The sequence below is a fragment of the Oncorhynchus clarkii genome, chromosome 5 (assembly GCF_045791955.1).
Source record: "Oncorhynchus clarkii lewisi isolate Uvic-CL-2024 chromosome 5, UVic_Ocla_1.0, whole genome shotgun sequence".
Taxonomy (NCBI): Eukaryota; Metazoa; Chordata; class Actinopteri; order Salmoniformes; family Salmonidae; genus Oncorhynchus; species Oncorhynchus clarkii.
This window is the reverse complement of record NC_092151.1, coordinates 66,343,917-66,416,005: the sequence shown is the minus strand read 5'-3', so window position 1 is coordinate 66,416,005 and position 72,089 is coordinate 66,343,917. Positions and strand designations below refer to the sequence as shown.

General features: G+C 41.8%; 2 protein-coding genes across 5 annotated transcripts; one reads left to right on the top strand and one right to left on the bottom strand.

Moving 5' to 3' along the window:
- The first annotated feature begins 32,821 nt into the window (after window positions 1-32,821).
- Window positions 32,822-34,704, top strand: LOC139409253 (DnaJ (Hsp40) homolog, subfamily C, member 19). 2 transcript variants are annotated; one of them, XM_071154138.1, is made up of 6 exons: window positions 32,822-32,974; window positions 33,445-33,496; window positions 33,580-33,653; window positions 34,230-34,309; window positions 34,384-34,454; window positions 34,568-34,704. In XM_071154138.1, exons 1-6 carry the CDS (start codon window positions 32,972-32,974, stop codon window positions 34,636-34,638), a joined length of 351 nt encoding a protein of 116 aa, XP_071010239.1. In that variant the 5' UTR covers window positions 32,822-32,971; the 3' UTR covers window positions 34,639-34,704. The 2 variants fall into 2 exon arrangements, with proteins under 2 accessions (XP_071010239.1, XP_071010240.1); XM_071154139.1 differs by having other exon boundaries at window positions 32,837-33,291.
- A 43-nt stretch (window positions 34,705-34,747) lies between these two features.
- On the bottom strand, window positions 34,748-59,518 carry LOC139409252 (FMR1 autosomal homolog 1). 3 transcript variants are annotated; one of them, XM_071154135.1, is made up of 17 exons: window positions 59,297-59,518; window positions 57,258-57,310; window positions 57,046-57,139; window positions 56,876-56,947; window positions 56,560-56,708; window positions 56,354-56,447; window positions 46,835-46,951; window positions 46,526-46,696; window positions 38,516-38,594; window positions 38,318-38,427; window positions 38,114-38,206; window positions 37,817-38,021; window positions 37,422-37,613; window positions 37,064-37,264; window positions 36,772-36,849; window positions 36,238-36,323; window positions 34,748-35,705 (listed from the first exon to the last, which is right to left on the bottom strand). In XM_071154135.1, the coding sequence occupies exons 1-17, from the start codon at window positions 59,363-59,365 to the stop codon at window positions 35,535-35,537; spliced, it is 2,034 nt and encodes a 677-aa protein (XP_071010236.1). In that variant the 5' UTR covers window positions 59,366-59,518; the 3' UTR covers window positions 34,748-35,534. The 3 variants fall into 3 exon arrangements, with proteins under 3 accessions (XP_071010236.1, XP_071010237.1, XP_071010238.1); XM_071154136.1 differs by having other exon boundaries at window positions 38,114-38,200; XM_071154137.1 differs by lacking the exon at window positions 36,772-36,849 and having other exon boundaries at window positions 38,114-38,200.
- Between the last annotated feature and the right edge of the window lie 12,571 nt (window positions 59,519-72,089).

The window sequence follows — 72,089 nt, the reverse complement described above, 5'->3', positions numbered from 1 at the left end:
CAAATCAGGTAGGCTGCTATGCATTATTAGCTACAGAATTGTAGCATGATATGTAATGCTCCATAGCTTAGCTAATGGAAAGCCCTGGCACCCATTTTTCAACTAACCTTTTCTTGCTGATACTTTCTTAATTCTTGATGACGAAACCTGTCTTTTATAAATGTCTGTGTCCAGTTGCAGGTCGTTCTCCAAAAACCAGAGAAAATGCAAAAAAAATCCACTTTTTGCACTGCCATTTTAGCTGCCGCATATCTCGCATTTCCCAACATCTTTGCAGGAACTTGTCGCTTCTATGTGACGCTATGTGTAGAAGTAGATGAGTGTGTCACACAGTGCGACCAAAGCGAAGATCTACACACATGCAAGAGGCATTTCTCACTCCAAAAAAAAGTGGATTTGATATTTTAATGAAAGTTTCTTCCGAATCGAGAACGAAGAAAGTATCGCCAAGAAAAGGTTAGCTGAAAAATGTTTGCCAGGTCCTGTAATGGATATGGAGCATCACATCACGTTACATTTATAGAGCTAATGCATTGTTTGTTTTGACAAGGAGCACTGATGCTCAGGTGCGTCATGCACCCAATATTTTAGAGGATGGATGTGAGGCTGGATGGGGGATGGTCTTGAGGAGGGCTGCATTTTTCAAACACCTGAAACTGCTTTTTACTGAAATCCTGGGCCATAAACATTATGCCTAATTCTATGTTAAAAATATGTATATTTCTCTGCATAGGTTATCTAAGCATACCTCTTTCCCTGTTTAATTGTCATTTTAATTAATGATGCACATTGATTCTTTAAGAACTTGTATGACTTAGGAGTTTAGTACAACTGCCACACTGGTATATACAGTAGTAATATATGCATAACCTAAAAATTAAAGCAATTATAGTATTTTCTAAAGTCTAGCAACCTTGTCAGCAGGCACGCCAGCTAAGATACGTAGTCAAGCTACTTTAACTTGAATGATAGGATGAAATGTCTTGGTAGCTATATCAATATATACATATACAATGTATATTTGTGGATGCATTTTAGTATACATGTGAAATAGAAAAAAATTGGCCAAATAATGTATTTTTATACTTTTTGAAATTAATTTTAATGCATGATATACATTTGAAAATGTATTTGGAATAAATACATTTGAATGCAAATATATTATTTGGCATTTATTTTATATTTCACATGTATTTAACAAATTTCAACAACAACAAATTGGCAGGGGTTGGGAGATTGGGAACCTGTCTAGCTGGCAAGATAAAGCTAACTTCATAAAATTGCTAGGTGGCTAGTATTACAGAGAAACAACAACAAAAATGTTGCTTTATTTATTCATCAACAAGGAATCAATAGGCTACATACACTACGTTCAAAAGTTTGGGGTCACTTAGAAATGTCCTTGTTTTTGAAAGAAAAGCAAATTTTATGTCCATTAAAATAAAATAACATGAAATTGATCATAAATACAGTGTAGACATTGTTAATGTTGTAAATGACTATTGTAGCTGATTTTTAATGGAATATCTACATAGGCTTACAAAGTCCCATTATCAGCAACCATCACTCCTGTGTTCCAATGGCACGTTGTGTTAGCTAATCAAAGTTTATCATTTTAAAAGGCTAATTGATCATTAGAAAACCCTTTTGCAATTATGTTAGCACAGCTGAAACTGTTGTTCTGATTAAAGAAGCAATAAAACTGGCCTTCTTTAGACTAGTTGTATCTGGAGCATCAGCATGTGTGGGTTCGATTACAGGCTCAAAATGGCCAGAAACTCTATTCTTATTCTGAGAAATGAAGGCTAATCCATGCGAGAAATTGCCAAGAAACTGAAGATCTCGTACAACGCTGTGTACTACTCCCTTCACAGAACAACAGAAACTGGCTCTGACCAGAATAGAAAGAGAAGTGGGAGGCCCCGGTGCATAACTGAGCAAGAGGACAAGTACATTAGAGTGTCTAGTTTGAGAAACAGACACCTCACAAGTCCTCAACTGTGAGCTTCATTAAATTGTACCAGCAAAACACCAGTCTCAACGTCAAGAGTGAAGAGGCGACTACGGGATGCTGGCCTTCTAGGCAGAGCTGCAAAGAAAAAGCCATATCTCAGACAGGCCAATAAAAATAAAATATTTATTTGGGCAAAATAACACAGACACTGGACAGAGGAACTCTGCCTAGAAGACCAGCATCCCGGAGTCGCTTCTTCACTAATTTGATGTTATTTTAATGGATAAAAAATTTGCTTTTCTTTCAAAAACAAGGACATTTCTAAATGACCCCAAACTTTTGAACGGTAGTGTAGCTTGATCAAATTAATTTACAAACACACCTACTGCGAGTCCTGCCCATCACCGGCAGCTAAAATCAAATCAAACGCTGTGGGTGTTACTCAACACTCTTTCTCCTCCGCTTCTGACCGATACTGTCTGAAGGCATATCTGCGCCATGGTGCACCTTGAATTTTATAAATAATTATGATAAAACGTGGGCATAAAAATGAGGTTCAGTAATTAATTCCACACCTGAAAAAAAAAACGCACAAATCTGATGGGGTACATGCTCTTGTGCCCCTTATGAACATGACGCCTCTGCCAATGGTGCTATAAAGTGTCATAGAGCAGATGTGTTCTTACTGCGGTCTGAGCTGAATACAATTTATATTTCACTGCATTCATTTCACAGCTCATTTCAAATCCTTATAATTATCATTTACAAATGATGACCACTGCGGGCCACAATGAGACTCCACCCGCAAGCATAGCCATTTGTCTATCGTTATGATAGATAGCCCACAATTATCCATTTAGGTGGAATTGAATATTGCATTGATTAATATTAATGTTGCAAATATGCTTCAAACCAATATATCAATGCATGCTTTATGATTTGTTATATTAGTTGACCTGCTCTTGAGTCTCAGGGCCTACCTGTTCCAGTAGGCTAGCCCTTCACATGCCAGTTCAGAGCGACATGTGGAAAGCAGAGCCAGATCGCGCTGGTGGAAAGTGTCAAATCAAATCAAATTTATCACATACACGTGTTTAGCAGATGTTTGTGTTTCTATCTCTAACAGTGCAGTAATATCCAACAGTAATATCTAACAATTTCGCAACAATACACACACATCTAAAGTAAAGGAATGGAATTAAGAATATATAAATATTGGGCGAGCAATGTCAGAGCGGCATAGACTTAGATACAGTAGAATAGAATATAATACAGAATATACTTATGAGATGAGTAATGCAAAATATGTAAACATTATTAAAGTGACTAATGTTCCATTATTAACCTCTACGGCAGTGGTTCCCACACTTTTTATAGTCCCGTATCCCTTCAAACATTCAACCTCCAGCTGTGTACTCCCTCTAGCACCAGGGTCAGCGCACTCTCAAATGTTGTTTTATTGCCATCATTGTAAGCCTGCCACATATTTATTAAACATAAGAATGAGTGTGAGTTTCTGTCACAATCCGGGTCATGGGAAGTGACAAAGAGCTCTTATAGCTCTTTAATAATAATATAATAATATCAATCATTTTGCTCTATATTTAACCATCTTACATATAAAACCTTATTTGTTCATCGAAAATTGTGAATAACTCACCACAGGTTAATGAGAAGTGTGTGCTTGAAAGGATGCCCATAACTCTGCAATGTTGGGTTGTATTGGAGAGAGTCTTAAATCATTTTCCACACACAGTCTGTGCCTGTATTTAGTTTTCATGCTAGTGATGGCCGAGAATCCACTCTCACATAGGTACGTGGTTGCAAAGGGCATCAGTGTCTTAACAGCGCGATTTGCCAATGCAGGATACTCTGAGTGCAGCCCAATCCAGAAATCTGGCAGTGGCTTCTGATTAAATTCAATTTTCACAGAACCGCTTGTTGTAATTTCGATGGGGCTCTCTTGCTCAGATATCGGTAAGTGGACTGCAGGCAGGGCATGAAAGGGATAACAAATCCAGTTGTTTGTGTCATCCGTTTCGGGAAAATACCTGCGTAATTGCGCACCCAACTCACACAGGTGCTTCGCTATAGCACATTTGACATTGTCCGTAAACTTGAGTTAATTTGCACACAAAAAAATCATACAATGATGGAAAGACCTGTGTGTTGTCCTTGTTAATGCAGACAGAGAAGAGGTCCAACTTCTTAATCATAGCCTCAATTTTGTACCTCACATTGAATATAGTTGTGGTGTAAGGGTCTGTGTGTAGCTGGTGCAGAGGAGTCAGGCGCAGGACAGCAGAGATGAGTAAATAAAACTTGACTCAAAGTCATCAAAATACAAGAGAATTACCAAGCCCACAATACAGACCACAATACAACAAACAATCACTCACAAACATACATGGGGAAACAGAGGGTTAAATAATGAACAGGTAATTGGGGAATTGAAACCAGGTGTGTAAGACAAAGAAAAACAAATGGAAAATGGGTGACGTCGAACGCCGCCCGAACAAGGAGAGGGACCGACTTCTGCAGAAGTCGTGACGTGGAGAGTCCCTGTAATCCTAGATTCAGATCATTCAGGCCGGATAGGCCAGATAGGCCAGTCATGTGAGAAACTCGTTATCATGCAAGCGGTCACACAAGTGAAAATGATGATCAGTAAAGAAAACAGCTCTTCTCTCAATTTTACAAAAATGTGTCAATACTTTGCCCCTTGATAACCAGCGCACTTCTGTATGTTGTAAAAGTGTTAAATGGTCGCTGCCCATATCATTGCATAGTGCAGAATATACACAAGAATTCAGGGGCTTTGCTTTAACAAAGTTAACAATTTTCACTGTAGTGTCCAAAACGCCTTTCAAGCTGTCAGGCATTCCCTTAGCAGCAAGAGCCTCTTGGTGGATGCTGCAGTGTACCCAAGTGGCGTCGGGAGTAACTGCTTGCATGCTCGTTACCACTCCACTATGTCTCCCTGTCATGGCTTTTGAGCCATCAGTACAGATGCCAACACATCTTGACCAACAAATTCCATTTGATGTCACAAAGCTGTACAGTACTTTAAAAATATCCTCTCCTGTTGTCCTGGTTTCCAGTGGTTTGCAGAAGAGGATGTTTTCCTTAATTGACCCCCCATAAACGTAAAGGACATATACCAGGAGCTGTGCCAGGCATGCCACGTCTGTTGACTCATCCAGCTGTAAAGCATAGAATTCACTGGCTTGTATGCGAAGCAGTAATTGTTTCAAAACATATCCTGCCATGTCATTGATGCTTCATGAAACAGTGTTTTTTTGGCCTTTTCCCCCAGCCTGGTTCCAGCCATATCCGCGGTAGCAGGAAGAATTAAGTCCTCCACAATAGTATGGGGCTTGCCTGTCCTAGCCACTTGGTAGCTCACCTTATAATACGCTTCTAGCCCCTACTTATTAATGGTATCTGTTGCTAGCATTGGATGTGCATGTGGAAGCAGAACAACTTGTGTCGTCGACAGGTGCAGGTGTAGTACTGCTGGTAGTAGCAGAACTACCAGTAGAGCTGGTATATGTCTCTATGGATGCGGGCCTTACTTTTTGAAAAGTTTTATAAAAAATAAAAAAATTGAAAGGGAAAGAGCATCAGCTACGTTTGACTACATACGGACCATTAGTGGAATTCCCGCGAGAGAGTAACGGTTAATGTGATTGGATGTTAATTATTTGACTAGGCTACATGTATTTGACATTGTGTTGTTATTTCGCTGAACACTAGATGGTTTAATTTTATTTTTGGCAGTGAAACCAGGTGACTCAGGTGAGAATAAAACGTCACCCAAATGTATGAACATTTTTGGAAAATATGAATGGACTGTTTGAAATGGTTCATTGGATCAGTCTAAAACGTTGCACATACACTGCTGCCATCTAGTGGCCAAAATCTAAATTGTGCCTAGATTCCTAAGTCACATATTGGCCTTTCTCTTGCATTTCAAAGATTATGAAAAAAATAACATATTTGTATTATCTTTTACCAGGTCTAATGTGTTATATTCTCCTACATTAACTTCAAAGTGTTTCCTTTCAAATGGTATCAAGAATAAGCATATCCTTGCTTCAGGTCCTGAGCTACAGGCAGTTAGATTTGGGTATGTCATTTTAGGTGAAAATTGAAAAAAAAATGCTCCGATCCTTAAGAGGATAAAGTGGCCAGCTTTAAGTCTATGTATATAGGTCAGCAGCCTCTAATGTGCTAGTGATGGCTATTTAACATATTTTAACAGTCTGATGGCCAATAGATGTACCTGTACTGACAAAGCCTTCTGGATGATAGTGGGGTGAACAGGCAGTGGCTCGGGTGGTTGTTGTCCTTGAGGATCTTTTTGGCCTTCCTGTGACATCGGGTGCTGTAGGTGTCCTGGAGGGCAGGTAGTTTAACCCCGGTGATGCATTGGGCAGACCGCACCACCCTCTGGAGAGCCCTGCTGTTGTGGGCGGGGCAGTTGCCGTACCAGGCGATGATACAGCCCGACAGGATGCTCTCAATTGTGCATCTGTAACAGTTTGTGAGGGTTTTAGGTGCCAAGCCAAATTTATTCAGCCTCCTGAGGTTGAAGAGAAGCTGTTGCGCCTTATTCACAACACTGTCTGTGTGGGTGGACCATTTCAGTTTGTCAGTGTTATGTACACTGAGGAACTTGAAGCCTCCACCTCCTCCACTGCTGTCCTGTCAATGTGGATAAGGGGGAGGGGGGGATCCCTCTGTTGTTTTCTGAAGTCCACTATCAACTCCTTTGTTTTGTTGACGTTGGGTGAGAGGTTATTTTCCTGGCACCACACTTCCACACCACATTGAGGGGATTCGATTAAGTGGGTCCAGTTCACCAGGTGGTGGAGTTTGTATGGAGTTCCTTTTGTGCCATTAATATCAAGTAACACTTTTGAAGGTGAGAACAAAATTCTTTGTATTGCAAACAAAATAATGACATTGAAAGCAGAACATAAACCCAAAAGATTTGAGAGCAAAAATATTGCAAGGAAATAATTTAGAAATGCCAGAACAAATGTATTGTAAATTGATGCCCCCCTCATATTTGATTTATTTATATGATAACGCGATTAAAGTAAATGCCTACCTCTTTGCCTGCAAATGTTCCTTGCTTTCGTTACATTACCCTGGTGTTTGCTTTAGTTTGTAAGTTCTGGTGTATTAATTCCAGTAGCATAGCAACCTGCATTCCACTGCTGGTTTGTCTCCAAAGCTAAGCAGTGTTGGTTCTGGTCAGTCCCTGGATGGGATACCAGATGTTCCTGGAAGTAGTATTGGTGGGACAGTAGGGGGCACCCTTCCTTCTGGTCTTTTGGATGGGCTGTTAAACTGATGTCCTGACTCTCTGTGGTCATTTAAAACCCCATGGCACTAATTGTAAGATAAAGCTGAATTATCACGACAAAGCTGGTTGGCTAATGAAGATGCATTATATATGCTGCCCTCTAAACCCTACCTACATTGACTGATAGGATTTATAATAGTGCCTTTCTACTTTTTTACATAGTAAGGTGGAAACTCACCTTATCACCCCTTGGGTGATGCACAGCAACCATTTTGTGCTAAAAAAACACTCACCCACAATACTTTAAAGTACTACTTAAGTAGTTTTTTGGGGTATCTGTACTTTGCTTTACTATTTATATTTTTGACAACTTTTACTTTTACTCTTTTACTACTACATATATTTTCACTGATTACTGGTTACATTTTGAATGCTTAGCAGAACAGGAAAATTGTCCAATTCTTGCACTTATCAAGAGAACATCCCTGGTCATCCCCTGCCTCTGATCTGGCAGACTGACTCAACATAAATGCTTTGTTTGTAAATTATGTCTAAGTTTTGGAGTGTGCCCATGGCTATCCGAACATTTTTAAAAAGAGAATTGTTCTGTCTGATTTGCTTAAAAATGAACTTGAAATGATTTATACTTTTACTTTTCATACTTGACTATTTTTTAGCTATTACATTTACATTTGATATTTAAGTATATTTAAAACCAAATACTTTTTTACTTTTAATCAAGTAGTATTTTACTTGGTGATTTTCACTTTTATATGAGTCATTTCTATTAAGGTATCTTTACTTTTACTCAAGTATGACAATTGGATAGTTTTTTCACCACTGCCTGGGGTCCACACAATACTTGAAACATGGCATATTAGAGAACATTAATAGACAAGAACAGATCAAGGACAGAACTACATACATTTAAAAACAGCACACATAGCCTACATATCAATACATACACACAAAATATCTAGGTCAAATAGGGGAGAGGCGTTGTGCTGTGAGGTGTCGGTTTATCCGTTTTTTTAAACCAGGTTTGCTGTTCATTTTAGAAATATGAGATGGGAGGGAGTTCCATGCAATTGTGGCTCTATATAATACTGTACATTTTCTTGAATTTGTTCTGGATTTTGGGACTGTGAAGAGGAGGTGTTATGGTGTGGGGGTGCTTTGCTGGTGACATTGTCTGTGATTTATTTAGAATTCAAGGCACACTTAACCAGCATGGCTACCACAGCATTCTGCAGAGATATAGCATCACATCTGGTTTGGGCTTAGTGGGACTATCATTTGTTTTTCAACAGAACACTACATGATTCTCCTATAGGATTATCTGATACAGAGCAGAATTCATGGTTCCTTCTATTAAGGCAAGTCGTCCAGGTCCTGAGGCAACAAAGCATCCCCAAATCATCACACTTGACCACCATGCTTGACCATTGGTATGAGGTTCTTACACTTGGAAGCACCTGAAGGATCATCAATAATGTTCTATGGACAGATGATTCAAATGTATTACTGTTTGGATGACATGGTCACATTTCAACTGGCGAAAACCAAGCACTTAATTCCACAATGTTGACTCAAGTTTGCCATAAAAGCACCTGGAAGCATTTGTAAGCACCTGCATGATCATCAAGACTCTTGGACGAATGTTCTATTGACAGATTATTTAAAAATATAACTTTTTGGATGACATGGGTCCCATTATGCCTGGTGAAAACCAAACACTTCATTCCACAGTAAGAAAGTCTGGTGATGGTAGTGTGATGGTTTGGGGATGCTTTGCTGCCTCAGGACCTGGACAACTTGCCTTAATAGAAGGAACCATGAATTCTGCTCTGTATCAGATAATTCTATAGGAGAATGTCAGGCCAACCGTCTGTGAGCTGAAGCTTAAGCGCAGCTGGGTCATGCAGCAGGACAATGATCCAAAACACACAATCAAGTCTAAATGAAAATGCAAGAAATTTTATGTTTTGGAATGGCCTAGTCGAAGTCCAGACCTAATCCCAATTGAGATGTTGTGGCAGGACTTGAAACGCACAGTTCATGCTTGAAAAACCACAAATGTCGCTGAGTTACAGCATTTCTGCATGGAAGACTAGGCCAAAATTCCTCCACAGCAGCGTGAGAGCTTGATAAACAACTACAGGAAGTGTTTGGTTGGAGTCATTGCAGCTAAAGGTGGCACTTGAGTGTAAGGGGGCAACTACTTCTTCACATAGGGGCATTGGGTGTTGCTTAACTTTGTTTATGAAATGAAATTATTGTGTTATTTGTTCACTCAAGTTCCCTTTATCTAATATTAGGTTTTGCTTGAAGATCTAATGATGTTCACTATCCAAAATATGCAAAAGTAGAGACAATTAGAAAGGGGGCAAATACTTTTTCACGACACTGTAACATATATCAGTGGCCATAGAGTCAGCTACCATACTCAGTAGCTTTCCATCTAAGTTGTCAATGTCAGGAAGTTTGTCATTATTGATCGATAACAATCATTTCCCCACTTCTCCCACACTAACTTTACAAAATTCTAATTTACAATGCTTTTCTTTCATTATTTTGTAAATTTTATGCATGAATACATTGGCTCACTGTTCGTTGTTGGCATTTCCTGCCTAAGTCTGCTCACTTGGCCAATGAAGTAATCATTCAAATAATTGGCCTATATCAAATGATTTTGTGATGAATAAGCCATCTGATTCGATGAAAGATGGAGTTGAATTTGTCTTTCTGTCCATAATTTCATTTAAAGTACTCCAAAGTCTTTTTTCCATCTTTCTTTATATCATCGATCTTGGCTTCATAATATGGTTTCCTCACTTTGCAGTAAGTCAGCCAGTCAGATGTGCAGACAGACTTATTAGACACTCCTTTCACCCCATCTCCTTCAACCATCGAGTTTTTCAATTCCTCATCAATCAATGGAGCCGTAACAGTTCTAATAGTCCGTTTCATAACAGGGGCAATAATTGAAAGAAGTTCAGCGTCTGGATGCTCCTCATTAATCACGTCAGACCAACACATATTTTTAACATCAAACATATGAGTCACAGCAACATATTTTGTATGATCTCTAATATCTCACAATCAAATGTAGACCGCATTATCTACCAAGAGAATTCTCTTCGATTATAATCACAGCCGTATATATCCCCCCCAAGCAGACACATCGATGGCTCTGAACGAACTTTATTTAACTCTCTGCAAACTGGAAACAATTTATCCGGAGGCTGCATTCATTGTAGCTGGGGATTTTAACAAGGCTAATCTGAAAACAAGACTCCCTAAATTTTATCAGCATATCGATTGCGCAACCAGGGGTGGAAAGACCTTGGATCATTGTTACTCTAACTTCCGCGACGCATATAAGGCCCTGCCCCGCCCCCCTTTCGGAAAAGCTGACCACGACTCCATTTTGTTGATCCCTGCCTACAGACAGAAACTAAAACAAGAGGCTCCCACGCTGAGGTCTGTCCAACGCTGGTCCGACCAAGCTGACTCCACACTCCAAGACTGCTTCCATCACGTGGACTGGGAGATGTTTCGTATTGCGTCAGATAACAACATTGACGAATACGCCGATTCGGTGTGCGACTTCATTAGAACGTGCGTTGAAGATGTCGTTCCCATAGCAACGATTAAAACATTCCCTAACCAGAAACCGTGGATTGATGGCAGCATTCGTGTGAAACTGAAAGCGCGAACCACTGCTTTTAATCAGGGCAAGGTGTCTGGTAACATGACCGAATACAAACAGTGCAGCTATTCCCTCCGCAAGGCTATCAAACAAGCTAAGCGCCAGTACAGAGACAAAGTAGAATCTCAATTCAACGGCACAGACACAAGAGGCATGTGGCAGGGTCTACAGTCAATCACGGACTACAGGAAGAAATCCAGCCCAGTCACGGACCAGGATGTCTTGCTCCCAGGCAGACTAAATAACTTTTTTGCCCGCTTTGAGGACAATACAGTGCCACTGACACGGCCTGCAACGAAAACATGCGGTCTCTCCTTCACTGCAGCCGAGGTGAGTAAGACATTTAAACGTGTTAACCCTCGCAAGGCTGCAGGCCCAGACGGCATCCCCAGCCGCGCCCTCAGAGCATGCGCAGACCAGCTGGCCGGTGTGTTTACGGACATATTCAATCAATCCCTATACCAGTCTGCTGTTCCCACATGCTTCAAGAGGGCCATCATTGTTCCTGTTCCCAAGAAAGCTAAGGTAACTGAGCTAAACGACTACCGCCCCGTAGCACTCACATCCGTCATCATGAAGTGCTTTGAGAGACTAGTCAAGGACCATATCACCTCCACCCTACCTGACACCCTAGACCCACTCCAATTTGCTTACCGCCCAAATAGGTCCACAGACGATGCAATCTCAACCACACTGCACACTGCCCTAACCCATCTGGACAAGAGGAATACCTATGTGAGAATGCTGTTCATCGACTACAGCTCGGCATTCAACACCATAGTACCCTCCAAGCTCGTCATCAAGCTCGAGACCCTGGGTCTCGATCCCGCCCTGTGCAACTGGGTACTGGACTTCCTGACGGGCCGCCCCCAGGTGGTGAGGGTAGGCAACAACATCTTCTCCCCGCTGATCCTCAACACTGGGGCCCCACAAGGGTGAGTTCTGAGCCCTCTCCTGTACTCCCTGTTCACCCACGACTGCGTGGCCACGCACGCCTCCAACTCAATCATCAAGTTTGCGGACGACACAACAGTGGTAGGCTTGATTACCAACAATGAAGAGACGGCCTACAGGGAGGAGGTGAGGGCCCTCGGAGTGTGGTGTCAGGAAAATAACCTCACACTCAACGTCAACAAAACTAAGGAGATGATTGTGGACTTCAGGAAACAGCAGAGGGAACACCCCCCTATCCACATCGATGGAACAGTGGTGGAGAGGGTAGCAAGTTTTAAGTTCCTCGGCATACACATCACAGACAAACTGAATTGGTCCACTCACACAGACAGCATCGTGAAGAAGGCGCAGCAGCGCCTCTTCAACCTCAGGAGGCTGAAGAAATTTGGCTTGTCACCAAAAGCACTCACAAACTTCTACAGATGCACAATCGAGAGCATCCTGGCGGGCTGTATCACCGCCTGGTATGGCAACTGCACCGCCCTCAACCGTAAGGCTCTCCAGAGGGTAGTGAGGTCTGCACAACGCATCACCGGGGGCAAACTACCTGCCCTCCAGGACACCTACACCACCCGATGTCACAGGAAGGCCATAAAGATCATCAAGGACATCAACCACCCGAGCCACTGCCTGTTCACCCCGCTATCATCCAGAAGGCGAGGTCAGTACAGGTGCATCAGAGCTGGGACCGAGAGACTGAAAAACAGCTTCTATCTCAAGGCCATCAGACTGTTAAACAGCCACCACTAACACTGAGTGGCTGCTGATAAAACACACTGACACTAACTCAACTCCAGCCACTTTAATAATGGGAATTGATGGGAAATTATGTAAATATATCACTAGCCACTTTAAACAATGCTACCTTATATAATGTTACTTACCCTACATTATTCATCTCATATGCATACGTATATACTGTACTCTATATCATCGACTGTATCCTTATGTAATACATGTATCACTAGCCACTTTAAACTATGCCACTTTGTTTACATACTCATCTCATTTGTACATACTGTACTCGATACCATCTACTGTATCTTGCCTATGCTGCTCTGTACCATCACTCATTCATATATCCTTATGTACATATTCTTTATCCCCTTACACTGTGTACAAGACAGTAGTTTTGGAATTGTTAGTTAGATTACTTGTTATTACTGCATTGTCGGAACTAGAAGCACAAGCATTTCGCTACACTCGCATTAACATCTGCTAACCATGTGTATGTGACAAATAAAATTTGATTTGATTTGATTTGATAATACATTATTCGTTGCCCAGCTTTTGGAACTTTGGCTCTGCTAGATACAGCTACTAGATTGTGATGACTGCATTCAATGGGTACGGATACAGCTTTAGAACAAAGTTCTACAGTATTAGTAAAAATGTGATCAATACATGTGGATGATCTTGTTCCTGTAGTGTTTGTAAACACCCTGGTAGGTTGATTAATAACCTGAACCAGATTACAGGCACTGTTTACAGTGAGAAGCTTCCTCTTGAGCGGACAGCTTGATGTAAACCAGTCAATATTCAGGCCACCAAGAAAGCTGGCCTCTGTTTACATCACATACACTATCAAGAATTTCACACACATTATTTAGATAATGTGCACTTGGTGGCACATAGCAACATCCCAAAATAATATGCTTTAGATGGCAGGTGAACCTGCAACCACAGCACTTCAATAACACTTGACACGAGATCTTCTCTAAGCGCCACAGGGATATGGCTCTAAAAGTATATAGCAACACCTCCCCTATGAGAATTCCTGTCTCTTCTATAGATGTTATATCCTTGTATTGTTACTGCTGTGTCATCAAAGGAATTATGTAAGTGAGTCTCAGAAATGGCTAATGTATGAATGTTATCTGATGTTAGCAAGTTATTGATTTCACAAACCTTATTTCTAAGCTACATATATTAATATAGGCTATTTTCTGGGTAGCTTTTCAGAGATAAACATAATATGGGAAATAACAAACGAAACAAACAAACATTCAGAAGTCCATCAATCAGGTGTGTGTAAGTATGTGTGTGTGCTGAAGCTACAAACCCATAGGTAAGGCCCTCTCATAACTTCTAGGCTTTTTGGAGGGACGGTGGACAATGACCCTATCATAGCGGATGTAAGCAATGCCCCTACGCGCTCTGGCAGCTTTCATGGCCGTGATAAGTTGTTTTCTCTTCTGGCACATAGCTTCAGAATGGTCCTTGTTGAGGAAGATGTACATTCCTCTCAAGTTCTTGGCTATTTCCAGAACAACTACCTTGTCCTTGATCCTCTGGAACTTGACTGGGCCAGTCACCTGAGCCGGTGGTTGGTTTTCCAATCCTGTGGGCGCACTTCACTTCAATATTCCTGTCGTCCATCTTCAATTTCTAAGAGATAATTTCCCTCACTTTGTCCTCAGACTCCATCCAGGTCTCATGTGGAGATTCTGCAAATAGTTCCGCCTTGATTATCCCTTGAAATAATCTGATTTCTCCATCATTGTTATCATGGATTCACATACAGAACTGATGTCCTCTCTCAATGACATGCAGATTGCTGTTATCTTGCCTTTTAACTGCTTGAACTCGCTTGCTTAGCTTCAGAGGCAAACCAGCAGTGGGATGCAGTGTACTATGCTGCTGGAATCGATGTGATAAACTTGCAACTGCAAAAGAAGTCAGTGAAAGCAAAGGCCAGGGTACCATAACCAGGCAAAGAGCAAGGCATTTGACCACAATCACCTCATCATCGAAAATTATTTTCCTGCATTCAATTAATTTACAAGCCTGGGTGTGAAGAACCCCAACTCTTTCCATGACATAGACTGACCAGGTGAATCCATGTGAAAGCTATGATCCCTTATTGAAATCCACTTATATCAGTGTAGATGAAGGGGAGGAGACAGGTTAAAGAAGGATTTTTAAGCCTTGAGACAACTGAGACATGGAGTGTGTATGTGTGCCATTCTGAGGGTGAATGGGAAAAACAAAATATTAAAGTGCCTATGGACGGGGTATGGTAGTAGGTGACAAGTACACAGGTTTGAGTGTGTCAAGAACGGCAGTGCTGCTGGGTTTTTCACACTCAACCGTTTCCCATGTGTATCAAGAATGGTCCACCACCCAAAGGACATCCAGCCAACTTGACACAACTGTGGGAAGCATTGGAGTCTTCATAGGCCAGCATCTCTGTGGAACGCTTTCGACACCTTGTTGTCCATGCCTCAACGAATTTAGGCTGTTCTGAGGGCAAAGGGGTGGAACTCAATAGTAGGAAGATGTTCCTAATGTTTTGAAAACTCAAAGTATATATCCACTGCGTAGCCTACATGAATCGCAGCAAAGTTGGTTCCTGTTTCAGTCACATCTGTGGCAGGGGAGAAAGTAGATTTAATTTCTTCCAAGTGTGGTGAAACTGATGGTTTGTCGGGAACTGATGGCTTCTACGGTTGTAGCTAGATGGAGTTAGGAGGTTAGGAGAATTAGATTAAGGTTAGGAAAAGAGTTATGCTTAGCTAAAATGCTCCGGTTGTCCCTAATGCGACAACTAAGTGGAGCTGTACTCCATCTAGCCACAAACGTAGAAGCCATCAGCTCTGAGAAGCCGTCAGTATCACCATACCAGCTTACTTTCACCCCTGGTCTTTGGTCATACTTGTGTGGGTAAAATAAACACCATAATGATTGGTTGACAATAGAGCCTACCACAATGCAGATGATAAAGATGATAAAGAGATGATAAAGAGAATCTGCGGCAACTTGCAGTCAACTGAAGTTAAAACTTCATGACTGTTGATCACGTGGCTTTTATAAAGTTCATGCAGTCTACATAAAGGTGCAGGTCAGACAGTTTATTCCCATAATGCAACACACTGACTTTGTAAAACCAAACCGCCCAATATGATCAGTTTTGGAGTATTTTCCAAAACTGAGATTTGCGAGATTTAGGGAAAACTATTATGTTCCTAAATCCTTCGATATTTTAGGGTTGGATTTTGATTTCAGTCATGCCCAGTAATGCCCACTTGCCCACTAACATGGGATGGTAATGCTGTATTCGTAACCAGGTGGGAATTTACCAGTTGTGAAGTCGTAAATATCATTTGGATGCATTCATGTGCTTTGAACTCATTGAGAAATGCAGATTGGCTAATGGCCAACAAGCTGCATCAACCATAAAACGAAAAGTACCGCTATCATGCTTGTAAATTCTAGTGTTCAAAAACCATAGATTACTTTTTATAAATAATGTTTTATTGTAGCATTTAACTGCCAAAAATGCTATTATCGAGGTGACATCAGAGGTTAGTATGTGGGATAAGTTGCAGCTAAGGATTAAAGACGAATTTCCCACAAATAATTACCAGTTTGAGGGCCATTCAAGTGGATTTTTCCCAGTCGTATGTGGTTTATTCGCATTTCCCACTTGGTTACGAACACAGCATAATGCCTAAGAAGAATTATCATGCAAGGACAAACAGCTGCACTGAGTGCGCTCTGTCCAATCAACCAACAGAATCAACCTACAGAAATACACGAGACAGCAATGCATAGACATCTTTGCCAATGTTATGTTGAAATAAGGAGACTTGGTGTTTATAAAGGACTTTCCAACTCAAACATCCTCACATTCGTGAGCTAACGTTAGATTCACAAACACAATGGTCATCAAAGATAGAGGTTGTGTTCCCCTGCTCAGATGCTTCTGAAGCATGCCAGATATTACAACGGCCTGGATACTGTAGGTAGGCTATTTTCCTTATCAGCTAGCCACATCTTATGTTATCTTAACCATCTGTTGCCCGAAGCTACAGTTAATGATGTGACATGCAAAACCTGAGCAGGGGAACATGACCAGATACTGATACTCTAGAATTTAGGAAATGCTCGGAGGTTGGGATTCTTGACAAATCACATTCATGTTGTCATGCGTCACAAGGATGCTAAGCCATTCGTCACTCGTACAGTGGCTGTTTGGGATGTTTCAAGTAAAGACGAAGCATAGAGATAGATAGAGGACTCTAGTGCCAAAAAGCCAGTTTTAGCATGGGCATTTTCAAGTAGTAAACTGGATGGGACTTCCTATGGTCTAATGATGAATCACATAATTCCATCCAGGTCACCAGGAAGGATCAGCCAATTAATTCTACTAGTGAGGAAACATTCCATAACTGCAGGTGGCAGTATATCGCCAAACTTGGCTTTATACCTGTTGAAACAACACACTCTAGGTGGCAGTGTGCACCTGTTCAGTTTTTTTGCCAACTCATAGAAGTAGTAAAAAGTACAATTGACTACTACAAAATAGAGCCCCACAGTGGAATTGTCATAACACCCATAAAACCTAACGGTCAAACAGGGAAATGGTACCAATCATTTTTCCACCATTCATTTTTTTCTCATAGGGAATTTTATAAACACTTAAAATAAGTGCTGTGTTTCATGTAGGCTTATCTTGGCGTGACGTTTTGATAACCATGTAAATCTTTCCCGGACAAGGTGACTTTTATCAATATATTCAGCTTAATTTACTCTCAGACCCGGAAATGCTAATTAGGATCAGCAGACATCATGCAAGACTACAAATCCCTGGAAGCTCCTGCACGTAATTTCTAGCTGACACCTTTGTCAACAGGTATTGGGTCATTTAAAACTTGCACAAGGCAGTTCACAGAATTGTACATTTAAAGACATTTTGGCAATTTATTCATTTAGCTAACATTAGATAGTTCATCCAGAGATTCTTACATTTGCCTCGATATGGCAGTCTCGTCTAGATCATCATGGCATTTGTAGTTCTTTATGATAGCCACATTATCAGCATTCATTTTTATGGGGTAAATACAGGCAAATATATTGATAAAAGTCACCTTGTTCTAGAGCAATTTACACAGTTATCAATATGTCACACCAGGGTAAGCCTACACTGAACACAGCCCTTAAGCGTTTCTAAAATCCGCTGTAGGAAAAATGAATGGTGGAAAAACGATTAGAACCATTTCCTTGTTTGACCTCTAGGTTTTATGGGTATTATGAGGTATACTGTGGTATTCTATCGAGATGGCCTAAGTGGCGCTGCCTGTGCTCTCACAGACGCCATAATGGGACAGATACAATGATGTGATCAGTGTTGGGGAGTAGTGAACTACATCTAATTCAATTAGTAATTTAACTACATTTTGCAGTAGCTTGGTGGCAGTTGAACTCAATTCAAGTCTTGGTAGTGCTGTCAGTAGTTAATTACTTTTTTGTCATGCAGATGTTCAGGAGTCTTATGGCTTGGGGGTAGAAGCTGTTTAGAAGCCTCTTGGACCTAGACTTGGCACTCCGGTACCACTTGCTGTGCGGTGGCAGAGAGAACAGTTTATGGCTAGGGTGGCTGGAGTCTTTGACAATTTTTAGGGCCTTCCTCTGACATCACCTGCTATTGAGGTCCTGGATGGCAGGAAGCTTGGCCCCAGTGATGTACTGGGCCGTACGCACTACCCTCTATAGTGCCTTGAAGTCGGAGGCAGAGCAGTTGCCATGCCAGGCAGTGATGCAACCCATCAGAATGCTCCTGATGGTACAGCTGTAAATCCTTTGAGGATCTAAGGACCCATGCCAAATCTTTTCAGTCTTCTGAGGGGGAATGGGTTTTGTCGTACCCTCTTCACGACTGTCTTGGTGTGCTTGGACCATGTTAGTTTGTTGGTGATGTGGACGCCAAGGAACTTGAAGCTCTCAACCTGCTCCACTACAGCCACATCGATCAGAATGGGGGCGTGCTCGGTCCTCTTTCCTGTAGTCCACAATCATCTCCTTGTCCTTGACTTGATCATGTTGAGGGAGAGGTTGTTGTTGTTGTTATTGCACCACACGGTCAGGTCTCTGACCTCCTCCCTATAGGCTGCCTCATCGTTGTCAGTGATCAGGCCTACCACTGTTGTGTCATCGGCAAACTTAATGATGGTGTTGGAGTTGTGCCTGGCCGTGCAGTCATGAGTGAACAGGGAGTACAGGAGGGGACTGAGCACACACCCCTGAGGGTCCCCCTTGTTGAGGATCAGCATGGCGTGTGTGTTGTTACCTACCCTTACCACCTGGGGGCGGCCCGTCAGGAAGTTCAGGATCCAGTTCCAGAGGGAGGTGTTTAGTCCCAGGGTCCTTAGCTTAGTGATGAGCTTTGAAGGCACTATTGTGTTGAATGCTGGGCTGTAATCAATGAACAGCAGTCTCACATAGGTGTTCCTTTTGTCCAGGTGTGAAAGAACAGTGTGGAGTGCAATAGAGATGGCATCATCTGTGGATCTGTTGGGGCGGTATGCAAATTGGAGTGGGTTTCTATGATAATGGTGTTGATGTTAGGCATGACCAGCCTTTCAAAGCATTTCATGGCTACAGACGTGAGTGCTACGGGTCAATAGTCATTTAGGCAGGTTACCTTAGTGTTCTTGGGCACAGGGACTATGGTGGTCTGCTTGAAACATGTAGGTATTACAGACACTTGCCAGTTGGTCAGCGCATGCTTGGAGGTACACGTCCTGGTAATCCATCTGGCCCTGCGGCCTTGTGAATGTTGATCTGTTTAAAGGTCTTGTGCACATCGGTTGTGGAAAGCATGATCACACAGTCGTCTGGAACAGCTGATGCTCTCATGCATGTTTCAGTGTTATTTTCCTCGAAGTGAGCGTAGAAGTTATTTAGCTCGTCTGGTAGGCTCGTGTCACTGGGCAGCTGTTGGCTGTGCAACCCTTTGTAGTCTGTAACAGTTTGCAAGCACTGCCACATCCAACCAGCATCAGAGCCGGTGTAGTACAGTTCGATCTTAGTCCTGTATTGGCGCTTTGCCTGTTTGATGGTTCGTCTGAGGGCATAGCGGGATTTCTTATAAGCTTCCGGGTTAGAAAGCTCCTTGAAAGCAGCAGCTCTACCCTTCAGCTCAGTGCGAATGTTGCCTGTAATCCATGGCTTCTGGATGGTATATGTACGTACAGTCACTGTGGGGACGACATCATCGATGCATTTATTGATGAAGCCAGTGACTGATGTGGTGTACTCCTCAATGCCAATCGAAGAATCCCTGAACATATTCTAGTCTGTGCTAGCAAAACAGTCCTGTAGTTAAGGATCTGCTTCATCTGACCAAGCCTGCCTGCCATTCTGTACCTTACTGACTCTGCCCTGGATTACGGACCTCTGCCTGCCCTTGACCTGTCTTTTGCCTGCCACATGTTTGGGTCAATAAACATTTGTGATTCTAGCTGTCTGCATCTGGGTCTTTCCCTGAGTTCTGATAGATATAGTAAAATGGAATTTTGGCAAAGTTGGGAATCCCCTGAAAGAAACAGATAAGGAGGCTTTTGTAGCCACGCCCTTAAAGTAGCACTCCAGTCTCCTTTTCACCTCATTTATCACTTGATTTACTTAACAAAAGGCACATCTTAATAGGTGGTCCAGGTATGTCATGACATAGTACAAGTTCTCTATTGTTCAAGCAGAGGGAAAGCAGATGACATCGCGGATTCTCATCAGACCAACTCCTTGAAGTTTGCAGTTGTGTCTAAAAAAAACAATTTTGCTCAAAAAGTCTTTTTTTACCCTTCAGTGTGTGTATTTTACTGAATTTATACATAGGATATTCCTTTTCAACAGTAAAAGTTCAAAAAACACTGAAAGAAGTCTTTAATTGTACAGTGGCTTGCGAAAGTATTCACCCCCCTTGGCATTATTCCTATTTTGTTGCCTTACAACCTGGAATTAAAATGGGGGGGTTGTATCATTTGATTTACACAACATGCATACCACTTTGAAGATGCAAAATATTTTTGCTGGTGAAACAAACAAGAAATAAGACAAAAAAATTGAAAACTTGAGCGTGCATAACTATTCACCCCCCAAAGTCTTATACTTTGTAGAGACACCTTTTGCAGCAATTACAGCTGCAAGTCTCTTGGGGTATGTCTTTATAAGCTTGGCACATCTAGCCACTGGGATTTTTACCCCTTCTTCAAGACAAAACTACTCCAGCTCCTTCAAGTTGGATGGGTTCTACTGGTGTACAGCAATATTTAAGTCATACCACAGATTCTCAATTGGATTGAGGTCTGGGCATTGACTAGGCCATTCCAAGACATTTAAATGTTAAACCACTCAAGTGTTGCCTTAGCATTATGCTTAGGGACATTGTCCTGCTGGAAGGTAAACCTCTGTCCCAGTCTCAAATCTCTTGAAGACTAAAACAGGTTTCCCTCAAAAATGTCTCTGTATTTAGCACCATCCATCATTACTTCAATTCTGATCAGTTTCCCAGTCCCAGCCGATGAAAAACATCCCCACAGCATGATGCTGCCACCACCATGCTTCACTGTGGGGATGAGGTTATCAGGGTGATGAGAGGTGTTGGGTTTGTGCCAGGCATTTTCCTTGATGGCCAAAAAGCTAAAGTTTAGTTACATCTAACCAGAGTACCTTCTTCCATATGCTTGGGGAGTCTCCCACATGCCAAATGTGTTTGCTTATTTTTTCTTTAAGCACTGTTTTTTTTCACCCCACTCTTCTGTAAAGCCCAACTCTGTGGAGTGGATGGCTAAAAGAGGTCCTATGGACAGATACTCCACTCTCCGCTGTGGAGCTTTGCAGCTCCTTCAGTGTTATCTTTGGTCTCTTTGTAGCCTTTCTGATTAATGCCCTCCTTGCCTGGTCCGTGAGTTTTGGTGGGCGGCACCTCTCTTGGCAGGTTTGTTGTTGAGCCATATTCTTTCCATTTTTTAATAATGGATTTAATGGTGCTCCGTGGGATATGTAAAGTTTCTGATATTGTTTTATAACCCAACCCTGATTTGTACCTCTCCACAACTTTGTCCCTGACCTGTTTGGAGAGCTCCTTGGTCTCCATGGTGCCGCTTGCTTGGTGGTGCCCCTTGCTGAGAGGTGTTGCAGACTCTGGGGCCTTTCAGAACAGGTGTATATCTACTGAGATCATGTAACAGATCATGTGACACTTAAATAAAGTCCACCTGTGTGCAATATAACTAATTATGTGACCTCTGAAGGTAATTGGTTGTACCAGATCTTATTTAGGGGCTTCATAGCAAAGGAGGTGAATACATATGCAACACTTTTCATTTTTTAAATAATTTTTTAAAACAAGTTATTGTTTTCATTTCACTTCACCAATTTGGACTATTTTGTGTATGTCCATTACATGAAATCAAAATTAAAATCCATTTAAATGACAAGTTAAAATGCAACAAAATAGGAAAAATGCCAAGACGGTGAATAGTTTTGCAAGGCACTGTAATTGTTATCACCTCGGATCTGACCACTGAGGTACAGTACCAGTCGAAAGTTTGGACACCTACTCATTCAAGGGTTTTTCTTTATTTTTTAAAACAATTTTATACATTGTAGAATAATAGTGAATACTTCAAAACTATGAAAAAACACAAATGGAATCATGTAGTAACCAAAAAAGTGTTAAACTTTATATTTGAGATTCTTCAAAGTAGCCACTCGTTGCCTTGATGACAGCTTTGCACACTCTTGGCATTCTCTTAACCAGCTTCATGAGGTAGTCCAATTTTTCAGTTTTTGAATTGTTAAAAAAGTTTGAAATATCCAATAAATGTCGTTCCACTTCATGATTGTGTCCCACTTGTTGTTGATTCTTCACAAAAAAATACAGTTTTATATCTTTATGTTTGAAGCCTGAAATGTGGCAAAAGGTCGCAAAGTTCAAGGGGGCCGAATACTTTCGCAAGGCACTGTACTGGCTTAAGCAGGGGGACACGTCTGGCACTGCAGGATTTGAGTCCCTGGCGGCGTAGTGTGTTACTGATGGTAGGCTTTGTTACTTTGGTCCCAGCTCTCTGCAGGTCATTCACTAGGTCCCCCGTGTGGTTCTGGGATTTTTTCTCACTATTCTTGTGATAATTTTGACCCCACGAGGTGAGATCTTGCGTGGAGCCCCAGATCAAGGGAGATTATCAGTGGTCTTGTATGTCTTCCATTTCCTAATAATTGCTCCCACAGTTGATTTCTTCAAACCAAGCTGCTTACCTATTGCAGATTCAGTCTTCCCAGCCTGGTGCAGGTCTACAATTTTGTTTCTGGTGTCCTTTGACAGCTCTTTGGTCTTGGCCATAGTGGAGTTTGGAGTGTGACTGTTTGAGGTTGTGCACAGGTGTCTTTTATACTGATAACAAGTTCAAACAGGTGCCATTAATACAGGTAACGAGTGGAGGACAGAGGAGCCTCTTAAAGAAGAAGTTACAAGTCTGTGAGAGCCAGAAATCTTGCTTTTTTGTAGGTGACCAAATACTTATTTTCCACCATAATTTGCAAATAAATTCATTAAAAATCCTACAATGTGATTTTCTGGATTTTTTTTCTCATTTTGTCTGTCATAGTTGAAGTGTACCTATGATGAAAATTACAGGCCTCTCTCATCTTTTTAAGTGGGAGAACTTGCACAATTGGTGGCTGACTAAATCATTTTTAGCCCCACTGTATGTGGGAACTCCTTCAAGACTGTTGGAAAATTATTCCTCATGAAGCTGGTTGAGAGAATGCCAAGATTGTGCACAGCTGTCATCAAGGCAAAGGGTGGCTACTTTGAAGAATGTCAAATATAAAATATATTTTGATTTGTTGAACACTTTTTTGGTTACTACATGATTCCATGTGTTATGTCACAGTTTTGATGTATTCACTATTATTCTACGATGTAGAAAAGAGTAATAATAAAGTTAAACCCTGGAATGAGTAGTTGTGTCCAGGGAGCTGACAGAAGCACAAGGGTGTGTTAAAGATCAACTCTGTTACATTGAAAAACTGCTGAAATGTCGAGGCAAAATGTTGTATGATCGATTTATGATTGGTTTCAAGTGCGTAACATTACTATCCTGTGCATAGGAATTACATTTTTGTGCCATCAATAAATATTTTTGCTTAAGTCTTGTGAGCACTGTCAATAGTCACCAGGTTTAATTGTATTTGCAATACCTGGGCTCGTTTTTAATCAATGCTATTGATTGATAACATTGCAATACATCTAGGCTAAACATGCATTATCTTCTATTCCCTGATGAATCTGAATAACCATATAGTATCACTTTACAGTGCATTCAGAAATTATTCACACCCCTTGACATTTCCACATTATGTTGTGTTGCAGACTGAATTTAAAAATGATTAAATTTAGATTATTTTTTGTCACTGGCTTACACACAAAAACCCATCATGTCAAAGTGGAATTATGTTTTTCGAAAATGCTTAAAATGAATAAAAAAATTATCAATAAATATTCAACACCTTTGTTATGGCAAGCCTAAATAAATTCAGGAGTAAAACATTTCTTAACAAATTGCATATTAAGTTGCATGGACTCATTCTGTGTTCAATAATAGTGGTTAAGATGATTTTTGAATGACTACCCCATCTCTGTACTCTTTACATACCATTATTTGTAAGGTCCCTCAATCAAGTAGTGAATTTCAAGCACAGACTCAACCACAAAGACCAGGGAAGTTTTTCAGTGCCTCGCAAAGAAGATCACCTACTGGTAGATGTGTAAAATATAGAAAAAGCAGATGCCGAATATCTCTTTGAGCATGGTGAAGTTATTTATTTAGCTTTGGATGGTGTATCAATACATCCAGTCACTACAAAGATACAAGTGTCCTTACAAACTCAGTTGCCGGAGAAGGATTTCACCTTGAGCCTAATGGGGATTTTAAAACAGTTACAGAGTTTAATGGTTGTTATAGGAGAAAACTGAGGATGGATCAACAACATTGTAGTTACTCCACAGTACTAACCTAATTGACATAGTGAAAAGAAGGAAGCCTGTAGAGTATAAATAAATATGTAGTGCTGGGAAAAGTGCCCAATTGTCATACTTGAGTAAGTAAAGATAACTTGATAGAAAATGACTCGAGTAAAAGTGAAAGTCACCCAGTAAAATACTACTTGAGTAAAAGTCTAAAAATGTTTGGTAAATATACTTCACTATCAAAAGTAAATGTAATTGTTAAAATGCATAAATAATATCAAATTTCTTATATTAAACAAACTAGACAGCATGATTTTCTTGTTATTTAAATTTACGGATAGCCAGGTGCATATTTCAACACTCAGACATAATTTACAAACAAAGCATTTGTGTTCAGGAAGGAAACTGCTCAGGGATTTCACCATGAGGCCAATGGTGACTTTAAAAGAGTTACAGAGTTGAATGGATGTGATAGGAGAAAACTGAGGATGGATCAACAACATTGTAGTTACTCCACAATGCTAACCTAATTTACAGAGTGAAAAGAAGGAAGCCTGTACAGAATACAAATATTCCAAAACATGCATCCTGTTTGCAACAAGGCACTAAGGTAATACTTCAAAAAAATGTGTCAAAGCAATTCACTTTTTATTCTGAATACAAAGCGTTATGTTTGGGGCAAATCCATTTCAACACATTACTAAGTACCACTCTCCACGTTTTCAAGCATAGTGGTGGCTGCATCATGTTATGGGTTTGCTTGTAACTGGGGAGTTTTTCAGGATAAAATAGAAATGGAATGGCACTAAGCACAAGCAAAATCCTAGTGGAAAACCTAGTTTAGTTTGCTTTCCATTAGACACTGGGAGATTAATTCACCTTTCAGCAGGACAATAACCTAAAACATAAGGCCAAATATACTCTGGAGCTGCTTACAAAAAGACAGTGAATGTTCCTGAGTGGCCGAGATACAGTTTTGACTTCAATCTGCTTGAAAATCTAGGGCAAGACCTGAAAATGGTTGTCTAGCAATAATCAACAACCAATTTGACAGAGCTTGTAGAATTTTGAAATGAATAATAGGCATATGTTGCACAAACTAGTTGTGGAAAGCTCTTAGAGACCCAGAAAGACTTACAGCTGTAATCACTGCCAAATGTGCTTCTACAAAGTATTGACTCAGTGGTGTGAATACTGATTTAAATAAGATATTTCTGTATTTCATGTCTAAAAACATGTTTCTCTTTCATCATTATAGGGTATTGTGTGTAAATGGGTGTGAAAAAAGTTATATTTAATCTATTTAGAATTAAAGTTGTAACACAACAAAATGTGGAATAAGTCAAGGGGTATGAATCCTTTCTGAAAGCACTATACACATAGCAGAAACACTCTGATTTATACAGACTAATAGACTTATAAACCATTAGGCCTAGTGGGTTATTGATAAATTGAATGCTGATATGCTGATAAATTGAATGCTGCATCATTCAGCTGCTGATGAGGTTTCAGCAGTGGGCAATGTGAACAGTCAGCAAAGGATGCCTACATGTACAGTATATAGGCTCTGTTTAGTATTCACCCAGCATTCTTCCTATTATGACCTAGAAAAATGACATGAACCATGATGATTACTGAAAATAAAAAAATTAAAAAGGAGTGAAAGAAATGCCTTCCCAAAATGTATTGGAAAAACTGCATTATAGCTAAGCCCACAACGCACTGTAGCCTAAGATATGTAAGATGCTGATGCGGCAACAATGACAGTTCAAGTAGGTTACCATATTTTGCTGACATATTGCCATCATCACCTAGACATTAACATTGCATATCCTCAGACAGCCATGTATGTTCAAATTTATAGAAATGTGAAAAGGGAGAGAAAACTGTACTGCTGATTATTGCAAAGATTTCTTCCTGTGGATTCTCTGAACATTCATCAGCCATAGTGTGTTGAACTAGAAGTAATTATTGTCTCTGAAGATAAAAAGAGAGTGGGCAATTTTGGAAAATAAACTAGTGATAGAATGACCTTAAATATTTTTAACTCCTTTTCCAATAAGACCATTTCATCTGAGTTTTTGATAAAGGGATTACTGGATTGCATTATGCAGCACTAGTCGAATCTGGATGTGGAGGTGCCAATTTGATTGAATAATTCTTGTTTCCTTTTTTGCAAACCTTGCAATCCTTTTGGAAGCTAAAATTCAGCATAATGCAAGATTTACTTGTGGTCTGGGAAAGCGATGAGGTTCGTCCCTCATGCCACATCCGTTCACTTCAGACGTGGGGAAAAGCTGCAGTCAACGCCCTTACCAGTCAGAGCTGGTCAGTTCAGAACCCATTATCGTTCTAAAACGTAAATGACAGAGCACAATTTGCCTGTCAGTGCATCTATTATTTGACACTAGTGGTTGTTTTTTTTATCTCACAAGTTGAAACCCTGACCCACAATCATTAGGTCTGTCAGGGTTAATCAACAGACTCTTGACTTGCCCAATTTTCTGATAAGACCTTATTGCAGGTATGGGGTAAGTGGGATGGGGTCATGGTGGAGGGGGCATATGTTGGGGCCTCTGTTTTGTCTGGATGTTTCAGAGCATTCAAATGCTTGGAATGAATCCCTTTTAAAAAAGTGCCCAATTTCTCACGCAAAACATTATCAGTCCACAGCCTTCTCTACTACTTCTTTGATATATACAGGTAGTGAGATCTGAGACAACAAAGCCAACAGTTGAAGTAATCTGCATTCATTGAAATCCTTCAGTCACCCACTGAAAACATCTTAGGGGGCCATATATTCCCCCATTACCTGGGAGTTTGTTCTCCTATACACATAGCATACTTAATGGAAAATACTTTGTCATGTTTTTTTTGCAGCAAGCAAACATTCAAATGTGTAAACTGACATCCTCCATGAAGATATATGTGTGATGTATGATGATCAACATAACTGTTATGAACCTGTAATGTAATTATTACCAAAAACATACTATTAGGATAACACACTTTTAATAAGCTGACATTAGCAACTTATCAAAACAGCTATGCTCTGCTCAACAACAAAAAAAGTTTATTCCCAATAGTCATTCTATCTTAGACTTATTTAGAACCTATGATTTAATATGTGCTCACACATTTTTGCTATGACAGAATTTGCTATGCATTTGCCTCTTCAAAACACTTGAAAGACTTGATAAAGTTGGTAGGATCCAATTCTAGTAAACCATTCTAAAATTCACAAAGTACTGTTTCCTAAACTTGGCTAAATATCTGCGTGAGAAAATATCATATTAACATGTAAAGCAGAGTTGAATATTATCAACACTGCTGTTATCAGATCAAAGTTACAATATCAATACTCTCTTAGGAGTAAGTAAGCAAACACATATAACAAGACATCTATTAGAGGTCACCTCTATGTCAACCTGACAATAAACAAACCACTAAACATCTATCTTTACTCCAGACTATCTATACATTATTTCACCAACAAATGTAGTAATATGTCTGTTAAAGGTATAAGGAATGACCCCTAGTTATACAATACCACATATTCTTTCTATATAACCTCTTTCCTTTAGATGCAATCACACATCAATTAAATGAACCACTACATAAAGTATACGACTTAAACTGAACACTACTAAGTTAAACGTTGCATAGTATAACGACTCTGAATATACCCCCTCTCTGCATCACAGACATGGGGAGAATGCACCCAGTTCCATAAATGTAAAATAAATGCCCCATGTCCCTGAAGTGCCACATTGTCATGCTTAATCATCTGAGTCTGAATCATAAACAATCTGAGAACTTTTATTGTGTTTCTCTATTTATGCATATCCCTGAAGGTGTTGCCTTTAGATACTTCCTACGAAAAAGGGAAACAAATAATTACAAAAACAAAAAAATGAAATACCTTTCAGATGCCCAGAGGAAGGCTGTGGACAGACAGATGATGTGATATATTTCTCCCCCTCATTCTTAGGCAGCTTCCTCTCTCTGCGGCTGAAAGCAAATGCTTTGAGACTCTGTGGCATATTTAATTAGAAGCAAGCTGTTTGCACTATCAGTGTGAGGATCTACCTCTCCAATCTCTCGTGAGTCAATCTTCTCCATCTCTGATTTTCTTTTATATTTATGCTGGAATATTTAATTGTAGACAAAAGGTTACTCTGGCAGCATTCACCGCACAGAGGCAGAATAATCTGCTTTAAAAGGCTTGACATTTCAGGCTTTTCAAAAAGGCTGAAAAAATTATATCCCTGCTTTTGTTAATCAATGAAGTAGAACTCCCCTGAACAAAAGAATTAAATTGCTTGGTTGGTTTAATAAAACCAACAGAAATAGCTGCTTCCTCTGGGCTTTTTGTGTGTAGGCTCACCACATGCACCCAGCACTGTAATTCCATATGATTTTGGGGCAAAACTCTAATTTATCCACACAGTTGGCTTTTTAAATCCTATTGAAACTCCAGCCCTCCAGCCAGTGTGCCTGCCTGATGGAGGACAGATTCATCATTAAACCTGACTTTCACTGACTGCTGCAGGTCCACTACAGTTTGAAATGTCTATACTGCCCTTGCCTTGGAAAACATTGTAATTATGCAAATGATAGGGGCAATAATTAGGACCTTCAACATCTCATTGTGTTGCTCCAGTGTGCTTCATTCCAATGGGAAGAGAGATAACCATGTTCTATTCTATTTTAAATTGCTCAGAGCAGATGTTTGGTTAAAGTTCTGTTCAGTCCTATAGTATTGCAATCCTTGGGAACTGACCATGTAAGGTAAGATCAATTATGTTCTTTCTAGTTACACTACATTACCAAATGTATGTGGACACCTGCTCGTCGAACATCTCATTTCAAAATCATGGGCGTTAATATGGAGTCACCTCCCTTCGCAGCTATAACAGCCTCCACTCTTCTGGAAAGGCTATCCACTAGATGTTGGAACATTACCGAGGGGACTTGATTCCATTCAGCCACAAGAGCATTAGTGAGGTCGGCCACTGATGTTGGGTGAATAGGCCTGGCTCGCAGTCCGTGTTCCAACTTATCCCAAAGGTGTTCGATGGGGTTGAGATCAGGGCTTTGTGCAGGCCAGTAAATTTCTTCCACACCAATATCAACAAACCATTTTTGTATGGACCTCACTTTGTACACGGGGGCATTGTCATGCTGAAACAGGAAGGCCCTTACCCAAACTGTAGCATTAAGATTTCCCTTCACTGGAACTAAGGGTCGTAGCCCGAACCATGAAAAACAGCCCCAGACTATTATTCCTCCTCCACCAAACTGTACAGTTGGCACTATGCATTGGGGCAGGTAGATTTCTCCTGGCATCTGCCAAACCCAGATTCGTCCGTCGGACTGCCAGATGGTGAAGCGTGATTCATCACTTCAGGGAATGCATTTCCACTGCTCCAGAGTCCAATGACTGCGAGCTTAACACCACTCCAACCGAAGCTTGGCATTGCACATGGTGATCTTAGGCTTGTGTGCGGCTGCTCAGCCATGGAAACCCATTTCATTAAGCTCTCGATGAATAGTTATGTTGCTTCCAGAGGCATTTTGGTACTTGGTAGTGAGTGTTGCAACTGAGGACAGACAATTTTTACGCACTATGCACTTCAGCACTCGGCAGTCCTGTTATATGAGCTTGTGTGGCTTACCACTTTGCAGCTGAGAAATTGTTGCTCCTAGACGTTTCCACTTCACAATAACAGCACTTAAAGTTGACTGGGGCAGCTCTTGCAGGGCAGACATTTGAGGAACTGACTTGTTGGAAAGGGGGCAGCTTTTTAGTAAGGCCATTCTACTGCCAATGTTTGTCTTTGGAGATTGCATGGCTGTGTGCTCGATTTTATACGCCTGTCAGCATCGGGTGTGGCTGAAATAGCTGAATCCACTAAGTTGATGGATTGTCCACATACTTTCGTATGTACAGTGCATTCGGAAAATACTCAGACCCCTAGAATTTCCCAACATTTTGTTGAGCTACAGCCTTATTCAAAAATGGATTACATAGTTTTCCCCCCTCACCAATCTACATACAATACCTCATAATGACAAGGCAAAAACAGGTTTCTACAATTTTTTGCAAATGTATTAAACATAAAACACTGAAATATCACATTTACATAAGTAATCAGACCTTTTACTCAGTACTTTGTTGAAGCACCTTTGCCAGCGATTACAGCCTCGAGTCTTCTTGGGTAGGACACTACAAGCTTGGCACACTTGTATTTGGAGAGTTTCTCCCATTCTTCTCTGTAAATCCTCTCAAGCTCTGTCAGGTTGGATGGGGAGCATCGCTGCACAGCTATTTTCAGGTCTCCAGATATGTTCGATCAGGTTCAAGTCCGGGCTCTGGCTGGGCCACTCAAGGATATTCAGAGACTTGTCCCGAAGCCACCCCGGCGTTGTCTTGGCTTGCTTAGGGTTGTTGTCCTGCTGGAAGGTGAACCTTTGCCCCAGTCTCAGGTCCTGAGCGCTCTGGAGCAGGTTTTCAAGGATCTCTCTGTACTTTTCTCCATTCATCTTTCCCTTGATCCTGACTAGTCTCCCAGTACCTGCGGCTGAAAAACATCCCCACTACATGATGCTGCCACCACCATGCTTCACCATACAGATGGTACCAGGTTTCCCCCAGATGTGACACTTGGCATTCAGGCCAAAGAGTTCCATCTTGGTTTCATCAGACTCGAGAATTTATTTTATTTATTTGTATTTTACCTTTATTTAACCAGGTAGGCTAGTTGAGAAGAAGTTCTCATTTGCAGCTGCAAATCTTGTTTCACATGGTCTGAGAGTCCTTTAGGTGCCTCTTGGCAAACTCCAAGCGGGCTGTCATGTGCCTTTTACTGAGGAGTGGCTTCCGTCTGGCCATTCTACCATAAAGGCCTGGTTGGTGGAGTGCTGCAGAGACGATTGTCCTTCTGGAAGATTCTCCGATCTCCACAGAGGAACTCTGGAGCTCTGTCAGAGTGACCATCGGGTTCTTGGTCACCTCCCTGACCAAGGCCCTTCTCCCCCGATTGCTCAGTTTGGCCAGGCAGCCAACTCTAGTAAGAATTTTGGGGGTTCCAAACTTCTTCCAATTAAGAATGATGGAGGGCACTGTGTTCTTGTGGACCTTCAATGCTGCAGACATGTTTTGGTACCCTTCCGCAGATCTGTGCCTCGACACAATCCTGTCTTGGAGCTCTATGGACAATTCCTTCGACCTGATTGCTTGGTTTTTGCTCTGACATTCACTTTCAACTGTGGGACCTTATATAGACAGGTGTGTGCATTTCCAAATCATGTCCAATCAATTGAATTTACCACAAGTGGACTCCGATAAAGTTGTAGAAACATCTCAAGGATGATCAATGGAAACTTCGAGTCTCATAGCCAAGGGTCTGAATACTTATGTTAAAATGGTATTTCTGTTTTTTATTTGCAATACATTTGCTAAGATTTCTTAAAACCTGTTTTTGCTTTGTCATTATGGGGTATTGGGTGTCGATTGATGAGGAAATGTTTTAATGTAATCCATTTTAGAATAAGGCTGTGACATAACACAATGTAGAAAAAGGGAAAGGGTCTGAATACTTCCGAATGTACTGTATAGTGTATGAATGAGTGCCTGTTGTAATTTGAGTGACTAACGTGTGACTATTTGGCATTACATTCCCACTGCTGTACAATACTGCATGTTTGTACTGGACATGTATGTATTATACATGCACCGTTGTTCCATTGGATAAAATAAAACAATTAGATATACATGTATATATATATACACATATATTTTTTTTTGCATGTCAAACAAGCAGGTCTCTGGACAAAAAGTATCTAAACAATAGTATTACATCTGGGGAATAGGTAAAAAGGCTGATTTATAAGTATGTTATACATTACCTTAATAATGTGTTCTGAAAAAAACTATTTGCACAATTCTCTTTTATTAATGCATGAGCATTTTCAGGTCCAGAGACGCTGGACCAGATAGGCAACATATTTTATAGGACACTAAATTACTAAGGCAAGAAGTAGCTAGGGACTAGACATACATTTCTATAGAATTGGGACCCTAATCATTTTGCGACAGTGCTGAGCAATTGACTTGAGTCTTTACGACATGTGCCTTTAATTTCTGTCAGGCCAGAAATATACAACAGAGAAGTTACGGATCAAAACATGAGGGGTCATCTGTGACTTTGTTCATCGTAGACAAGTGTATAAAAAGTTATGTTGCAAGTCTTTGATAGAGGCGGATCTTAGCAATAAAACATGGTGAGTTAGTATTGATTATATCGATGCTACCGTGAAAGGATAGCTTACTGCATTGAAGTGTTTAGACAAGAGCAGAAGCTTTAGAATTTCGTTAGTAAAGCTGGCTAGCCAGCCAGTTAGCTAACTAGCGACTGTAGCAGCATACTAGTGAAAGTGAGCAAGCTGATAGAGTGTGTGTAGCTACGACTAACAGCCATACAGTTGGTGGCTAGCTAACATTACTCACCCTAGACCCCTGACGCATAAATGGTTAACGTTACAGCTAGAAACAAATACCAGCATGACTGCTGCAGCGCCATCATGTGGAAACCATTAAGGTACATGACCTACAGATCACACAGGTTTTGACCACATATCTGAGATGTGACCACTGCACTAGCTGACTTGGATTATAAACATGTCTTGTAAGCTTTATATGAAAAGGTTGCGATATCTTCCTCTACTAATGAACATCCATAATCGATTCACAGGCCAGTTCCATGGTGGCAGTGGGGCTCACCCTAGCAGCAGCTGGATTTGTAGGTCAGTTTATCTTTAAGGTGCAGAGTTGAAGAAACGATTTGATGGATTTTGTGACACTAAAATGCGGATCCTCCTTGATTCAGGTCGCTATGCCATGCAGGCCATGAAACACATGGAACCCCAAATGAAGCAAGCTATGCAGAGTTTTCCCAAATCGGTAAGATTGTATGGGCTTTCACACGTGTTGGCCTCTACAAGACACAATGAATGGCATTAGTCTGACTGAACTCACATTGGTGCTGTGGTGGAACAAGTACTTAATTGTCATAGTTGAGTAAAAGTAAAGATACCTTAAATAGAAAATGACCCAAGTAAGTCACCTAATAAAACATTAGGTTTGAAATGTATAGTTTTACTTTTGATACATAAGTACATTTCAAATTCCTTATTAAGCAAACCATATGGGACCATTTTCTTAATTTACAGATAGCCAGGGGCTATCTCCAACACTCAGACATAATTTACAAATGAAGCATTTGTGTTTAGTGAGTCTGCCAGATCAGAGGCAGAAGGGATGACCAGGGTGGTTCTCTTGATAAGTTTGTGAATTGGACCATTTCTGTCCTGCTAAGCATTCAAAATGTAACAAGTACTTTTGGGTGTCAGGGAAAATATGGAGTAAAAAGTACAGTTCTTTAGGAATGTACTAAATTGAAAGTTGTCAAAAATAAGAGCCAACAAAAACTACGTACACCACTGCATCTGTTATACAATTGTAACTGTCTTGTTGCAGGCTTTTGGTGGTGGATACTACAGAGGTGGATTTGATCCCAAAATGAACAAGAGAGAGGCGTCGCTCGTTCTAGGAGTCAGGTACTGTAAATTTCACTGTGTGATAAGCAAATGCTTGACTTTATTGCACTAATGCATCATATTGTTGTCCCCAGTCCCACAGCTAACAAGATCAAGATCAGAGAAGCCCACAGAAAACTGATGATTCTTAATCACCCCGATAGAGGTTTGAGGAACTAGTACAATGTGTGGTCATGACTTTTATTTAGACCCATTGCACTTGTAAAAATGTATTGGATCACACTGTACTCTAAAAATGCACATTTTGTTCTATTGCAGGTGGATCACCATATCTTGCGGCTAAAATAAACGAAGCAAAGGATTTACTTGATGGACAACTAAAGAAATAGATCAGATAATCACATTGCACTTGGTTTTTCTTATTAATTGTGCCCAAATAAATGTAAGAGATCAAACTCAGTCTTCCTCTCTACATTACTCATGTTCTCAGGACAAAGGTGGTTTTGGATCCAAATGGAAGATCGGGTTTTATTTAAGAACTACCGGCATACAAAACATATTGCACATCAAACCAGAATGAGCATAAAAAAACAGAATTGTAGTTTACCAAACCAACATCTGGGAACTTCTCTTTCAGTAGTCCAAATTGTCACCTGCATGAAAATACGGTCTTCAGCCAGTGTTAGGAATAACAGCTTTTTAAATACTGTACACTTGATAAACCAAATAAAGCTCCTTCATGAGACCAGTTACTGCCACCATAATTCCAGCCTCTGGTGGGTGCATTTCAGCATACAGGTTCACTACTATGTGGAGTGTCATTCAGGATAAAAAAAAAAAAAAATTGACATTGAACATTAACAGACCAGTATCCAGACTAATGTTATTCTTATGGAAAATAAATTACAATTCAGTGCAAAACTCTCTTCCAGACTGCATTTCCTCGTATGAAGAAGTGGTTGCATATTAAAATGTAACAAAAAGCAGCTAACTCAACAAATATTAGGATAACTGGATTCTTCCTATCTTTGCCATCACTGACAAAACGTTTACTACAGCCAGGCAACTAACTATGTTGAATCTATTCTCAAGGCACAACATCAGATCATGTACTTGAAACATACTCTTATGTCTCGGGTTCAGTGCTAAATCTCTCTGTGTCCCATGTTGAGGGAACTGAAAAGTGCAGTAGAGAATCTGGAAGTCCATGACTATCTTTGGCAAGCTTGTACAATAACTATTGTAAAAATGTAGTACAATTAATGAGTTTGAGTGGATTCGTAGATTAGGAAACTCCGTTCAGGACAGGCTGCTGGTCACCATTCCCTTGGTAAGTGACTTTGGCAACCTGTTCTGTGGAAGCCCTGCCTGGTTCGTCACCTCTTCCATTGCTGGGTCCGTTGCTTGTATTTGCTTCTGCAGATAGGCTGTGCTCCGCGATACACTCAACCTGCCCCTAAAAGACACAGGTAGAAACAGTTACAGAAGCTTGACCAAAGACACACTTCACATTCATGTGTTGATACAATTCTGGGAATTGAAAACCAGCCTGGTCTCAACTCATTGGCAGGGTTTGGTACATTACCATGATTCTTTCTCTGGCCTGGGACCGACCTGTATGTAACAAGTCTCTCATAGTAGTAGTGCTGATTTAGGATCAGTTTAACCTTTTAAATCACAATGAGTAATTTATTTAACCAGGCAAGTCAGTTAAGAACAAATTCATGATTGCCTACCCCGGTCAAACCCTAACGACGCTGGGCCAATTGTGCGCTGCCCTATGGGACTCCCAGTTAAGTTGTGATACAGCCTGGAATCGAACCAGGGTCAGTAATGACGTCTATAGCACTGAGAAGCAGTGCCTTAGAACGCTGCGCCACTCGGGAGCCCCAAGTAAAAAACCGGGGGGTCTGATCCTAGATCCGCACTCCTATTCTGATACATACAGGCCCTGAAGTCTGATTTGTAGCATTGTTTTCCAGACTCACCAGTTCTTTTTTGTTATTTTTCAGTTCTTTTTGGTTAGTCTGTCTGCTTTGTGATTCAGCACGGGATATGTAATCTGCCACTGTAACTGCAAAACAAAGAATGTTAGAACCACTTTTACATTGGTAATTAATTTAACTAGAACTTAAATTGGATGTCATCATAGCTAATTAAATAAAAACAATGAAAAAACAGACAATGCAGTTCAAAATAACTAAAAAGGTAGTCTTAGGAGTGCAAGTGAGAAATACAGGCAACTAGTATTACAGCAAGGAAAACTCAATGAATTTTCACAACCTTAAAACGGTTGTTAACCAGTAGCTGACATGTTAGTGAATTGGAGTGGTAACATTAAAAACAATGGGTCTTCTTGATGGCATGCCTTTCCTAAGTTTCTCCCTCAGCTCCAGATAGAGAAATTGAAGAGGCTTCCCAGAGCAAGTTGATGGTTACTGGTTAAATCACTTTACTGCTAGCGAGGGAAAGTGTTAAGCACACGCTTTGGTAAACAAACAGGCCGTTCACCACCGGTTTACCTGGTTGCTTTTCCTCTGGTGGGCGGACACTGCGTCTGCTGCTACGGTTACGCCGTTGTGGTTTAGCTTTTGAGTCATCTATGTGGGGGAAAATTTGTGCAGAGCCCTCAGTGAGAGTATTGCATAAGGATAGACTTGGGATTGGTGTAAATTTGTGATTCTATCCTTTTTTGGTCTGTCACGGAGGTAATTGCCTCCCATCTAATGCTTATGAGAGTGTTTGTTGTTGAATCCCATTGGCTCCCAGGGATTGTTTATTTTACTCAGACACCTTTATCCAGAAGGGACTTACCAAGGCTATTCTCACTGAGGGAAGCGTTATCTGATTCACTCATGCCATCAATGACTGTTGTGTCCTCGTCAGTCCGGCGGCGGCGGGAGCGGCGGCGGCGGTTTGTGTTGAGGTTGGAGTCGCTTGCATCAGTGTCAGCCGTCTGGTCTGTCTCTGTGTTGTCAAGCACACTGTATGGGTTGCCATAAGGATCCTTCAGAGCTACAGAGTAAGCAAAATGGCTTAATATTTAATACCTATCGTTTTAGGAACAATTCAAACCTTCATGTAATCATTCATGATAAACATAAAGGATAACAAATGATTGTCTGATGTCATCAGCATATGTATGACCCATCAATTGTGTCTGCAGCTGTACCGGTGTTGGGGGCTCCTCTCCCTGCTCCACGGCCCCTGGGCCCTCTACCCCTCCCTGGACCAGCTCTCCTCCTGCTGTCTCTCTGTGGTCGAGTCCCCCTCTCCGGTTCTTCTCCCGCCAGGGACCAGTCACTCAGCTCATCCTTACGCTCAGAGTCAGTCTCAGAGGCATTGGATTGCTCAGAGTTTGTGCCTGAAAGTCAAACATAGTCATCAGCCATGTGGTATTAAAAAGCTATCACATTCTGTTGAGCTATAGCATTATATCCCAATATCAATATTCCTCTCTCTAGACTGTCTTAACTTTCGACTGACCACCTGATAGGTGTGGAAGACTGGCTTGTAATGGGAGAATCTACAAAATGTCTTCAGTATCATTGTAAACATGACACTCACCATAGCCGGAGGTGTAGTTGGGGCCCCTGCGTCCGCGGCCTCTGCCGGTGTAGGAGCGGCTGGTGTGCACGGCGGTAGCAGCCACACTGTCGTCTGTGGTGTAGCCCTTGTCTGCTGGGCGGCCAGATGAAGGCCTGTGGCCCATCCCAATCTGCCTCAGCTGCTCGTCTATCTGCAGTCTCTCCATACGCAGCTGCTCGACTTCCTGCAGTCGACGACAGGCAAACATGTCACAAAAAAACTCTTACAGCGCAGACTCAAACCATTAGGAGTGTGTTACTGTAGATCACTGCTTACGTTCAGGTAGGCAATGTGGTACTCCAGAAGTACCTGGACATTCCCAATATTCTCCTTAGTGCCGACAAATGTAAACGGGACCATTCCCTGTGTCAGCGCATCACAAATAAATGATGTTATTATGGGTGAAGAGTGTTTCGATGACAATATTGATCTCTTCGTCTACTAAGTGAGCTAGAAAGTAGCACAAAAGTAAGGGCTTACTTCTTGACGTGGCTGTGTGCCATCCTTGTCCCCTTCAATCCTAACTCTCACCACTCCAGACTTGTCAACGATCTCCTGAATGACTTTCCCATTCTTGCCAATTACCTTGCCTGAAAAAGCCACAAAGAACTTGTGTGAACTGCCACAAACACACCATCACTTGAATTTTATAATGATCAAATCCATCTCCATACATACCGACCAAGTTCCTGGGGATCTGAACAGAATCTTCAAGAAACTCCAGATAATTCCTTGCCTTCTTAACTGCCTCCTCATTCTTGAAGAATACAAAAGGTTGTTTTTCTTAAAAAGGTCCTGGTGGTAAATACACGTCTATAGTTCACACACACACAAAACGTCTAGTTAACACACACACAAACGTCTAGTTAACACACACACAAATGTCTATAGTTAACACGCACACAAACGTCTATAGTTAACACGCACACAAACGTCTATAATTCACACGCACACAAACATCTATAGTTCACACAAACACGCCCATAGTTCACACACACACGCCCATAGTTCACATACACACGCCCATAGTTCACACACACACACGCCCATAGTTCACACACACACACGCCCATAGTTCACACACACACGCCCATAGTTCACACACACACACGCCCATAGTTCACACACACACACGCCCATAGTTCACACACACACACGCCCATAGTTCACACACACACACGCCCATAGTTCACACACACACACCCATAGTTCACACACACACACGCCCATAGTTCACACACACATACGCCCATAGTTCACACACACATACGCCCATAGTTCACACACACACACGCCCATAGTTCACACACACACACGCCCATAGTTCACACACACACACACACACGCCCATAGTTCACACACACACACACACATGCCCATAGTTCACACACACACGCCCATAGTTCACACACACACGCCCATAGTTCACACACACACACGCCCATAGTTCACACACACACACAGTTCACGCCCATAGTTCACACACACACACAGTTCACGCCCATAGTTCACACACACACACAGTTCACGCCCATAGTTCACACACACACACACACGCCCATAGTCCACACACACACACACACTTCTATAGTTCACACACACACACACACGTCTATAGTTCACACACACACACGTCTATAGTTCACACACACACACGTCTATAGTTCACACACACACGCCTATAGTTCACACACACACACACACACACACACACACACACGTCTATAGTTCACACACACACACACACGTCTATAGTTCACACACACACACACACACGTCTATAGTTCACACACACACACCCATAGTTCACACACACACGCCCATAGTTCACACACACACGCCCATAGTTCACACACACACACGCCCATAGTTCACACACACACACACGCCCATAGTTGACACACACACACGCCCATAGTTGACACACACACACACGCCCATAGTTCACACACACACACGCCCATAGTTCACACACACACACGCCCATAGTTCACACACACACACGCCCATAGTTCACACACACACACACGCCCATAGTTCACACACACACACACGCCCATAGTTCACACACACACACACGCCCATAGTTCACACACACACACGCCCATAGTTCACACACACACACGCCCATAGTTCACACACACACACACACACGCCCATAGTTCACACACACACACACACACACGCCCATAGTTCACACACACACACGCCCATAGTTCACACACACACACACACGCCCATAGTTCACACACACACACACGCCCATAGTTCACACACACACACACGCCCATAGTTCACACACACACACGCCCATAGTTCACACACACACACACGCCCATAGTTCACACACACACACACGCCCATAGTTCACACACACACACGCCCATAGTTCACACACACACACACGCACATAGTTCACACACACACACACACGCGCCCATAGTTCACACACACACACGCCCATAGTTCACACACACACGCCCATAGTTCACACACACACGTCCATAGTTCACACACACACACACACGTCTATAGTTCACACACACACACACGTCTATAGTTCACACACACACGTCTATAGTTCACACACACACACACGTCTATAGTTCACACACACACACGTCTATAGTTCACACACACACACACGTCTATAGTTCACACACACACACACACGTCTATAGTTCACACACACACACACACGTCTATAGTTCACACACACACACACGTCTATAGTTCACACACACACACACACACACACACACACGTCTATAGTTCACACACACACACACACACGTCTATAGTTCACACACAAACGTCTATATTTCACATACACACACGCCCATAGTTCACACACACACGCACGTCTATAGTTCACACACACACACGCACGTCTATAGTTCACACACACACGTCTGTAGTTCACACACACACACACGTCTATAGTTCACACACAAACGTCTATATTTCACACACACACACAAGCCCATAGTTCACACACACACACGCCCATAGCTCACACACACACGCCCATAGCTCACACACACACGCCCATAGCTCACACACACACGCCCATAGTTCACACACACACACGCCCATAGTTCACACACACACACCTATAGTCCACACACACACACCTATAGTCCACACACACACACATCTATAGTTCACACACACACACGTCTATAGTTCACACACACACGCACGTCTATAGTTCACACACACGCACGTCTATAGTTCACACACACGCACGTCTATAGTTCACACACACGCACGTCTATAGTTCACACACACGCACGTCTATAGTTCACACACACGCACGTCTATAGTTCACACACACACACGTCTATAGTTCACGTCTATAGTTCACACACACACCCACGTCTATAGTTCACACACACCCACGTCTATAGTTCACACACACCCACGTCTACAGTTCACACACACCCACGTCTATAGTTCACACACACCCACGTCTATAGTTCACACACACACACACACACACACACGCCTATAGTTCACACACACACACGTCTATAGTTCACACACACACACACGTCTATAGTTCACACACACACACACGTCTATAGTTCACACACACACACACACGTCTATAGTTCACACACACGCGTCTATAGTTCACACACACACACACGCGTCTATAGTTCCCACACACACACGTCTATAGTTCACACACACACACACACACGTCTATAGTTCACACACACACACACACGTCTATAGTTCACACATACACACGTCTATAGTTCACACATACACACACACACGTCTATAGTTCACACACACACACGCCCATAGTTGACACACACACACACACGCCCATAGTTCACACACACACACGCCCATAGTTCACACACACACACGCCCATAGTTCACACACACACACGCCCATAGTTCACACACACACACGCCCATAGTTCACACACACACACGCCCATAGTTCACACACACACACGCCCATAGTTCACACACACACACACACGCGCCCATAGTTCACACACACACACGCCCATAGTTCACACACACACACGCCCATAGTTCACACACACACACGCCCATAGTTCACACACACACACACGCCCATAGTTCACACACACACACGCCCATAGTTCACACACACACACACGCCCATAGTTCACACACACACACACGCCCATAGTTCACACACACACACGCCCATAGTTCACACACACACACGCCCATAGTTCACACACACACACACACGCGCCCATAGTTCACACACACACACGCCCATAGTTCACACACACACGCCCATAGTTCACACAAACACGTCCATAGTTCACACACACACACACACGTCTATAGTTCACACACACACACGTCTATAGTTCACACACACACGTCTATAGTTCACACACACACACACGTCTATAGTTCACACACACACACGTCTATAGTTCACACACACACACACGTCTATAGTTCACACACACACACACACGTCTATAGTTCACACACACACACACACGTCTATAGTTCACACACACACACACGTCTATAGTTCACACACACACACACACGTCTATAGTTCACACACACACACACACACGTCTATAGTTCACACACAAACGTCTATATTTCACATACACACACGCCCATAGTTCACACACACACGCACGTCTATAGTTCACACACACACACGCACGTCTATAGTTCACACACACACGTCTGTAGTTCACACACACACACACGTCTATAGTTCACACACAAACGTCTATATTTCACACACACACACAAGCCCATAGTTCACACACACACACGCCCATAGCTCACACACACACGCCCATAGCTCACACACACACGCCCATAGCTCACACACACACGCCCATAGTTCACACACACACACGCCCATAGTTCACACACACACACCTATAGTCCACACACACACACCTATAGTCCACACACACACACATCTATAGTTCACACACACACACGTCTATAGTTCACACACACACGCACGTCTATAGTTCACACACACGCACGTCTATAGTTCACACACACGCACGTCTATAGTTCACACACACGCACGTCTATAGTTCACACACACGCACGTCTATAGTTCACACACACGCACGTCTATAGTTCACACACACGCACGTCTATAGTTCACGTCTATAGTTCACACACACACCCACGTCTATAGTTCACACACACCCACGTCTATAGTTCACACACACCCACGTCTACAGTTCACACACACCCACGTCTATAGTTCACACACACCCACGTCTATAGTTCACACACACACACACACACACACACGCCTATAGTTCACACACACACACGTCTATAGTTCACACACACACACACGTCTATAGTTCACACACACCCACGTCTATAGTTCACACACACACACACACACGTCTATAGTTCACACACACACACACACGTCTATAGTTCACACACACACACACACGTCTATAGTTCACACACACGCGTCTATAGTTCACACACACGCGTCTATAGTTCACACACACACACACACGTCTATAGTTCCCACACACACACAAGTCTATAGTTCACACACACACACACACACGTCTATAGTTCACACACACACACACACGTCTATAGTTCACACATACACACGTCTATAGTTCACACATACACACACACACGTCTATAGTTCACACACACACACACGTCTATAGTTCACACATACACACACACACACACGTCTATAGTTCACACACACGTCTATAGTTCACACACACACACACGTCTATAGTTCACACACACACACGTCTATAGTTCACACACACACACGTCTATAGTTCACACACACACACACACACACACACACACACACACACACACACACACACGTCTATAGTTCACACACACGTCTATAGTTCACACACACACACGTCTATAGTTCACACACACTTCTATAGTTCACACACACACACACACACACACTTCTATAGTTCACACACACACACGTCCGTAGTTCACGCACTCACACACACGTCCGTAGTTCACGCACTCACACACACGTCCGTAGTTCACGCACTCACACACACGTCCGTACTTCACGCACTCACACACACGTCCGTAGTTCACTCACTCACACACGCGCCCGTAGTTCACTCACACACACACGCGCCCGTAGTTCACTCACACACACACGCGCCCGTAGTTCACTCACACGCGCCCGTAGTTCACTCACACGCGCCCGTAGTTCACTCACACGCGCCCGTAGTTCACTCACACGCGCCCGTAGTTCACTCACACGCGCCCGTAGTTCACTCACACACACACGCGCCCGTAGTTCACTCACACACACACGCGCCCGTAGTTCACTCACACACACACGCGCCCGTAGTTCACTCACACACACACGCGCCCGTAGTTCACTCACACACACACGCGCCCGTAGTTCACTCACACACACACGCGCCCGTAGTTCACTCACACACACACGCGCCCGTAGTTCACTCACACACACACGCGCCCGTAGTTCACTCACACACGCGCCCGTAGTTCACTCACACACGCGCCCGTAGTTCACTCACACACGCGCCCGTAGTTCACTCACACACGCGCCCGTAGTTCACTCACACACGCGCCCGTAGTTCACTCACACACGCGCCCGTAGTTCACTCACACACGCGCCCGTAGTTCACTCACACACGCGTCCGTAGTTCACTCACAGACACGTCCATAGTTCACTCACAGACACGTCCATAGTTCACTCACAGACACGTCCATAGTTCACACGCACCCACGCGATCACACGCACACATCCGTCCATAGTTCACACCTGTCCATAGTTCACACTCACAGACACGTCCATAGTTCACTCACAGACACGTCCATAGTTCACACGCACCCACACTTCCATAGTTCACACGCACCCACACTTCCATAGTTCACACGCACCCACACGTCCATAGTTCACACGCACCCACACGTTCACACGCACCCACACGTCCATAGTTCACACGCACACACACGTCCATAGTTCACACGCACGTCCATAGTTCACACGCACGTCCATAGTTCACACGCACACACACGTCCATAGTTCACACGCACACACACGTCCATAGTTCACACGCACACACACGTCCATAGTTCACACGCACGTCCATAGTTCACACGCACACACACACACACACACGTCCATAGTTCACACGCACACACACACACACGTCCATAGTTCACACGCACACACACACACGTCCATAGTTCACACGCACACACACACACGTCCATAGTTCACACGCACACACGTCCATAGTTCACACGCACACACGTCCATAGTTCACACGCACACACACACGTCCATAGTTCACACGCACACACACACACACGTCCATAGTTCACACGCACACACACACACGTCCATAGTTCACACGCACACACACACACGTCCATAGTTCACACGCACACACACACGTCCATAGTTCACACGCACACACACACGTCCATAGTTCACACGCACACACACACGTCCATAGTTCACACGCACACACACACGTCCATAGTTCACACGCACACACGTCCATAGTTCACACGCACACACGTCCATAGTTCACACGCACACACGTCCATAGTTCACACGCACACACGTCCATAGTTCACACGCACACACACACGTCCATAGTTCACACGCACACACACACGTCCATAGTTCACACGCGCACACACACACGTCCATAGTTCACACGCACACGTCCATAGTTCACACGCACACGTCCATAGTTCTGTCATACAGACTACCGTTCAAAAGTGTGGTCACTTAGAAATGTCCTTGTTTTTGAAAGAAAAGCATATTTTTGTACATTAAAACATCAAATTGATCAGAAATACAGTGTAGACAATGTTGTAAATGAATATTGTAGGCCAGCAAGGCCAGCATCCCAAAGTCGCCTCTTCAGTGTTGACGTTGAGACTGGTGTTTTGCGGGTACTATTTAATGAAGCTGCCAGTTGAGGACTTGACTTGTTTCTCAAACTAGACACCCTAATGTACTTGTCCTCTTGCTCAGTTGTGCACCGGGCCTCCCACTCCTCTTTCTATTCTGGTTAGAGACAGTTTGCTCTGTTCTGTGAAGGGAGTAGCACACAGCGTTGTACGAGATCTTCAGTTTCTTGGCAATTTCTCGCATGGAATAGCCTTAATTTCTCAGAACAAGAATAGACTGACGAGTTTCAGAAGAAAGTTATTTGTTTCTGGCCATTTTGCGCCTGTAATCGAACTCACAAATGCTGATGCTCCAGATACTCAACTAGTCTAAAAAGGCCAGTTTTTTTTTTATTGCTTCTTTAAATCAGCACAACAGTTTTCAGCTGTGCTAACATGATTGGAAAAGGGTTTTCTAATGATCAATTAGCCTTTTAAAATGATAAACTTGGATTAGCTAACACAACGCGCCATTGGAACACAGGAGTGATGGTTGCTGACAATGGACCTCTGTATGCCTATGTAGATATTCCATTAAAAATCATATTTTTCCAGCTTCAATAGTCATTTACAACATTAACAATGTCAACTGTATTTTTCATCAAATTCATGTTATTTTAAAGGGGCATTTTTTTGTGCTTTTCTTTCAAAAACAAGGACATTTCTAAGTGACTCCAAACTTTTGAACGAACGTCTATAGTTCCCTCATAAGGTCTTGAAGCAGTAAAAGCATTAGCACACCTCTCCGTAAATTCTGAACGTCCCGCTCCCCTCATCCAGTTCGATAGCAGTGACTCCAGGCAGTTTTCTGGCTTGTTGAATGTTGCTTCCATGGCTTCCAATGGCAAGGCCCATGAGGTCCACCCTGACTGTAAACTCCTCTTGGAAACCAGACGCCAGTTGCTTTGTACTCTTGAGAGGAGATTGTTTTGAGTGAAAGATCTTACATTCACAGATGCCATTCATTTTACTATTATCCAATTTAATTCTGTCATGCGCATGAATTCATGTGTTTTTATGCCAGGATGCAATTATGAAAATCGCCCTTACCTCCAGATGTTTAGTGGCCTCCTCATTTCGGGACATGAGCATGAGCTTAGTACGAATGCTCCTCAGGTGCATGTCACTGAGCAAAGACACTCGCTTAACTGTGGCTTCATTTATGGACTGCAAGGAAACAAGAATATAAACATAAATAAATGGTCAAAACACATTAACTGGTAGGGGGAAAAATGTATAGTTACATATCGGGATATTATTTTTGACGATATATCATATCATTTTCACAATATTATTTTTGCGCTAGTTGGCTGTGCCTGCACCAAAACTCCAGTATTTTTTCCCATAGCTTGTTCTCCATCTTCTTTTTAAATAGGGACCCAATTTGTTTTCAGGACTTATTTCCATAACTGGTCCAAACTAGTTCTCTCATGTCTCTTGTCCCTCTGCAGCAGACATACAGTTGAAGTCGGAAGTTTACATACACTTAGGTTGGAGTCATTAAAACTTGTTTTTCAACCCCTCCACAAATTTCTTGTTAACAAACTATAGTTTTGGCAAGTCGGTTAGGACATCTACTTTGTGCATGACAAGTAATTTTTCCAACAATTGTTTACAAACGGAGTATTTCACTGTATCACATTTTTCCAACAATTGTTTACAAACGGAGTATTTCACTGTATCACAATTGCAGTGGGTCAGAAGTTCACATACACTAAGTTGACTGTGCCTTTAAACAGCTTGGAAAATTCCAGAAAATGTCATGGCTTTAGAAGCTTCTGAAAAATAATGTCTATAAGCCTGAGTCAATTGGAGGCGTACCTGTGGATGTATTTCAAGGCCTACCTTCAAACTCAGTGCCTCTTTGCTTGACATCATGGAAAAATCAAAAGAAATCAGCCAAGACCTCCACAAGTCTGGTTTGTCCTTGGGAGCAATTTCCAAACGCCTGAAGGTACCACGTTCATCTGTACAAACAATAGTACGCAAGTATAAACACCATGGGACCACGCAGACATCATACCGCTCAGGAAGGATACGCGTTGTCTCCTAGAGATGAACGTACTTTGGTACGAAAAGTTTAAAATTAATCCCAGAACAGCAAAGGACCTTGTGAAGATGCTGGAGGAAACAGGTACAAAATTATCTATATCCACAGTAAAACAAGTCCATTACCGACATATTGCTCAGCAAGGAAGAAGCCACTGCTCCAAAACCGCTATAAAAAAGCCAGACTACGGTTTGCAACTGCACATGGGAACAAAGATCGTACTTTTTGGAGAAATGTCCTCTGGTCTGATGAAACAAAAATATAACTTTTCGGCCATAATGACCATTGTTTTGTTTGGAGGTAAAAGGGGGAAGCTTGCAAGCCGAAGAACACCATCCCAGCCGTGGAGCACGGGGGTGGCAGCATCATGTTGTGGGGGTGCTTTACTGCAGGAGGGACTGGTGCACTTCACAAAATAGATGGCTTCATGAAGGGGTGAAATGCTACTCACTGGACCCTATGATCACTCGGCTACACATGCCTCTCCCTAATGTCAATATGCCTTGTCTATTGCTGTTTTGGTTAGTAATTTGTCTTATTTCACTGTAGAGCCTCCAGCCCTGATCAATATGCCTTATGTTCCACCCCCCCACACATGCGGTGACCGCACCTGGCTTAAATGGTGCCTCTGGAGACAAAACCTCTCATCGTCACTCAATTCCTAGGCTTACTTCCACTGTACTCACATCCTACCATACCCTTGTCTGTACATCATGCCTAGAATCTATTCTTCTGTGCCCAGAAACCTGCTCCGACCAGTTCTTTTAGCCTTTAGCTGTACTCTTATCTTACTCCTCCTTTGTTCCTCTGATGTAGAGGTTAACCCAGGCCCTGCAGCCCCCAGCATAACTCTCATTCCCCAGGTAATCGCATTTGTTGACTTTTGTAACCATAAAAGCCTTGGTTTCATGCATGTTAACATTAGAAGCCTCCCCCCTAAGTTTATTTTATTCACTGCTTTAGCACACTCCGCTAACCCGGACGTCCTAGCCGTGTCTGAATCCTGGCTTAGGAAGGCCACCACAATTCCTGAAATTTCCATCCTTAACAATAACATTTTCCGACAAGACAGAACTGCCAAAGGGTGCTGAGTTGCAATCTTCTGCAGAGATAGCCTGCAGAGTTCTGTCATACTATCCAGGTCTGTGCCCAAACAATTCGAGCTTCTACTTTTAAAAATCCACCTTTCCAGAAACAAGTTTCTCACCATTGCCGCTTGTTATAGACCCCCCCCAGTTGTGCCCTGAACACCATATCAGAATTGATCACCCCCCATCTATCGTCAGAGTTTGTACTGTTAGGTGACCTAAACTGGGACATGCTTAACTTCATTGGGATAGGGGGCAGTATTTTCACGTCCGGATGATATGCGTGCTCAAAGTAAACTGCCCGTTTCTCAGGCCCAGAAGCTAGGATATGCATATAAATTGGTAGATTTAGATAGAAAACACAAAAGTGTCTAAAACTGTTGAAATTATGTCTGTGAGTATAACAGAACTTATTTGGCAGGCGAAACCCAGAGGACAAACCATCCAGGGGGAAAAAAACGAGGTCACTGTGTTTTCAATTGTTTTTCTATGGGAAACTATATTTATGAGGAACATGGTTGAAGTTCCTATAGATTCCACTAGATGTCAACAGTCTTTAGAAATTGCTTGATGTTTTTCTTTTGAGAAATGAAGAAGTAGGGCTGTTCATTGTCAAGCCAAGTGGACTCTTCTGCGTGGTGCGCGTGAACTGGCGCTCACTCCACGTTGTTTTTTATCCGCTATTGAACACAGTATATTCCGTCTTAAATTTTATCGATTATTTACATTTTAGGATATCTAAGGTTGGATTTGGAAAGTTGTTTGAAATGTTTGGACCAAGTTTACAGGTAACTTATTAGATCCTTTGTAGTCATGTTGGGCGAGTTGGAACCGGTGTATTTCTGAATCAAACTTGCCAAATAAATGGACATTTTGTGGATATAAAGAAGGAATTTATCGAACAAAAGGACCATTTGTGGTGCGACACGGTTGAAATATGTTTTTCATGTGTTGGTATGCGTGGCGCTCTCCTCAGATAATCGCATGGTTTGCTTTTGCCGTAAAGCCTTTTTGAAATCTGACATGGTGGCTGGATTAACATCAAGTTAAGCTTTATTTTGATGTATTGCAATTGTGACTTTATGAAAGTTAAATATTTATAGTAATTTAATTTGAATTTGGCACTCTGCAATTTCACTGGATGTTGTCGAGGTGGGACGCTACCGTCCCACTGATCCGAAAGAAGTTGAGCTGTGGCCAATAGGAGTTGACCTGGTTAAAGGGAGGTCTGGGAAAGGAAAAAAAGAGAGGGAGAGAGACATTGAGAAAAGGATGGATTTTTACATTAGGACCGTTGGTGAAGAAAATGATAAAAGACAACGACAAAACTAGAACAAAAACCCATACCTACTAATACATGAAGGGAAATACCAATTTTATTTTATAAGAGTTGTTATAATTTTGTTAAGACTTAGTAAAGACTGAAGCTACCGTCTCATCGTGGAGGTATTTGCCAGCCTTGAGGTTAGCCTAGCATCGTGTAACACCGAGAGAGAATTGCATGGGAAAGCTTAACAAGTTCATGTTCCCATGGGATATCGGTTACGGCTAAGGAGTACTGTCTGCATTGATAGCGGTGCTTGCTGTGGATCTTGTTAGGAAACCTGCAAGGAACTGCCATACTTCGCTCAAGGAATATCTACAAGTAGTGAGTAACCACAACGTGAGGTGCTTCTGGACTTTATGTGTGTCACCATTTTTTTTATATAGCTCCAGCGCGCTCCACCGGGTTATTAAGCAAGCTTTAAATCATTTGGACATGGGTTGTGCACGACTCATTGATGTTTATTATTTTTATTTTTATTTCCCGGCTAGCAAACTAAATTCCACAATACCTCTTTCGCCATCTGGCTTGGATTCTCTGTCGACACGGCGCCCCGCCGCACCACCACGACTGGTCTGCCGACGAATACTCCATCCGCTGTGCCTTCATCCGGCCTCCGTCGGAGCAGACGCTACTAACTTTAAACGCTGTGTCGCTTGCGTAGTGGGTCTCCCCTGTTCCATCTACTGCTGCCCCCTGGACACTATGATCACTTGGCTACATGGCTGATGCCTACTGGACTGTCCATTAATCACAGTACTCCATTCTGTTTATTTATTTTTTATCTGTCGGCCCAGCCGCAAACTCAGGCTCTGTGTGTAGTTAATCCGACCCTCTCTGTCTAGTCAGCGCCATTTTACCTGCTGTTGTTGTGTTAGCTGATTAGCTGTTGTTGTCTCACCTGTTGTTCTAGCTAGCTCTCCCAATCAACACCTGTGATTACTTTATGCCTCGCTGTATGTCGCTCTCAAATGTCAATATAACTTGTTTACTGTTGTTCAGGTTAGTTATCATTGTTTTAGTTTACAATGGACCCCCTAGTTCCACTCTTCATACCTCTGATACCTCCTTTGTCCCACCTCCCACACATGCGGTGACCTCACCCATTACAACCAGCATGTCCAGAGATACAACCTCTCTTATCATCACCCAGTGCCTGGGCTTACCTCCACTGTACCTGCACCCCACCATACCCGTCTGCGCATTATGCCCTGAATATATTCTACCACGCCCAGAAATCTGCTCCTTTTATTTTTTGTCCTCCAACGCTCTAGGCGACCAGTTTTGATAGCCTTTAGCCGCACCCTCATTCTACTCCTCCTCTGTTCCGTGGGTGATGTGGAGGTAAACCCAGGCCCTGCATGTCCCCAGGCACACTAATTTGTTGACTTCTGTGATCAAAAAAGCCTTGGTTTCATGCATGTCAACACCAGAAGCCTCCTCCCTAAGTTTGTTTTACTCACTGCTTTAGCACACTCTGCCAACCCTAAAGTCATTGCCGTGTCTGAATCCTGGCTTAGGAAGGCCACCAAAAATTTGGAGATTTCCATACCCAACTATAACATTTTCCATCAAGATAGAACTGCCAAAGGGGGAGGAGTTGCAGTCTACAACTGAGATAGCCTGCAAAGTAAGGTCCATACCCAAACAGTTTGAACTTCTAATTTTAAAAATGAATCTCCAGAAATAAGTCTCTCACTGTTGCCGCCTGCTACCAACCCCCCTCAGCTCCCAGCTGTGCCCTGGACACCATTTGTGAATTGATCGCCCCCCATCTAGCTTCAGAGTTTGTTCTGTTAGGTGACTTAAACTGGGATATGCTTAACACCCCGGCAGTCCGAAAAATCTAAGCTAGATGCCCTCAATCTCACACAAATCATCAAGGAACCCACCAGGTACAACCTGAAATCTGTAAACAAGGGCACCCTCATAGACATTATCCTGACCAACTGGCCCTCCAAATACACCGCAGCTGTCTTCAATCAGGATCTCAGCGATCACTGCCTCATTGCCTGTACCGCTACGGGTCTGCAGTCAAACGACCACCCCTAATCACTGTCAAACGCTCCCTAAAACACTTCTGCGAGCAGGCCTGTCTAATCAACCTGGCCCGGGTATCCTGGAAGGATATTGACCTCATCCCGTCAGTTGAGGATGCCTGGTCATTCTTTAAAAGTAACTTCCTCACCATCTTAGATAAGCATGCTCCGTTCAGAAAATGCAGAACTAAGAACAGATTTAGCCCCTGGTTCACTCCAGACCTGACTGCCCTCGACCAGCACAAAAACATTCTGTGGCGGACTGCAATAGCATCGAATAGTCCCCGCGATATGCAACTGTTCAGGGAAGTCAGGAACCAATACACAAGGTCAGTCAGAAAAGCAAAGGCCAGCTTTTTGAAGCAGAAATTTGCATCCTGTAGCTCTAACTCCAAAAAGTTCTGGGACACTGTAAAGTCCATGGAGAACAAGAGCACCTCCTCTCAGCTGCCCACTGCACCGAGGCTAGGTAACACGGTCACCACCGATAAATCCATGATAATCGAAAACTTCAACAAGCATTTCTCAACGGCTGGCCATGCCTTCCGACTGGCTACTCCAACCTCGGCCAACAGCTCCATCCCCCCCGCAGCTACTGGCCCAAGCCTCCCCAGCTTCTCCTTTACCCAAATCCAGATAGCAGATGTTCTGAAAGAGCTGCAAAACCTGGCCCCCTACAAATCAGCTGGGCTTGACAATCTGAACCCTCTATTTCTGAAACTATCTGCCGCCATTGTCGCAACCCCTATTACCAGCCTGTTCAACCTCTCTTTCATATCGTCTGCGATCCACAAGGACTGGAAAGCTGCCGTGGTCATCCCCCTCTTCAAAGGGGGAGACACCCTGGACCCAAACTGTTACAGACCTATATCCATCCTGCTCTGCCTACCTAAGGTCTTCGAAAGCCAAGTCAACAAACAGATCACTGACCATCTCGAATCCCACCGTACCTTCTCCGCTGTGCAATCTGGTTTCCGAGCCGGTCACGGGTACACCTCAGCCACGCTCAAGGTACTAAACGATATCATAACCGATAATAGACAGTACTGTGCAGCCGTCTTCATCGACCTGGCCAAGACTTTCGACTCTGTCAATCACCATATTCTTATCGGCAGACTCAGTAGCCTCTTTTTCTAATGACTGCCTTGCCTGGTTCTCCAACTACTTTGCAGACAGAGTTCAGTGTGTCAAATCGGAGGGCATGTTGTCCGGTCCTCTGGCAGTCTATGGGGGTGCCACAGGGTTCAATTCATGGGCCGACTCTTTTCTCTATATATATCAATGATGTTGCTCTTGCTGCGGGCGATTCCCTGATCCACCTCTACGCAGACGACACCATTCTGTATACCTCTGGCCCTTCCTTGGACACTGTGCTATCTAACCTCCAAACGAGCTTCAATGCCATACAACACTCCTTCCGTGGCCTCCAACTGCTCTTAAACGCTAGTAAAACCAAATGCATGCTTTTCAATCGTTCGCTGCCTGCACCCGCACGCCCGACTAGCATCACCACCCTGGATGGTTCCGACCTAGAATATGTGGACATCTATAAGTACCTAGTTGTCTGGCTAGACTGTAAACTCTCCTTTCAGACTCAAACATCTCCAATCCAAAATCAAATCTAGAATCGGCTTTCTATTTCGCAACAAAGCCTCCTACACTCACGCCGCCAAACTTACCCTAGTAAAACTGACTATTCTACCGATCCTCGACTTCGGCGATGTCATCTACAAAATGGCTTCCAATATTCTACTCAGCAAACTGGATGCAGTTTATCACAGTGCCATCCACTTTGTTACTAAAGCACCTTATACCACCCACCACTGCGACCTGTATGCTCTAGTCGGCTGGCCCTCGCTACATATTCGTCGCCAAACTAACTGGCTCCAGGTCATCTATAAGTCCATGCTAGGTAAAGCTCCACCTTATCTCAGTTCACTGGTCACGATGGCAACACCCACCCGTAGCACGCGCTCCAGCAGGTGTATCTCACTGATCATCCCTAAAGCCAACACCTAATTTGGCCACCTTTCCTTCCAGTTCTTTGCTGCCTGTGACTGGAACGAATTGCAAAAATCATTGAAGTTGGAGACTTATCTCCCTCACCAACTTTAAACATCTGCTATCTGAGCAGCTAACCGATCGCTGCAGCTGTACATAGTCCATCGGTAAATAGCCCACCCAATTTACCTACCTCATCCCCATACTATTTTTATTTATTTACTTTTCTGCTCTTTTTCACACCAGTATCTCTACCTGCACATGACCATCTGATCATTTATCACTCCAGTGTTAACCTGCTAAATTGTAATTATTCACCTACCTCCTCATGCCTTTTGCACACCATGTATATAGACTCTTTTTTTTCCTACTGTGTTATTGACTTGTTTATTGTTTACTCCATGTGTAACTCTGTGTTGCTGTCTGTTCACACTGCTATGCTTTATCTTGGCCAGGTCGCAGTTGTAAATGAGAACTTGTTCTCAACTAGCCTACCTGGTTAAATAAAGGTGAAATAAAAATAAAATAAAAAAATAAACAAAGCCTCTCACTCATTCCGCTAAACATATCCTCGTAAAACTGACAATCCTACCGATCCTTGTCTTCGGCGATGTCATTTACGAAACAGCCCCAAACACTCTACTCAGCAAATTGGATGCAGTCTATCACCAGAGCCCCATATACTACCCACCACTGCAACCTGTATGCTCTCGTTGGCTGGCCCTCACTACATATCTGTCACCAAACCCAGCAGGTATATTGCACTGGTCATCCCCAAAGCTAACACTTCCTTTGGCCGCCTTTTCTTCCAGTTCTCTGCTGCCAATGACTGGAACAAATTGCAGAAATCTCTGAAGCTGGAGTCTTATATCTCCCTCTCTTACTTTAAGCATCAGCTGTCTGAGCAGCTTACCGATCACTGTACCTGTACACAGCCAATCTCTAAATAGCACACCCGACTATCTCCTCCACATATTATTACTTACCCTCTTGCACCCCAGTATCTCTACTTGCACATCATCATCTGCACATCTATCACTCCAGTATTAATGCTAAATTGTAATTATTTTAGCTTCTATGGCCTATTTATTGCCTACCTCCCTACTCTTCTACATTTGCACACACTGTAGATAGATTTTTCTATTATTTTGTGTTATTGACTTTACGTTTGTTTATGTGTAACTCTGTGTTGTTGTTTTTGTCGCACAGCTTTGCTTTATCTTGGCCAGGTTGCAGTTGTAAATGAGAACTTGTTCTCAACTGGCCTACCTGGTTATTAAATAAAGATAAAAAATAATAAATAAAAAAATATATAAAATAAAAATGGGTCTCCCAAATGGACAATGACCCCAAACATACATACAAAGTTGTGGCAAAATGGCTTAAGGACAACAAAGTCAAGGTATTGGAGTGGCCATCACAAAGCCCTGACCTCAACCCTACAGAAAATGTGTGGGCAGAACTGAAAAAGCATGTGCGAGTAAGGAGGCCTACAAACCTGACTCAGTTACACCAGCTCTGTCAGGAGGAATGGGACAAAATTCACCCAACTTATTGTGGGAAGCTTGTGGAAGGTTACCCAAAACATTTGACCCAAGTTAAACAATTTAAAGGCAATGCTACCAAATACTAGTTGAGTATGTAAACTTCTGACCCACTGGGAATGTGATGAAAGAAATAAAAGCTGAAATAATTCACTCTACTATTATTCTGACATTTCACATTCTTAAAATAAAGTGGTGATCCTAACTGACCTAAGATTCTTACAAGGATTAAATAACAGGAATTGTGAAAAACTGAGTTGAAATGTATTTGGCTAAGGTGTATGTAAACGTCCGACATCAACTGTATAGTGAGTAATATGTTTGGAGCATCAAACCGCAATAAAATCACAGTATCGAAATACATATAGAATTGTGAGAATCCCAATACATATCATATCGGCACCTAAGTATCATGATAATATCATATCGTGAGGTCCCTGGCAATTTCCAGCCCTATTTCATTGGTATACTCAAATCTGCTGGAACTGAAGAAAGAGTGTCAGAAAGATGTATAAATACTTACCAGTACAACCAAGCTACTTGTTTCTGAACAGTAGACAATCCGACAAGCTCCCACTGCCTTTTTGAAATCTTTATGCGCTTGTTCACTTTCGCACCTGAAGTAGGAGGAACTATAATCAGATTCTAAATTATAACGCATGTAAATAACATCCAACAAATAACCAGTCTATATCACAATCAGAAACTACTTTTAAACAAGGTACATACGCTGCTTTCAGGTCGTCGGGAACTGGGACTGTGCACTTGAAGAAGGAGCTCTTTGACACCGCCTTGTTGATATTTACAGGCCGAAGACGTTCAAATGTGACTATTTCATTGTATGTGGCGTCACAGGCAGCATACTCGATCACATAGAACTACATAGTAAACACAACACAGGTTACATATCGACTTGCATGAAACTGACAAACATAACAGGATGAGGAAACCTGAGGACAAACATCAAATAAACATCTCCTTGATGAAACAACTCTCAAATTACATTATAGGACCAGTGAAATTGTAACCACAGTTAACTACTCACATCTCCCTTCATCATGCGCACTTTGGCAAGCCACCAGCCACATGGCTCCTGCTCATTGGCCCGGGAGAATATCTGGTACAGAAAGAAACAAGGGGAGATAATTAAAAATAAGACATCCTATGGAAACTGTGTCTGTTAAATTTCTATGAAGATAGAGAGCCAGTTCTCACCTCCACCTCTTCTCCCTCCCCGATGTCCTTTTTACCATCGGCTGGAGGTGGCATCCGAACATCACTAAAGGGAACTTGTCTCTCTGGTTGCCAACTTCATTAACAACAACAAGCATTTAGATCAGTATCAAAGTTATGCCCAAACTAATACCACTATCACTCCAATATGACAAACTACAACCTGACAAGAACTGACGAATTACCACACTTACTTGTTCTCAAATGCAATAGCGAGTGAATCGTCATGGACATCTTTGACAAATCCCTAGAGAAAGGACAGCAGTACTTTAAATTCAGAAGTGCTCCCCTAGCCCTAGATTATATATACAGTGCAGGGAAAAAGTATTCGCCCTCTTTCTAATTTTATCTACTTTTGCATATTTTGATACTGAATGTTTTCAGATCTTTTCAGAACCAAAACAGCCGTCCAAAAAGTTATACTTTTGACTCATCTGTCCATAGAACATTCTTCCAAGAGTTGACAATAATCCAGGTGTTTTTTGGCAAACTTCAGTAATTTTTATGGATGAGATGGGTCCCATTATGCCTGGTGAAAATCAAATACTATAGTCCACAGGAAAAACCTCATACCAATGATCAAGCATTGTGGTGATAGTGTGATGGTTTGGGGATGCTTTGCTGCCTCAGGACCTGGATGATTTGCCTTAATAAAAGGAACCATGAATTCTGCTCTGTATCAGAATTTTACAGGAGAACGTCAGGCCATCCATCTGTGAGATGAAGCGCAGCTTCATGCAACAATACAATGATTCAAAACACACAATCAAGTCTACATAAAATTGGCTAAAAAGCAACAAATTGGAATGGCCTAGTCAAAGTCCAGACCTAATCCCAATTGAGATGTGGCAGGATTTGAAACAAGCAGTTCATGCTTGAAAACCCACAAATGTCGCTGAGTTAAAGCAGTTCTGCATGCAAGAGCGGGCCACAATTCCTCCACAGCGATGTGAGAGACTGATCAACAACTACAGGAAGCATTTGGTTGCAATCATTGCAGCTAAAGGTGGCACAACCAGTTATTGAGTGTAAGGGGGGGCAACTACTTTTTCACACAGGGAATTGGGTGTTGCACAACTTTATTAATTAAATAAATAAAATAACTATACATTTGTTGTGTTATTTGTAAACTCAGGTTCCCTTTCTCTAAGATTAGGTTTTGGTTGAAGATCTGATTACATACAGTATAAAAATATGCAAAAATCAGAAAGGGGGAAAATACTTTTTCACAGCACTGTAGCTTGTTGCTAGGGTATGTTTAGGTCTATTCTAGTCAAGAACTCGACCAGGGCACTGTGATGTCCCTTCACTATGTGGATCTTTGATTCAGTGAATACAAAAATAGACCTGGTGCCTAAAGTATCTGCTGAATCTGACGACAGCTGAGCTGAGGACTGAGAGCAGCTGACACGGCATAGATCAATCAGTGGGCCTAAGACTGGGCATTCATGAAATAACTTCAGGATAATGTGTTGTTCACATTTCCAACTTCCTGCAATAGTCTAACAACATCCACAACGAGTGCAAACATTTTCACCAAATGTATGTTCTTAAACGGGCAAGTCCTTCTATACACAACATTTCAGCTAGCTAGCAAGTTAGTTCCTTATTCAGACTTCAATGAGGAGCAAATGAAAACAGTGAGCTGGCTATGATTAAAATATGAATTTAACAAACGTTTCACTTTAAAATAGTTTTATTATTAACACATATGGTTAGCATATACACTTTTAGATAGTTTAGCAGGTCATAAAGTCACCCAGATCCATGCTGATTCAAGACGAGCAAAGTCAAAAGAGCAACCGAACCCGTTAGTTCAGCTAGCCAAGTTAACTAGCTAGTACCTAGCTAGCTGGTTGACGCTAACAATAGACAGCCCGCCCGACTAGCTGTTAATTAAGTCAGAAACATTCCTCAGTGTTTTCGTCCAAGAAAACGTTACATGATTACGATATTAGTTAAGACAAACATGACGTGAATAAGCGTTGTTGCAACAACAAAAACGGACAAGAGGCCAAATGGCTATAATATTTGGCCATCAAGATAGCGTATCTAGCTAACGTTTCGTAATAGCTAGCTAACTACCAACGTCAGACATGTTGAAAACACATATCTAGTTTAGTGTATGTAGCTAGATTACGTTTGTTGACAATAGTTGAGGAACAGATGTGTGAGTCATGTTTTATAAAACATGATTATGGTCAGTTTACATGAATGTTAAGAATTGATTTACCTTATAATATGCTCCGTTGGAGCCACGGACCTCCACCGTCAGTTCATCCATGTTGGGCATGCAATGCATGCCGGGGAAGAGTTCTAGAAGTTTACAAATGGTACAAGTCTAGAAGTGTACTTGCAAATTGATAGGCCAAATTCAATGTGCACATAATCCATACTCCAGGATTACAACATTGTTGTCCATAACATAGGCCTACATTTAACAGATTTAGTTAGCTAAATGAAAACATGGGGTAAATAATGTGACACTTCACAGTGTTGCACAACATATATTATATGATTTAGTTTAGCTACATTGTAAAATGTGGATATCAACAAGACCTATCATTGATTTTTGCACACTGTAAATCACCTGAGCGAGTGCATTTTTAGAAATATGGACATGTATCATCCATCAACTTTGCTATCCATGACATTAGACAGAGGACCAAGATGAGGACCAAACTTTGAAATGGCCTGATGTGCTGGCAATTGTAGCCAATGAATTGACAGGCATAAAGGCTAAACTTGTGAATCAGAAATCCGAGATGAATAATGAATAGGTTTTTGTGTCACTCATAAATGGTCAATTTATTCAGATGTAAATGTTGTAATGGTGCTGGAATTCAATCAAAACCACACTGCATGATAACATTGTTCCTTGGCCATAGCACATTCTCCTGATACAGTGCCTTAAGAAAGTACACCCCTTGGACTTTTTCCACATTTTGTTGTGTTACAGCCTGAATTTACAATGTATTCCATTTATATTTTTGTCACTGGCCTACACACAATACCCCATAATGTCAACGTGGAGTAATGTTTTTAGAACATTGAATGTTCCCGAGTGGACTAGTTACAGTTTTGACTTAAATTGGCTTGAAAATCTATGGAAAGACTTGAAAATGGCTGTATAACAATGATCAACAACAAACTTAACAGAGCTTGAAGAATTTTTCAAAGAATAATGTGCAAATATTGTACAATACAGGTGTGTCTTAGAGATTGACCCAGAATGACTCACAGCTGCCCAAGGTGATTCTAACGTGTATTGACTCAGGGGTGTGAATATGAGATACAGTCTATTTATGTATGACATTTTCAACAAATTTGCCAACATTTCTAAAAACATATTTTCACTTTGTCATTATGGGGTATTGTGTGTAGATGGGTGACAAGAAAATTGATTTGCTGGTTTTAAGCATTAAACTTTCAAATAGCTCTTTGTTGACTGTTGCTGGTTGTTATCATTCACCATCAGCACCGGCCTGTACCCTAAATGCCCTAAGCTCTCTTCTGGCCCCTTACACTAAATCTGTATTTGTCCTTCTAGGTGACCTAAATTGGGACATGTTTAAACCACCTGACCAAGTCCTAAAGCAATAGGACTCCCTAAATCTCACTCAGATTATTACCAATCACAAAAGGTATGACTCCAAACACCCAAAAAAGGCTACTCTCCTTGATGTTATCCTCACAAATAGTCCTGATAGGTATCAGTCTGGTGTTTTCTGTAATGACCTTAGTGATCACTGTTTAACAGCCTGTATTCACAATGGCTGCTCAGTGAAACGACCTGTCCTGATTTGTCACGCTTGCTAAAAAACTTTAATGAGCGAGCCTTCCTTCATGAACTGGCCTCTGTAAATTGGTATAGAATCAACTTGATCCCCTCTCTCGAAGATGCTTGGACCTTCTTTTTTGATATTTTCAGTGGTATTGTTAACAAAACTCCCCCATAAAGAAAATGAGAATTATAAACAGGTTCAGCCCCTGGTTCGACTGTGATCTGGCAAAGTTACTCCACCTCAAGAATTCCATTTGACGAAAGGCTCGGCACACGCATACTCAGGCTAACTGGCTCTCGTTCAGGCAAATGAAAAATAAGTGCACTCAGGCTATCCGGAAGGCCAAAGTTAGTTACTTTAAGGAGTAGTTCTCTCTCTCTGTGGGTCTAACCCCAAGAAGTTATGGAAAATGGTTAAAGACCTGGAGAAGAAACCCTCCTTCTCACAGCTGCCCATGTCCCTTAATGTTGATGATGTGGTTGTTACTGACAAGGAGCACATGGTTGAGCTCTTTAATCACCACTTCATTAAGTTAGGATTCCTATTTGACTCAGCCATGCCTCCTTGCCCATCTAACATTTCCTCATCTCCCACCCCTCCTAATGCAACTAGCCCTGATGCTCCTCCCTCTTTTTCCCCTACCCCGCTACAAAGTTTCTCCCTGCAGGCGGCCACTGAGTCCGAAGTGCTAAAGGAGCTCCTTAAACATCTGGGTCTGATGGTTTAGACCCTTTCTTCTTTAAGGTTGCTGCCGCTAACATCGCCAAGCCTATCTCTGACATTTTTAACCTGTCTCTTCTCTCTGGAGAGGTTCCCATTGCTTGGAAGGCAGCCACGGTGCGTCCTTTATTTAAAGGGGTTGATCAAGCTGGTCCTACAGTGCCTTGCGAAAGTTTTCGGCCCCCTTGAACTTTGCGACCTTTTGCCACATTTCAGGCTTCAAACATAAAGATATAAAACTGTATTTTTTTGTGAAGAATCAACAACAAGTGGGACACAATCATGAAGTGGAACGACATTTATTGGATATTTCAAACTTTTTTAACAAATCAAAAACTGAAAAATTGGACGTGCAAAATTATTCAGCCCCCTTAAGTTAATACTTTGTAGCGCCACCAGTTTTGCACATCGAGAGACTGAAATTTTTTCCCATTCCTCCTTGCAAAACAGCTCGAGCTCAGTGAGGTTGGATGGAGAGAATTTGTGAACAGCAGTTTTCAGTTCTTTCCACAGATTCTCGATTGGATTCAGGTCTGGACTTTGACTTGGCCATTCTAACACCTGGATATGTTTATTTTTGAACCATTCCATTGTAGATGTTGCTTTATGTTTTGGATCATTGCCTTGTTGGAAGACAAATCTCCATCCCAGTCTCAGGTCTTTTGCAGACTCCATCAGGTTTTCTTCCAGAATGGTCCTGTATTTGGCTCCATCCATCTTCCCATCAATTTTAACCATCTTCCCTGTCCCTGCTGAAGAAAAGCAGGCCCAAACCATGATGCTGCCACCACCATGTTTGACAGTGGGGATGGTGTGTTCAGCTGTGTTGCTTTTACGCCAAACATAACGTTTTGCATTGTTGCCAAAAAGTTCAATTTTGGTTTCATCTGACCAGAGCACCTTCTTCCACATGTTTGGTGTGTCTCCCAGGTGGCTTGTGGCAAACTTTAAACAACACTTTTTATGGATATCTTTAAGAAATGGCTTTCTGCTTGCCACTCTTCCATAAAGGCCAGATTTGTGCAATATATGACTGATTGCTGTCCTATGGACAGAGTCTCCCACCTCAGCTGTAGATCTCTGCAGTTCGTCCAGAGTGATCATGGGCCTCTTGGCTGCATCTCTGATCAGTCTTCTCCTTGTATGAGCTGAAAGTTTAGAGGGACGGCCAGGTCTTGGTAGATTTGCAGTGGTCTGATACTCCTTCCATTTCAATATTATCGCTTGCACAGTGCTCCTTGGGATGTTTAAAGCTTGGGAAATCGTTTTGTATCCAAATCCGGCTTTAAACTTCTTCACAACAGTATCTCGGACCTGCCTGGTGTGTTCCTTGTTCTTCATGATGCTCTCTGCACTTTTAACGGACCTCTGAGACTATCACAGTGCAGGTGCATTTATACGGAGACTTGATTACACACAGGTGGATTGTATTTATCATCATTAGTCATTTAGGTCAACATTGGATCATTCAGAGATCCTCACTGAACTTCTGGAGAGAGTTTGCTGCACTGAAAGTAAAGGGGCTGAATAATTTTGCACGCCCAATTTTTCAGTTTTTGATTTGTTAAAAAAGTTTGAAATATCCAATAAATGTCGTTCCACTTCATGATTGTGTCCCACTTGTTGTTGATTCTTCACAAAAAAAATACAGTTTTATATCTTTATGTTTGAAGCCTGAAATGTGGCAAAAGGTCGCAAAGTTCAAGGGGGCCGAATACTTTCGCAAGGCACTGTAACTGTCATAGGCAAATTTCTATTTTGCGCTGTTTATCAAAAGTGTTGGAAAAACTTGTCAGTAATCAACTGACCAGCTTTCTTGATGTCTATAGTATTCTCTCTGGTATGCAATCTGGTTCCGCTCAGGTTATGGATGTGTCACTGGAACCTTAAAGGTCCTAAATGATGTCTCTATTGCCTTTGATTCTAAGCAATGTTGTGCTGCTATTTTTATTGACTTGGCAAAAGCCTTTGATACGGTGGACCATTCCATTCTTGTGGGCCGGCTAATGAGTATTGGTGTCTTTGAGGGGTCTTTGGCTGGTTTTCTAACTACCTCTCTCAAAGAGTGCAGTGTATAAAGTCAGAACATCTGCTGTCTCAGCCACTGCCTGTCACCAAGGGAGTACCCCAAGGCTTAATCCTAGGCCCCACGCTCTTCTCAATTTACATAAACAACGTAACTCAGGCAGTAGGAAGCTCTCTCATCCATGCAGATGATACAGTTTTAAACTCAGCTGGCCCCTCCCCGGATTTTGTGTTAAACTCCCTACAACAAATCTTTCTTAGTGTCCAACAAGTTTTCTCTGCCGTTCACCTTGTTCTGAACACCTCCAAAATGGGTTTGGTAAGAAGAATGCCCCTCTCCCCACCGGAGTGATTACTACATCTGAGGGTTTAGAGCTTGAGGTAGTCACCTCATACAAGTACTTGGGAGTATGGCACTATCCACTGTCCATCTCTCAGCACATATCAAAGCTGCATGCTAAGATTAAATCTAGACTTGGTTTCTTCTACCGTAATCGTTCGTCTTTAACCCCAGCTGCCAAACTAAGCCTGATTCAGATGACCATCCTATCCATGCTAGATTACGGAGACATAATTCATAGATCATCAGGTAAGGGTGCTCTCGAGCAGCTAGATGTGCTTCACCATTCGGCCATCAGATTTCCCACCAATGCTCCTTATAGGACACATCAATGCACTCTATACTCCTCTGTAAACTGGCCATCTCTGTATACCTGTCGCAAGACCCATTGGTTGATGCTTACTTATAAAACCCTCTTAGGCCTCACTTCCCCCTATCTGAGATACCTACTGCAGCCCTCATTCTCCACATACGACACCCGTTCTGCCAGTCACATTCTGTTGAAGGTCCCCAAAGCACACACATCCCTGGGTCGCTCCTCTTTTCAGTTCGCTGCAGCTAGCAACTGGAACGAGCTGCAAAAAACACTCAAACTGGACAGTTTTATCTCCGTCTCTTCATTCAAAGACTCAATCATGGACACTCTTACTGACATTCGTGGCTGCTTCGCGTGATGTATTGTTGTCTCTACCCTCTTGCCGTTTGTGCTGTTGTCTGTGCTCAATAATGTTTGTACTGTGATTTGTACTGCTACCATGTTGTGAAGCTGCCCTATTGTGTTGCTACCATGTCATGTTGTGTTGCTACCATGCTATTTTGTTGTCTTAGGTCTACCTTTATGTAGTCTTGTGGTGTCTCTCTTGTCGTGATGTGTATTTTGTCCTATATATGTATTTTATATTTTTAATCCCGTCCCCGCAGGAGGCCTTTTGCCTTTTCGTAGGCCGTCATTGTAAATAAGAACTGACTTGCCTAGCTAAATAAATGTTCAATAGAAAATAGATAAATACAATCGTGGCTTGGGGACAATGTTGTGGCTGGGACTGTTGTGAATCAATCTGTAGAGTAAACTGAAGCATGCAAACACCCAATATTTGCTGTGCAAATAGGCCTTTTTTACTTTATTTGAATTAAAGTGTTTCCCTCCCAGTGCATAAACAATATGCTTTTCCATCGTGCATGTGTCACAGTGTGGATGTATTGAATCTGATTATTTTATTTTAAACTATTTTGTGACATCTAGTGGCCAATATAAAATATTTTTTATTACCAGTCTGCTCCCACATACCCGCCAGGAGCATCATTGTCCTTCCACACAGACCATATTTGAATGGATTCTAATTGTACACAGACTGTTTCTGAAATAAATAATACAGCAGAATGCATACTGCATTTTTCTGAAAATAAATTCTGTAGAAAATATTGAGTGATAGACAAACACTTGATTTGATATTTACAGTTATAGCCAGACATGTTTTAATTGCAGTGCCTTCAGAAAGTGTTACGGTGTTACAACCTAAATTTAAAATGGATTACATCTGGGGGTTTTCTCACCCATCTACACATAATACCCCATAACGACAAAGTGAAAACGTGCTAATATATTGAAAATGAAATACAGAAATATCTCCGTTACATAAGTAGTAACACCCCAGAGTCAATACTTTGTAGAAGCACCTTTTCCAAGAGCTTTCCACACCTGGATTGTGCAACATGTGCCCATTATTATTTTCAAAAGTCTTCAAGCTCTGTCAAATTGGTTGTTGATCATTGCTACACAACCATTTGCAGGTCTTGCCATAGAAAACTGTAACTCAACCACTCAACATTCACTGTCTTCTTGGAAAGCAACTCCAATGTAGATTTGGCCTTGTGTTTTAGGTTATTGTCCTGCTGAAAGGTGAATTAATCTCCCAGTGTCTGGTGGAAAGCAGACTGAACCAGGCTTTCCTACAGGCTTACTTCTTTTCACTCTCAATTAGGTTAGTACTGTGGAGTAACTACAATGCTGTTGATCCATCCTCAGTATTCTCCTATCACAACTGTTTTAAAGTCACCATTGGCCTCATTTAGAAATCCCAGAGTGTTTTCCTTCCTGTCTGGCAACTGAGTTAGGAAGGAAGCCTGTGACTTTGTAGTGACTGGGTGTAATGATACACAATCCAAAGTGTAATTAATAAATTCCCCATGCTTAAAAGGATATTCAATGTCTTTTAGACATTTTTTACCCATCTACCAGTAGGTGCCCTTTGCGAGGCATTGAAAACCTCCCTGGTCTTTGTTGAATCTTGTGTTTGAAATTCCCTGGTCGACTGAGAGACCTTATAGTATGTGTGGGGTACAGAGATGAGGTAGTCATTCAAAAATGTTAAACACTATTATTGCATACAGATGCGTCCATGCAACTTATTATGTGACTTGTTAAGCACATTTTTACTCCTGAACTTATATAGGCTTGCCATAACAAAGGGGTTGGATACTTATCGACTCTAATTCAGCTTTTCATTTTTAATTAATTTGTAAACAATTGGAAAACATAATTCCACTGTGACATGGGGTATTGTGTGTAGGCCAGTGGCACGGTCATCTCAATTTAATCCATCTTAAATTCAGGCTGTAACACAACAATGTGGAAAAAGTCAAGGGGTGTGAATAGGCACTGTAATTACTGCAGAATTTGCAAACAACCCTCAATGAGTATCCTATTTGTGAAAACAACCTTGTTTTTCAAGTTATTCTGAGTCCTCTGTTTGTTTACACAATAAAATGTAGTGAGAAAAACATAATAGTGTAAAGACATGTAACTTTCCAACAAAATAAGTATTACAGACATGAATTCTGACTTATCATATTCAGTATTTATGTTGGTGCACATATGTTCCTGTGACACCGTCCCAATAAGAATAAAAAAAATCTAATCAATAAGACATATGCTTGTGAAAATATTGCACTGGGCTCCAGAGCTATTACCATATAACCATTTAGGGCCCAGCTGATAGTCTGTCCTCACTTTCAGATTTAAACCAGTTTACGAAATCCATTATGCTAAGCCTGAACACTAGTGGAAATGATGAATGATTACGAAATACATAATCTCCGGTGGTACCATCATTGCAATATGACAGCCAAATTTCATTCATCCTATCAAATCTTTCCTTATTTAAGAAAGAAAATGACTGGCCCAGTAATCAGATATACAGCAGGGCTGTCTCCAGGAGTTAAGCCAACTTCCATTAGGCTTTTAACCTCTCTCACATTTTAGTAAAATGCATGCACATAGAGATACAAGTGTGTTCCCCATGTCTGACCATTCATAGTTTTGACATCCCTTTTGCTTGAATCACTCTCATTTGGTCAAAATATTTTGTAAAATATTATCTTCCAGTAATGGTTGTTTGAAACAGTGCTGTCTTATAAGTGGTTTATATAGCTGCATGCTACTTTCCTTGAAACCACATTGTATAAAACCATATCTGGCTAAAGAAAAACTGGTAATGCTATGAAAGATAAGATTTGTTTTCAACTGATAAATTAGTGACCTATCTTAATAGGTGTTTTGGGTCAATAATAACCACTCAGACATTCAACATAAACTCAAAGAGACATCATTTTGGCACCAATCTTAATTCACCAGCCATGAGATAAATATAAAATCATCAGTCTCTCATGTATCGATCAAAATGAGCATATTTTTTTTTTTTCTCTCTTGAGATGTTCCTCTCCTGTTACATAAACATCAACAGGAGGTGAGAGAAACAGAGAGGGCTTAACATCTATTACTGTTTGTTCTCAATGCATGTCCAATGTTCTTCCAATCTTTGATGCATTATAGGTATAATTGAAAATTAGTAGTACATATTTTTTGGGGAGGGTAATTTATCATGGTTCATTGTTCCACGCTGACACTTTAGCCCTGTCTCTAACAAGGCGTTGGTAGCTCGAGGGTTGAGCCATGGAGAGCAATTATGCTGTAGTGATGCATTTTCACTGCTTTGTTGCTAATTGTGGCCTCCCTTCTATTGAATTGTGAGTCGAGTAAAAGAGCTTGTTGGCTCGATGCAGGAGAGCTGCCTGGGCCGCTCTCGCCATTATCAAAGATACTCTTGATCTTTTCAAAAGCAGGAAATAGATTTTCTCCCTGTTCAACAGCAAAAAAAAGTAATTTGCAATGCGTCCATTAGTTCTTCATTAAAGCAAGATTAAATTGCACTGCAAATCACATCTGCCTTTCAATGATTAAAGGGTGGCATTTTTGGGGCCAAAACGAATTACTAGTCAAAATGAATGGGAATGAAAAAACAGGCATGTTTTTACATTAGATAGTGTGGCCTGTAATTAGATTCAGGCTAATTCCACTATTTCTGCTTCTTTAATGAGAAGAGACTGTCCTCATCTTTTTGTCTATTTTTGTAGACCATGCTAACAGCTCCAAATGTATAATTTTGATAACACGGCGTTTACATAAATTCATTTTTCTAGTTACCTGCCACAAGTGCCAAATCTGTGAGGGACGGAATTCTTATTCAATATTCAATGAGGGGGTGGGGGGGGGGCACTGATTTGTTGTCAGCTGACATTTGGGGCTGGGATATGAGTTGGTCTTCTACTACTTCAACTCTCTAGTCTCTACTCCTAAAAATGACACATTTATAACATGAAAGCTGTTCAATAGTGAAGGCTGTACACCTTTACTGTTTGTCCAATTCAGACCGTCTCTGACTCCGTGGTCTTAAATGTTACACATTAGCTTGCTCTTCTAAATGAAGAAAATGCCATTGGGGCAAGGATTGTCAGATTAATATAAGACCCCAGAGCAACCCAGGGACACAAACAGGATGTAATATGTTCAAGAGAAGCACACCTCCCCGGCCTGTAATGCATCATAGAAAAATGATGAGGATGTAAGCATAACATGCTTATGTCAGATATGCCTGATTTTTGTGAGACTTAAAGTGCAGAGTATACATCAAATTAACATGTATGCATTTGTAAAGTTAAACATCTTGCAATCAGAGATGAGTCAATAATGATCTCAACTTTAGGTTTTACTTATAGTATGAACCTAGTATTTCAAAATACATTTAGTAAGTCCTCAACTGATTTACTCCTCTGAAAAATGTTTGCTCCCCAACATTTCCACATGCAATGCGTTTTCAGAAGACCAGACGTCCTTTCCTTGCAAAAAATATATGCAGTAGCACTAATTTTTAAGCACAGGAATCGTTCTATTTCTGCTGAAGTGAGATTTTGCTCCACAGCCCGTAGTCGTTCCAGAAATTCAAACCTCATAACATTTCAGCCAAAGCTTATACTAAGCTTGTTAGTATTTCTGATGCAGTAGGTGATATGGCCGCTGCATTACCATAAATCAGCAGAATTAACTATGATCTTCAACAGCATGTTTAAAACTGTCTGACAGAAGTTTGCAATATGCTGCACAGAATATTATGATAACAAGCCATAATAAATGTTTATAATCTACTTTGGGCCAGGGTTCAAATGCATTCTATATTATTGCTTTTTCTCCCCCACCCCCCAAAAAACTGTTCCACAATCATGACCAAGTGACAGATGGACACTTAACTATTAATATAAGAAAATTGTTTGGGTTAAGAAAAACTCTCCAAGAACATAGAAATATTCTTCATACAATTTTCTCTACGTAGTGAAATGAATGAATCAACTGTAACAATTGAGGAAGTTCCTCTTTTATACCTTATACCTATAAAGCAGTGTTAACATCACTACTACTGTGTGGCTGCATACCAGGAAAGTATTCAAGCTTTGAAAAATATTCAAGTTATGTCTCAAGGCAACTTTAGACACGAGGAAATTAATATGGTATACTATCAGAAAATACCAAGGTCATTCTTTGAAAGGGTTACCAGCTTTATAGGATTCCTTTGTTGACACATACAGTACATATCATATTGGGATTAGCATTCCATTTGCTGGGACAAAGGTCTCTTTGAAACCCCAGAATCTATAGAGGAGGTGCCCAGCCAGAAAATAACATACTTAAACACCAATGGATTTCATAAGTACCTTACCAAGGATCAGTGCAGACAGTCTGAAACACATGACTAAACAATGCATGTAAAATATATTTATGGGTAAGGTTATGTATGCTGTTTGCTGGGGAAAACAGAAAAGTATTTAGTATTTAATATCTGAATAATGACTGGTGTGAATAGGAGATCACATCGTATGATCTTCTATAACCTTACCATGTCCTCTAAGAGTGCAGACCAAACACAGAAGTGTATGCACGCATGACTATAAATTGCTTTGGATAAAAACATCTGCTAAATGGCATATATTATTATTATTATTATTATAAGTGGTTGGATCGTAGAGTGACTGAGTAATGGTTGCACTTTGATTTATAATGAGTAAATAGCAACATTTTTCAGTGCATTTTTTTGTGCAAACAGTCATAACACAAGATTCAGTAAGCAACAACAGTAATATTACTCTGGTGTTGTGGAGCACCAAGACTGTGTTTATATTACACTACTGGTGAAAAGTTTTAGAACACCAACTAATTCAAGGGTTTTTCTTTATTTTTACTAATTTCTACATTGCAGAATAATAGTGACGACATTAAAACTATGAAATTACACATATGGAATAATTTAGTAAAAAAAAGTTAGACAAACCAAATATATTTTATATTTGAGATTCTTCAAATAGCCACCCTTTGCATTGACGACCGCTTTGCACACTCTTGGCGTTCTCTCAACCAGCTTCACCTGAAATGCTTTTCTAACAGTCTTGAAGGAGTTCCCACATATGCTGAGCACTTGTTGAAGCTTTTCCTTCACTCTGCGGTCCGACTCATCCCAAACCATCTAAATCTGGTTGAGGTCAGGGGATTATGGAGGCCAGGTCATCTGATGTAGCACTCCATCACTCTCCTTGGTAAAAATAGCCCTTACACAGCCTGGAGGTGTGTTGCATCATTGTCCTGTTGAAAAACAAATGATAGTCTCACTAAGCCCAAACCAGATTGGATGGCGTATCGCTGCAGAATTCTGTGGTAGCCATACTGGTTAAATGTGCCTTGAATTCTAAATCAATCACAGAAAGTGTCACCAGCAAAGCACCCCCACACCATAACACCTCCTCCTCCATGCTTTATGCACACCGCGTCTCCCACACCGCGTCTCACAAAGACACAGTGTTTGGAACCAAAAATCTCACATTTCCACCGGTCTAATGACCATTGCTCGTGTTTCTTGGCACAAGCAAGTCTCTTCTTATTATTGTTGTCCTTTAGTAGTGGATTCTTTGCAGCAATTTGACCATGAAGGCCTGATTCACACAGTCTCCTCTGAACAGTTGATGTTGAGATGTGTCTGTTACTTACTCTGTTACTTACTCTGTGAAGCATTTATTTGGCCTGCAATTTCTGAGGCTGGTAACTTTTGAACTTATCCTCTGCAGCAGAGGTAACTATAGGTCTTCCTTTCCTGTGGCGGTCCTCATGAGAGCCAGTTTCATCATAGCGCTTGATGGTTTTTGCGACTACACTTGAAGAAATGTTCAGTTCTTGAATTTTCCACATTGACTGACCTTCATGTCATTTCTCTTTGCGACAGTTAATAATGAATCCAATCTCTGAACTGTATTAAAAATGAAATACAATGCCTTCAGAAAGTATTCATACCCCTTGACTTATTCCACATTTTGTTGTGTTACAGCCTGAATTAAAAATCTATTTCAATTGATATTTTCTGACCTAACTACACACAACACCCAATAATGACAAAGTGAAAAACATGTTTCTAGACATTTTTGCACATTTCTTGAAAATGAAATACAGAAATATCTCATTCACACAACTATTCACTCCCGAGTCCATACTTTGTAGAATCACCCTTGGGCGACGATTACTGCTGTGTCTTTTTGGGTCTCTAAGAGCTTTTATTCTTAACAAATCTATTCAAGCTCTGACAAGTTGGACAGCCATTTTCAAGTCTTGCCATAGATTTAAGTCAAAACTGTAACTATGCCACTCAGGAACATTCAATGTGGTCTTGGTAAGCATCTCCAGTCTGGCTGAAAGGAGATTTCTTCTCTCAGTGTCGGTTGGAAAGCAGACTGAACCAGGTATTCCTCTAGGATTTTGCATGTTTATAGCTGTATTCTGTTTT

What these genes read in the sequence shown, in the direction of transcription:
- LOC139409253 (XM_071154138.1), top strand. An exon ending in AGCAGCAGCTGGATTTGTAG is followed by an intron (nt 33,497 to 33,579) that starts GTCAGTTTATCT and finishes TCCTTGATTCAG; the next exon opens with GTCGCTATGCCATGCAGGCC. An exon ending in TGCAGAGTTTTCCCAAATCG is followed by an intron (nt 33,654 to 34,229) that starts GTAAGATTGTAT and finishes GTCTTGTTGCAG; the next exon opens with GCTTTTGGTGGTGGATACTA.
- LOC139409252 (XM_071154135.1), bottom strand. Translation starts at nt 59,365, where the DNA reads ATGCATTGCATGCCCAACATGGATGAACTGACGGTGGAGGTCCGTGGC. An exon ending in GATCCCCAGGAACTTGGTCG is followed by an intron (nt 38,428 to 38,515) that starts GTATGTATGGAG and finishes TGGCTTTTTCAG; the next exon opens with GCAAGGTAATTGGCAAGAAT. An exon ending in ACCACATTGCCTACCTGAAC is followed by an intron (nt 38,022 to 38,113) that starts GTAAGCAGTGAT and finishes CGTCGACTGCAG; the next exon opens with GAAGTCGAGCAGCTGCGTAT.